This window comes from Gorilla gorilla, chromosome 14 (assembly GCF_029281585.2).
Source record: "Gorilla gorilla gorilla isolate KB3781 chromosome 14, NHGRI_mGorGor1-v2.1_pri, whole genome shotgun sequence".
Lineage (NCBI taxonomy): Eukaryota > Metazoa > Chordata > Mammalia > Primates > Hominidae > Gorilla > Gorilla gorilla.
Genome location: NC_073238.2, coordinates 14,312,349 through 14,384,437, shown reverse-complemented (window position 1 = coordinate 14,384,437; position 72,089 = coordinate 14,312,349).

The following is a 72,089-nucleotide window of genomic DNA, read 5'->3' as shown; positions in this document are numbered from 1 at the left end:
TTCCGTTCCGTTCTATTCGGGTTGATTCCATTCTATTCCATTCCATTCCAATCCATTCCGTTCCATTCCATTGAATTCCATTCCATTCCATTCCATTCCATTGAATTCCATTCCATTCCATTCCATTCCATTGAATTCCATTCCATTCCATTCCATTCCATTGAATTCCATTCCATTCCATTCCATTCCATTCCATTCCATTCCATTCCATTCCATTCCATTCCATTCTACTGGTGTCCATTCCATTCCATTCTATTCCATTCCATTCCATTCCATTCCATTCCATTCCATTCCATTGAATTCCATTCCATTCCATTCCATTCCATTGAATTCCATTCCATTCCATTCCATTCCATTCCATTCCATTCCATTCCATTCCATTCCATTCTACTGGTGTCCATTCCATTCCATTCTATTCCATTCCATCCCATTCCATTCCATTCCATTCCTTTCCATTCCATTGCATTCCATTGCATTCCATTCCATTCCATTCCATTCCATTCCATTCCATTCCATTCCATTCCACTCCACTCCACTCCACTCCACTCCATTCCACTCCACTCCACTCCGGTACATTCCATTCCATTCCATTCCATTCCATTCCATTCCATTCCATTCCGTGCTTCTCGGGTACATTCCGTTCCGTTCCATTCCATTCCATTCCATTCCATTCCGTTCCAGTGCACTCTACTCCACTCCACTCCACTCCACTCCACTCCGGTACATTCCATTCCATTCCATTCCATTCCATTTCCATTCCCATTCCATTTCCATTCCCGTTCCATTTCCATTCCCGTTTCTTTTCCATTCCCGTTCCATTTCCATTCCAGTTCCATTACCATTCCCGTTCCATTTCCATTCCCGATCCATTTCCATTCCCGTTCCTTTTCCATTCCCGTTCCATTTCCATTCCCGTTCCGTTACCATTCCCGTTCCATTTCCGTTCCCGTTCCGTTTCCGTTCCCGTTCCATTTCCGTTCTCGTTCCGTTTCCGTTCCCGTTCCATTTCCCTTCCCGTTCCATTTCCCTTCCCGTTCCATTTCCGTTCCCGTTCCGTTTCCGTTCCCGTTCCATTTCCGTTCTCGTTCCGTTTCCGTTCCCGTTCCATTTCCATTCCCGTTCCATTTCCGTTCCCGTTCCATTTCCATTCCCGTTCCATTTCCATTCCCTTTCCATTTCCATTTCATTCCATTCCGTTCTGCTCGGGTACATTCCATTCCATTCCATTGCATTCCATTCCGTTCTGCTCCTGTCCATTCCATTCCATTCCAATCCGTTCCATTCCGTTCTACTCGGGTAGATTCCATTCCATTCCATTCCATTCCATTCCATTCCATTCCATTCCATTCCATTCCATTCCATTCCATTCCATTCTACTGGTGTCCATTCCATTCCATTCCATTCCATTCCATTCCATTCCATTGCATTCCATTCCATTCCATTCCATTCCGTTCCGTTCTACTCGGTTACATTCCATTCAATTCCATTCCATTCCGTTCTACTCGGGTAGATTCCATTCCATTCCATTCCATTCCTTTCCATTCCATTGCATTCCATTGCATTGCATTGCACTCAATTCCATTCCATTCCATTCCATTCCATTCCATTCCATTCCATTCCATTCCGTTCCGTTCAACTCAGTTACATTCCATTCAATTACATTCCATTCCGTTCTACTCGGTTACATTCCATTCCATTCCATTCCATTCCATTCCAATCCATTCCATTCCATTCCATTCCGTTCTACTCGGGTACATTCCGTTCCATTCCATTCCATTCCATTCCATTCCATTCCATTCCATTGAATTCCATTCCATTCCATTCCATTCCATTCCATTCCATTCCATTCCATTCCATTCCATTCTACTGGTGTCCATTCCATTCCATTCTATTCCATTCCATTCCATTCCATTCCATTCCATTCCATTCCATTCCATTCCATTCCATTGAATTCCATTCCATTCCATTCCATTCCATTCCATTGAATTCCATTCCGTTCCATTCCATTCCATTGAATTCCATTCCATTCCATTCCATTCCATTCCATTCCATTCCATTGAATTCCATTCCATTCCATTCCATTCCATTCCATTCCATCCCATTCCATTCCATTCCATCCCATTCCATTCCATTCCATTCCATTCCGTTCTACTCGGGTTGATTCCATTCTATTCCATTCCATTCCATTCGATCCCATTTGATTCCATTTGATTCCATTCAATTCCATTCGATTCCATTCCATTCCACTCCATTCCATTCCATTGAATTCCATTCCATTCCATTCCATTCCATTCCATTCCATTCCATTCCATTCCATGGAATTCCATTCCATTCCATTCCAATCCATTCCATTCCATTCCATTCCGTTCTACTCGGGTACATTCCGTTCCATTCCATTCCATTCCATTCCATTCCATTCCATTCCTTTCCGTTCTACTTTGGTACATTCCATTCCATTCCATTCCATTCCATTCCATTCCATTCCATTACATTCCATTCCATTCCATTCCGTTCTACTCAGGTTGATTCCATTCTATTCCATTCCATTCCATTCCATTCCATTCCATTCCATTCCATTCGATTCCATTCCTTTCCATTCAATTGAATTCCATTCCATTCCATTCCATTCCATGGAATTCCATTCCATTCCATTCCATTCCATTCCATTCCATTGAATTCCATTCCATTCCATTCCATTCCATTCCATTCCATTCCGTTCCATTCCATTCCATTGAATTCCATTCCATTCCATTCCATTCCATTCCATTCCATTCCATTGAATTCCATTCCATTCCATTCCATTCCATTCCATTCCATTCCATCCCATTCCATTCCATTCCATTCCATTCCATTCTACTCGTGTTGATTCCATTCTATTCCATTCCGTTCCATTCCATTCCATTCCATTCCATTCCATTCCATTCCATTCCATTCCATGGAATTCCATTCCATTCCATGGAATTCCATTCCATTCCATTCCATTCCATTCCATAGAATTCCATTCCATTCCATTCCATTCCACTGAGTTCCGTTCCATTCCATTCCATTCCGTTCCGTTCCGTTCCGTTCCGTTCCGTTGCGTTCCGTTCCGTTCCGTTGTGTTCCGTTCCGTTCTACTCGGGTTGATTCCATTCTATTCCATTCCATTCCAATCCATTCCGTTCCATTCCATTGAATTCCATTCCATTCCATTCCATTCCATTGAATTCCATTCCATTCCATTCCATTCCATTGAATTCCATTCCATTCCATTCCATTCCATTCCATTGAATTCCATTCCATTCCATTCCATTCCATTCCATTCCATTCCATTCCATTCCATTCCATTCCATTCCATTCCATTCTACTGGTGTCCATTCCATTCCATTCTATTCCATTCCATTCCATTCCATTCCATTCCATTCCATTCCATTCCATTCCATTGAATTCCATTCCATTCCATTCCATTCCATTGAATTCCATTCCATTCCATTCCATTCCATTCCATTCCATTCCATTCCATTCTACTGGTGTCCATTCCATTCCATTCTATTCCATTCCATTCCATTCCATTCCATTCCATTCCTTTCCATTCCATTGCATTCCATTGCACTCCATTCCATTCCATTCCATTCCATTCCATTCCATTCCATTCCACTCCACTCCACTCCACTCCACTCCATTGCACTCCACTCCACTCCGGTACATTCCATTCCATTCCATTCCATTCCATTCCATTCCATTCCGTGCTTCTCGGGTACATTCCGTTCCGTTCCATTCCATTCCATTCCATTCCATTCCGTTCCAGTGCACTCTACTCCACTCCACTCCACTCCACTCCACTCCGGTACATTCCATTCCATTCCATTCCATTCCATTTCCATTCCCATTCCATTTCCATTCCCGTTCCATTTCCATTCCCGTTTCTTTTCCATTCCCGATTCATTTCCATTCCAGTTCCATTACCATTCCCGTTCCATTTCCATTCCCGATCCATTTCCATTCCCGTTCCTTTTCCATTCCCGTTCCATTTCCATTCCCGTTCCGTTACCATTCCCGTTCCATTTCCGTTCCCGTTCCGTTTCCGTTCCCGTTCCATTTCCGTTCTCGTTCCGTTTCCGTTCCCGTTCCATTTCCATTCCCGTTCCATTTCCGTTCCCGTTCCATTTCCATTCCCGTTCCATTTCCGTTCCCGTTCCATTTCCATTCCCGTTCTATTTCCATTCCCTTTCCATTTCCATTTCATTCCATTCCGTTCTGCTCGGGTACATTCCATTCCATTCCATTGCATTCCATTCCGTTCTGCTCCTGTCCATTCCATTCCATTCCATTCCGTTCCATTCCGTTCTACTCGGGTAGATTCCATTCCATTCCATTCCATTCCATTCCATTCCATTCCATTCCATTCCATTCCATTCCATTCCATTCCATTCTACTGGTGTCCATTCCATTCCATTCCATTCCATTCCATTCCATTCCATTCCATTCCATTGCATTCCATTCCATTCCATTCCATTCCATTCCGTTCCGTTCTACTCGGTTACATTACATTCAATTCCATTCCATTCCGTTCTACTCGGGTAGATTCCATTCCATTCCATTCCATTCCATTCCTTTCCATTCCATTGCATTCCATTGCATTGCATTGCACTCAATTCCATTCCATTCCATTCCATTCCATTCCATTCCATTCCATTCCATTCCGTTCCGTTCAACTCGGTTACATTCCATTCAATTACATTCCATTCCGTTCTACTCGGTTACATTCCATTCCATTCCATTCCATTCCATTCCAATCCATTCCATTCCATTCCATTCCGTTCTACTCGGGTACATTCCATTCCATTCCATTCCATTCCATTCCATTCCATTCCATTCCATTCCGTTCCGTTCTACTTTGGTACATTCCATTCCATTCCATTCCATTCCATTCTATTCCATTCCATTCCATTCCATTCCATTCCGTTCTACTCGGGTTGATTCCATTCTATTCCATTCCATTCCATTCCATTCCATTCCATTCCATTCCAATCGATTCCATTCCATTCCATTCCATTGAATTCCATTCCATTCCATTCCATTCCTTGGAATTCCATTCCATTCCATTCCATTCCATTCCATTCCATTGAATTCCATTCCATTCCATTCCATTCCATTCCATTGAATTCCATTCCGTTCCATTCCATTCCATTGAATTCCATTCCATTCCATTCCATTCCATTCCATTCCATTCCATTCCATTGAATTCCATTCCATTCCATTCCATTCCATTCCATTCCATTCCATCCCATCCCATTCCATTCCATTCCATTCCATTCCATTCCGTTCTACTCGTGTTGATTCCATTCTATTCCATTCCATTCCATTCCATTCCATTCCATTCCATTCCATTCCATGGAATTCCATTCCATTCCATTCCATTCCATTCCATTCCATGGAATTCCATTCCATTCCATTCCATTCCATTCCATAGAATTCCATTCCATTCCATTCCATTCCACTGAGTTCCGTTCCATTCCATTCCATTCCGTTCCGTTCCGTTCCGTTCCGTTCCGTTGCGTTCCGTTCCGTTCCGTTGTGTTCCGTTCCGTTCTATTCGGGTTGATTCCATTCTATTCCATTCCATTCCAATCCATTCCGTTCCATTCCATTGAATTCCATTCCATTCCATTCCATTCCATTGAATTCCATTCCATTCCATTCCATTCCATTGAATTCCATTCCATTCCATTCCATTCCATTGAATTCCATTCCATTCCATTCCATTCCATTCCATTCCATTCCATTCCATTCCATTCCATTCTACTGGTGTCCATTCCATTCCATTCTATTCCATTCCATTCCATTCCATTCCATTCCATTCCATTCCATTGAATTCCATTCCATTCCATTCCATTCCATTGAATTCCATTCCATTCCATTCCATTCCATTCCATTCCATTCCATTCCATTCCATTCCATTCCATTCTACTGGTGTCCATTCCATTCCATTCTATTCCATTCCATCCCATTCCATTCCATTCCATTCCTTTCCATTCCATTGCATTCCATTGCATTCCATTCCATTCCATTCCATTCCATTCCATTCCATTCCATTCCATTCCACTCCACTCCACTCCACTCCACTCCATTCCACTCCACTCCACTCCGGTACATTCCATTCCATTCCATTCCATTCCATTCCATTCCATTCCATTCCGTGCTTCTCGGGTACATTCCGTTCCGTTCCATTCCATTCCATTCCATTCCATTCCGTTCCAGTGCACTCTACTCCACTCCACTCCACTCCACTCCACTCCGGTACATTCCATTCCATTCCATTCCATTCCATTTCCATTCCCATTCCATTTCCATTCCCGTTCCATTTCCATTCCCGTTTCTTTTCCATTCCCGTTCCATTTCCATTCCAGTTCCATTACCATTCCCGTTCCATTTCCATTCCCGATCCATTTCCATTCCCGTTCCTTTTCCATTCCCGTTCCATTTCCATTCCCGTTCCGTTACCATTCCCGTTCCATTTCCGTTCCCGTTCCGTTTCCGTTCCCGTTCCATTTCCGTTCTCGTTCCGTTTCCGTTCCCGTTCCATTTCCCTTCCCGTTCCATTTCCCTTCCCGTTCCATTTCCGTTCCCGTTCCGTTTCCGTTCCCGTTCCATTTCCGTTCTCGTTCCGTTTCCGTTCCCGTTCCATTTCCATTCCCGTTCCATTTCCGTTCCCGTTCCATTTCCATTCCCGTTCCATTTCCATTCCCTTTCCATTTCCATTTCATTCCATTCCGTTCTGCTCGGGTACATTCCATTCCATTCCATTGCATTCCATTCCGTTCTGCTCCTGTCCATTCCATTCCATTCCAATCCGTTCCATTCCGTTCTACTCGGGTAGATTCCATTCCATTCCATTCCATTCCATTCCATTCCATTCCATTCCATTCCATTCCATTCCATTCCATTCCATTCTACTGGTGTCCATTCCATTCCATTCCATTCCATTCCATTCCATTCCATTGCATTCCATTCCATTCCATTCCATTCCGTTCCGTTCTACTCGGTTACATTCCATTCAATTCCATTCCATTCCGTTCTACTCGGGTAGATTCCATTCCATTCCATTCCATTCCTTTCCATTCCATTGCATTCCATTGCATTGCATTGCACTCAATTCCATTCCATTCCATTCCATTCCATTCCATTCCATTCCATTCCGTTCCGTTCAACTCAGTTACATTCCATTCAATTACATTCCATTCCGTTCTACTCGGTTACATTCCATTCCATTCCATTCCATTCCATTCCAATCCATTCCATTCCATTCCATTCCGTTCTACTCGGGTACATTCCGTTCCATTCCATTCCATTCCATTCCATTCCATTCCTTTCCGTTCTACTTTGGTACATTCCATTCCATTCCATTCCATTCCATTCCATTCCATTCCGTTCTACTCAGGTTGATTCCATTCTATTCCATTCCATTCCATTCCATTCCATTCCATTCCATTCGATTCCATTCCATTCCATTCCATTGAATTCCATTCCATTCCATTCCATTCCATGGAATTCCATTCCATTCCATTCCATTCCATTCCATTCCATTCCATTCCATTCCATTCCATTCCATTCCATTCCATTGCATTCCATTCCATTCCATTCCATTCCGTTCCGTTCTACTCGGTTACATTCCATTCAATTCCATTCCATTCCGTTCTACTCGGGTAGATTCCATTCCATTCCATTCCATTCCTTTCCATTCCATTGCATTCCATTGCATTGCATTGCACTCAATTCCATTCCATTCCATTCCATTCCATTCCATTCCATTCCATTCCATTCCATTCCATTCCGTTCCGTTCAACTCGGTTACATTCCATTCAATTACATTCCATTCCGTTCTACACGGTTACATTCCATTCCATTCCATTCCATTCCATTCCAATCCATTCCATTCCATTGAATTCCATTCCATTCCATTCCATTCCATTCCATTCCATTCCATTCCATTCCATTCTACTGGTGTCCATTCCATTCCATTCCATTCCATTCCATTCCATTCCATTCCATTCCATTCCTTTCCATTCCATTGCATTCCATTGCATTCCATTCCATTCCATTCCATTCCATTCCATTCCATTCCACTCCACTCCACTCCACTCCACTCCATTCCACTCCACTCCACTCCGGTACATTCCATTCCATTCCATTCCATTCCATTCCATTCCATTCCATTCCATTCCATTCCGTGCTTCTCGGGTACATTCCGTTCCGTTCCATTCCATTCCATTCCATTCCATTCCGTTCCAGTGCACTCTACTCCACTCCACTCCACTCCACTCCACTCCGGTACATTCCATTCCATTCCATTCCATTTCCATTCCCATTCCATTTCCATTCCCGTTCCATTTCCATTCCCGTTTCTTTTCCATTCCCGTTCCATTTCCATTCCAGTTCCATTACCATTCCCGTTCCATTTCCATTCCCGATCCATTTCCATTCCCGTTCCATTTCCATTCCCGTTCCATTTCCATTCCCGTTCCATTACCATTCCCGTTCCATTTCCGTTCCCGTTCCGTTTCCGTTCCCGTTCCATTTCCGTTCTCGTTCCGTTTCCGTTCCCGTTCCATTTCCATTCCCGTTCCATTTCCGTTCCCGTTCCATTTCCATTCCCGTTCCATTTCCATTCCCTTTCCATTTCCATTTCATTCCATTCCGTTCTGCTCGGGTACATTCCATTCCATTCCATTGCATTCCATTCCGTTCTGCTCCTGTCCATTCCATTCCATTCCAATCCGTTCCATTCCGTTCTACTCGGGTAGATTCCATTCCATTCCATTCCATTCCATTCCATTCCATTCCATGGAATTCCATTCCATTCCATTCCATTCCATTCCATTCCATTCCATCCCATTACATTCCATTCCATTCCATTCCGTTCTACTCGGGTTGATTCCATTCTATTCCATTCCATTCCATTCGATCCCAATTGATTCCATTCGATTCCATTCAATTCCATTCGATTCCATTCCATTCCACTCCATTCCATTCCATTGAATTCCATTCCATTCCATTCCATTCCATTGAATTCCATTCCATTCCATTCCATTCCATTCCATTCCATGGAATTCCATGGAATTCCATTCCATTCCATTCCATTCCATTCCATTCCATAGAATTCCATTCCATTCCATTCCATTCCACTGAATTCCGTTCCATTCCATTCCATTCCGTTCCGTTCCGTTCCGTTCCGTTCCGTTGCGTTCCGTTCCGTTCCGTTGTGTTCCGTTCCGTTCTACTCGGGTTGATTCCATTCTATTCCATTCCATTCCAATCCATTCCGTTCCATTCCATTGAATTCCATTCCATTCCATTCCATTCCATTCCATTCCATTCCATGGAATTCCGTTCCATTCCATTCCATTCCGTTCCGTTCCGTCCCGTTCCGTTCCGTTCCGTTCCGTTGCGTTCCGTTCCGTTCTACTCGGGTTGATTCCATTCTATTCCATTCCATTCCATTCGATTCCATTCGATTCCATTCGATTCCACTCCATTCCATTCCATAGAATTCCATTCCATTCCATTCCATTCCATTCCATTCCATTCCATTCCATTCCATTCCATTCCATTGAATTCCATTCCATTCCATTCCATTCCATTCCATTCCATTCCATTCCATTCCATTCCATTCTACTGTTGTCCATTCCATTCCATTCCATTCCATTCCATTCCATTCCATTCCATTCCATTCCTTTCCATTCCATTGCATTCCATTGCATTCCATTCCATTCCATTCCATTCCATTCCATTCCATTCCACTCCACTCCACTCCACTCCACTCCATTCCACTCCACTCCACTCCGGTACATTCCATTCCATTCCATTCCATTCCATTCCATTCCATTCCGTGCTTCTCGGGTACATTCCGTTCCGTTCCATTCCATTCCATTCCATTCCATTCCGTTCCAGTGCACTCTACTCCACTCCACTCCACTCCACTCCGGTACATTCCATTCCATTCCATTCCATTCCATTCCATTCCATTTCCATTCCCATTCCATTTCCATTCCCGTTCCATTTCCATTCCCGTTTCTTTTCCATTCCCGTTCCATTTCCATTCCAGTTCCATTACCATTCCCGTTCCATTTCCATTCCCGATCCATTTCCATTCCCGTTCCTTTTCCATTCCCGATCCATTTCCATTCCCGTTCCGTTACCGTTCCCGTTCCATTTCCGTTCCCGTTCCGTTTCCGTTCCCGTTCCATTTCCGTTCTCGTTCCGTTTCCGTTCCCGTTCCATTTCCATTCCCGTTCCATTTCCGTTCCCGTTCCATTTCCATTCCCGTTCCATTTCCATTCCCTTTCCATTTCCATTTCATTCCATTCCGTTCTGCTCGGGTACATTCCATTCCATTCCATTGCATTCCATTCCGTTCTGCTCCTGTCCATTCCATTCCATTCCATTCCGTTCCATTCCGTTCTACTCGGGTAGATTCCATTCCATTCCATTCCATTCCATTCCATTCCATTCCATTCCATTCCATTCTACTGGTGTCCATTCCATTCCATTCCATTCCATTCCATTCCATTCCATTCCATTCCATTGCATTCCATTCCATTCCATTCCATTCCATTCCGTTCCGTTCTACTCGGTTACATTCCATTCAATTCCATTCCATTCCGTTCTACTCGGGTAGATTCCATTCCATTCCATTCCATTCCTTTCCATTCCATTGCATTCCATTGCATTGCATTGCACTCAATTCCATTCCATTCCATTCCATTCCATTCCATTCCATTCCATTCCATTCCATTCCATTCCGTTCCGTTCAACTCGGTTACATTCCATTCAATTACATTCCATTCCGTTCTACTCGGTTACATTCCATTCCATTCCATTCCATTCCATTCCAATCCATTCCATTCCATTCCATTCCGTTCTACTCGGGTACATTCCATTCCATTCCATTCCATTCCATTCCATTCCATTCCATTCCATTCCGTTCTACTTTGGTAAATTCCATTCCATTCCATTCCATTCCATTCCATTCCATTCCATTCCATTCCATTCCGTTCTACTCGGATTGATTCCATTCTATTCCATTCCATTCCATTCCATTCCATTCCATTCCATTCCATTCCATTCCATTCGATTCCATTCCATTCCATTCCATTGAATTCCATTCCATTCCATTCCATTCCATGGAATTCCATTCCATTCCATTCCATTCCATTCCATTGAATTCCATTCCATTCCATTCCATTCCATTCCATTGAATTCCATTCCGTTCCATTCCATTCCATTGAATTCCATTCCATTCCATTCCATTCCATTCCATTCCATTCCATTCCATTCCATTCCATTGAATTCCATTGAATTCCATTCCATTGCATTCCATTCCATTCCATCCCATTCCATTCCATTCCATTCCATTCCGTTCTACTCGGGTTGATTCCATTCTATTCCATTCCATTCCATTCGATCCCATTTGATTCCATTCGATTCCATTCAATTCCATTCGATTCCATTCCATTCCACTCCATTCCATTCCATGGAATTCCATTCCATTCCATTCCATTCCATTCCATTCCATTCCATTCCATTCCATTCCATTGAATTCCATTCCATTCCATTCCATTCCATTCCATTCCATTCCATTCCATTCCATTCCATTCCATTCCATTGAATTCCATTCCATTCCATTGAATTCCATTCCATTCCATTCCATTCCATTCCATTCCATTCCATTCCATTCCATTCCATTCCATTCCATTCCATTCCATTGAATTCCATTCCATTCCATTGAATTCCATTCCATTCCATTCCATTCCATTGAATTCCATTCCACTCCACTCCACTCCACTCCACTCCATTGCACTCCACTCCACTCCGGTACATTCCATTCCATTCCATTCCATTCCATTCCATTCCATTCCGTGCTTCTCGGGTACATTCCGTTCCGTTCCATTCCATTCCATTCCATTCCATTCCGTTCCAGTGCACTCTACTCCACTCCACTCCACTCCACTCCACTACGGTACATTCCATTCCATTCCATTCCATTCCATTTCCATTCCCATTCCATTTCCATTCCCGTTCCATTTCCATTCCCGTTTCTTTTCCATTCCCGATTCATTTCCATTCCAGTTCCATTACCATTCCCGTTCCATTTCCATTCCCGATCCATTTCCATTCCCGTTCCTTTTCCATTCCCGTTCCATTTCCATTCCCGTTCCGTTACCATTCCCGTTCCATTTCCGTTCCCGTTCCGTTTCCGTTCCCGTTCCATTTCCGTTCTCGTTCCGTTTCCGTTCCCGTTCCATTTCCATTCCCGTTCCATTTCCGTTCCCGTGCCATTTCCATTCCCGTTCCATTTCCGTTCCCGTTCCATTTCCATTCCCGTTCTATTTCCATTCCCTTTCCATTTCCATTTCATTCCATTCCGTTCTGCTCGGGTACATTCCATTCCATTCCATTGCATTCCATTCCGTTCTGCTCCTGTCCATTCCATTCCATTCCATTCCGTTCCATTCCGTTCTACTCGGGTAGATTCCATTCCATTCCATTCCATTCCATTCCATTCCATTCCATTCCATTCCATTCCATTCCATTCCATTCCATTCTACTGGTGTCCATTCCATTCCATTCCATTCCATTGCATTCCATTCCATTCCATTCCATTCCATTGCATTCCATTCCATTCCATTCCATTCCATTCCGTTCCGTTCTACTCGGTTACATTACATTCAATTCCATTCCATTCCGTTCTACTCGGGTAGATTCCATTCCATTCCATTCCATTCCATTCCTTTCCATTCCATTGCATTCCATTGCATTGCATTGCACTCAATTCCATTCCATTCCATTCCATTCCATTCCATTCCATTCCATTCCATTCCGTTCCGTTCAACTCGGTTACATTCCATTCAATTACATTCCATTCCGTTCTACTCGGTTACATTCCATTCCATTCCATTCCATTCCATTCCAATCCATTCCATTCCATTCCATTCCGTTCTACTCGGGTACATTCCATTCCTTTCCATTCCATTCCATTCCATTCCATTCCATTCCATTCCGTTCCGTTCTACTTTGGTACATTCCATTCCATTCCATTCCATTCCATTCTATTCCATTCCATTCCATTCCATTCCATTCCGTTCTACTCGGGTTGATTCCATTCTATTCCATTCCATTCCATTCCATTCCATTCCATTCCATTCCAATCGATTCCATTCCATTCCATTCCATTGAATTCCATTCCATTCCATTCCATTCCTTGGAATTCCATTCCATTCCATTCCATTCCATTCCATTCCATTGAATTCCATTCCATTCCATTCCATTCCATTCCATTGAATTCCATTCCGTTCCATTCCATTCCATTGAATTCCATTCCATTCCATTCCATTCCATTCCATTCCATTCCATTCCATTGAATTCCATTCCATTCCATTCCATTCCATTCCATTCCATTCCATCCCATCCCATTCCATTCCATTCCATTCCATTCCATTCCGTTCTACTCGTGTTGATTCCATTCCATTCCATGGAATTCCATTCCATTCCATTCCATTCCATTCCATTCCATGGAATTCCATTCCATTCCATTCCATTCCATTCCATTCCATGGAATTCCATTCCATTCCATTCCATTCCATTCCATAGAATTCCATTCCATTCCATTCCATTCCACTGAGTTCCGTTCCATTCCATTCCATTCCGTTCCGTTCCGTTCCGTTCCGTTCCGTTGCGTTCCGTTCCGTTCCGTTGTGTTCCGTTCCGTTCTATTCGGGTTGATTCCATTCTATTCCATTCCATTCCAATCCATTCCGTTCCATTCCATTGAATTCCATTCCATTCCATTCCATTCCATTGAATTCCATTCCATTCCATTCCATTCCATTGAATTCCATTCCATTCCATTCCATTCCATTGAATTCCATTCCATTCCATTCCATTCCATTCCATTCCATTCCATTCCATTCCATTCCATTCTACTGGTGTCCATTCCATTCCATTCTATTCCATTCCATTCCATTCCATTCCATTCCATTCCATTCCATTGAATTCCATTCCATTCCATTCCATTCCATTGAATTCCATTCCATTCCATTCCATTCCATTCCATTCCATTCCATTCCATTCCATTCCATTCCATTCTACTGGTGTCCATTCCATTCCATTCTATTCCATTCCATCCCATTCCATTCCATTCCATTCCTTTCCATTCCATTGCATTCCATTGCATTCCATTCCATTCCATTCCATTCCATTCCATTCCATTCCATTCCATTCCACTCCACTCCACTCCACTCCACTCCATTCCACTCCACTCCACTCCGGTACATTCCATTCCATTCCATTCCATTCCATTCCATTCCATTCCATTCCGTGCTTCTCGGGTACATTCCGTTCCGTTCCATTCCATTCCATTCCATTCCATTCCGTTCCAGTGCACTCTACTCCACTCCAATCCACTCCACTCCACTCCGGTACATTCCATTCCATTCCATTCCATTCCATTTCCATTCCCATTCCATTTCCATTCCCGTTCCATTTCCATTCCCGTTTCTTTTCCATTCCCGTTCCATTTCCATTCCCTTTCCATTTCCATTTCATTCCATTCCGTTCTGCTCGGGTACATTCCATTCCATTCCATTGCATTCCATTCCGTTCTGCTCCTGTCCATTCCATTCCATTCCAATCCGTTCCATTCCGTTCTACTCGGGTAGATTCCATTCCATTCCATTCCATTCCATTCCATTCCATTCCATTCCATTCCATTCCATTCCATTCCATTCCATTCTACTGGTGTCCATTCCATTCCATTCCATTCCATTCCATTCCATTCCATTGCATTCCATTCCATTCCATTCCATTCCGTTCCGTTCTACTCGGTTACATTCCATTCAATTCCATTCCATTCCGTTCTACTCGGGTAGATTCCATTCCATTCCATTCCATTCCTTTCCATTCCATTGCATTCCATTGCATTGCATTGCACTCAATTCCATTCCATTCCATTCCATTCCATTCCATTCCATTCCATTCCGTTCCGTTCAACTCAGTTACATTCCATTCAATTACATTCCATTCCGTTCTACTCGGTTACATTCCATTCCATTCCATTCCATTCCATTCCAATCCATTCCATTCCATTCCATTCCGTTCTACTCGGGTACATTCCGTTCCATTCCATTCCATTCCATTCCATTCCATTCCATTCCATTCCTTTCCGTTCTACTTTGGTACATTCCATTCCATTCCATTCCATTCCATTCCATTCCATTCCGTTCTACTCAGGTTGATTCCATTCTATTCCATTCCATTCCATTCCATTCCATTCCATTCCATTCGATTCCATTCCATTCCATTCCATTGAATTCCATTCCATTCCATTCCATTCCATGGAATTCCATTCCATTCCATTCCATTCCATTCCATTCCATTCCATTCCATTCCATTCCATTCCATTCCATTCCATTGCATTCCATTCCATTCCATTCCATTCCGTTCCGTTCTACTCGGTTACATTCCATTCAATTCCATTCCATTCCGTTCTACTCGGGTAGATTCCATTCCATTCCATTCCATTCCTTTCCATTCCATTGCATTCCATTGCATTGCATTGCACTCAATTCCATTCCATTCCATTCCATTCCATTCCATTCCATTCCATTCCATTCCATTCCATTCCGTTCCGTTCAACTCGGTTACATTCCATTCAATTACATTCCATTCCGTTCTACACGGTTACATTCCATTCCATTCCATTCCATTCCATTCCAATCCATTCCATTCCATTGAATTCCATTCCATTCCATTCCATTCCATTCCATTCCATTCCATTCCATTCCATTCTACTGGTGTCCATTCCATTCCATTCCATTCCATTCCATTCCATTCCATTCCATTCCATTCCTTTCCATTCCATTGCATTCCATTGCATTCCATTCCATTCCATTCCATTCCATTCCATTCCATTCCATTCCATTCCACTCCACTCCACTCCACTCCACTCCATTCCACTCCACTCCACTCCGGTACATTCCATTCCATTCCATTCCATTCCATTCCATTCCATTCCATTCCATTCCATTCCGTGCTTCTCGGGTACATTCCGTTCCGTTCCATTCCATTCCATTCCATTCCATTCCGTTCCAGTGCACTCTACTCCACTCCACTCCACTCCACTCCACTCCGGTACATTCCATTCCATTCCATTCCATTCCATTCCATTTCCATTCCCATTCCATTTCCATTCCCGTTCCATTTCCATTCCCGTTTCTTTTCCATTCCCGTTCCATTTCCATTCCAGTTCCATTACCATTCCCGTTCCATTTCCATTCCCGATCCATTTCCATTCCCGTTCCATTTCCATTCCCGTTCCATTTCCATTCCCGTTCCGTTACCATTCCCGTTCCATTTCCGTTCCCGTTCCGTTTCCGTTCCCGTTCCATTTCCGTTCTCGTTCCGTTTCCGTTCCCGTTCCATTTCCATTCCCGTTCCATTTCCGTTCCCGTTCCATTTCCATTCCCGTTCCATTTCCATTCCCTTTCCATTTCCATTTCATTCCATTCCGTTCTGCTCGGGTACATTCCATTCCATTCCATTGCATTCCATTCCGTTCTGCTCCTGTCCATTCCATTCCATTCCAATCCGTTCCATTCCGTTCTACTCGGGTAGATTCCATTCCATTCCATTCCATTCCATTCCATTCCATTCCATGGAATTCCATTCCATTCCATTCCATTCCATTCCATTCCATTCCATCCCATTACATTCCATTCCATTCCATTCCGTTCTACTCGGGTTGATTCCATTCTATTCCATTCCATTCCATTCGATCCCAATTGATTCCATTCGATTCCATTCAATTCCATTCGATTCCATTCCATTCCACTCCATTCCATTCCATTGAATTCCATTCCATTCCATTCCATTCCATTGAATTCCATTCCATTCTATTCCATTCCATTCCATTCCATTCCATTCCATGGAATTCCATTCCATTCCATTCCATTCCATTCCATAGAATTCCATTCCATTCCATTCCATTCCACTGAATTCCGTTCCATTCCATTCCATTCCGTTCCGTTCCGTTCCGTTCCGTTCCGTTGCGTTCCGTTCCGTTCCGTTGTGTTCCGTTCCGTTCTACTCGGGTTGATTCCATTCTATTCCATTCCATTCCAATCCATTCCGTTCCATTCCATTGAATTCCATTCCATTCCATTCCATTCCATTCCATTCCATTCCATGGAATTCCGTTCCATTCCATTCCATTCCGTTCCGTTCCGTCCCGTTCCGTTCCGTTCCGTTCCGTTGCGTTCCGTTCCGTTCTACTCGGGTTGATTCCATTCTATTCCATTCCATTCCATTCGATTCCATTCGATTCCATTCGATTCCACTCCATTCCATTCCATAGAATTCCATTCCATTCCATTCCATTCCATTCCATTCCATTCCATTCCATTCCATTCCATTCCATTCCATTGAATTCCATTCCATTCCATTCCATTCCATTCCATTCCATTCCATTCCATTCCATTCCATTCTACTGTTGTCCATTCCATTCCATTCCATTCCATTCCATTCCATTCCATTCCATTCCTTTCCATTCCATTGCATTCCATTGCATTCCATTCCATTCCATTCCATTCCATTCCATTCCATTCCACTCCACTCCACTCCACTCCACTCCATTCCACTCCACTCCACTCCGGTACATTCCATTCCATTCCATTCCATTCCATTCCATTCCATTCCGTGCTTCTCGGGTACATTCCGTTCCGTTCCATTCCATTCCATTCCATTCCATTCCGTTCCAGTGCACTCTACTCCACTCCACTCCACTCCACTCCGGTACATTCCATTCCATTCCATTCCATTCCATTCCATTCCATTTCCATTCCCATTCCATTTCCATTCCCGTTCCATTTCCATTCCCGTTTCTTTTCCATTCCCGTTCCATTTCCATTCCAGTTCCATTACCATTCCCGTTCCATTTCCATTCCCGATCCATTTCCATTCCCGTTCCTTTTCCATTCCCGATCCATTTCCATTCCCGTTCCGTTACCATTCCCGTTCCATTTCCGTTCCCGTTCCGTTTCCGTTCCCGTTCCATTTCCGTTCTCGTTCCGTTTCCGTTCCCGTTCCATTTCCATTCCCGTTCCATTTCCGTTCCCGTTCCATTTCCATTCCCGTTCCATTTCCATTCCCTTTCCATTTCCATTTCATTCCATTCCGTTCTGCTCGGGTACATTCCATTCCATTCCATTGCATTCCATTCCGTTCTGCTCCTGTCCATTCCATTCCATTCCATTCCGTTCCATTCCGTTCTACTCGGGTAGATTCCATTCCATTCCATTCCATTCCATTCCATTCCATTCCATTCCATTCCATTCTACTGGTGTCCATTCCATTCCATTCCATTCCATTCCATTCCATTCCATTCCATTCCATTCCATTGCATTCCATTCCATTCCATTCCATTCCATTCCGTTCCGTTCTACTCGGTTACATTCCATTCAATTCCATTCCATTCCGTTCTACTCGGGTAGATTCCATTCCATTCCATTCCATTCCTTTCCATTCCATTGCATTCCATTGCATTGCATTGCACTCAATTCCATTCCATTCCATTCCATTCCATTCCATTCCATTCCATTCCATTCCATTCCGTTCCGTTCAACTCGGTTACATTCCATTCAATTACATTCCATTCCGTTCTACTCGGTTACATTCCATTCCATTCCATTCCATTCCATTCCAATCCATTCCATTCCATTCCATTCCGTTCTACTCGGGTACATTCCATTCCATTCCATTCCATTCCATTCCATTCCATTCCATTCCATTCCATTCCGTTCTACTTTGGTAAATTCCATTCCATTCCATTCCATTCCATTCCATTCCATTCCATTCCATTCCATTCCGTTCTACTCGGATTGATTCCATTCTATTCCATTCCATTCCATTCCATTCCATTCCATTCCATTCCATTCCATTCCATTCCATTCCATTCGATTCCATTCCATTCCATTCCATTGAATTCCATTCCATTCCATTCCATTCCATGGAATTCCATTCCATTCCATTCCATTCCATTCCATTGAATTCCATTCCATTCCATTCCATTCCATTCCATTGAATTCCATTCCGTTCCATTCCATTCCATTGAATTCCATTCCATTCCATTCCATTCCATTCCATTCCATTCCATTCCATTCCATTCCATTGAATTCCATTGAATTCCATTCCATTGCATTCCATTCCATTCCATCCCATTCCATTCCATTCCATTCCATTCCGTTCTACTCGGGTTGATTCCATTCTATTCCATTCCATTCCATTCGATCCCATTTGATTCCATTCGATTCCATTCAATTCCATTCGATTCCATTCCATTCCACTCCATTCCATTCCATGGAATTCCATTCCATTCCATTCCATTCCATTCCATTCCATTCCATTCCATTCCATTCCATTGAATTCCATTCCATTCCATTCCATTCCATTCCATTGAATTCCATTCCATTCCATTGAATTCCATTCCATTCCATTCCATTCCATTCCATTCCATTCCATTCCATTCCATTCTACTGGTGTCCATTCCATTCCATTCCATTCCATTCCATTCCATTCCATTCCATTCCATTCCATTCCTTTCCATTCCATTGCATTCCATTGCATTCCATTCCATTCCATTCCATTCCATTCCATTCCATTCCATTCCACTCCACTCCACTCCACTCCACTCCATTCCACTCCACTCCACTCCGGTACATTCCATTCCATTCCATTCCATTCCATTCCATTCCATTCCATTCCATTCCATTCCATTCCATTCCTTTCCATTCCATTGCATTCCATTGCATTCCATTCCATTCCATTCCATTCCATTCCATTCCACTCCACTCCACTCCACTCCACTCCATTCCACTCCACTCCACTCCGGTACATTCCATTCCATTCCATTCCATTCCATTCCATTCCATTTCCATTCCCATTCCATTTCCATTCCCGTTCCATTTCCATTCCCGTTTCTTTTCCATTCCCGTTCCATTTCCATTCCAGTTCCATTACCATTCCCGTTCCATTTCCATTCCCGATCCATTTCCATTCCCGTTCCATTTCCATTCCAGTTCCATTACCATTCCCGTTCCATTTCCATTCCCGATCCATTTCCATTCCCGTTCCATTTCCATTCCCGTTCCATTTCCATTCCCGTTCCATTACCATTCCCGTTCCATTTCCGTTCCCGTTCCGTTTCCGTTCCCGTTCCATTTCCGTTCTCGTTCCGTTTCCGTTCCCGTTCCATTTCCATTCCCGTTCCATTTCCGTTCCCGTTCCATTTCCATTCCCGTTCCATTTCCATTCCCTTTCCATTTCCATTTCATTCCATTCCGTTCTGCTCGGGTACATTCCATTCCATTCCATTGCATTCCATTCCGTTCTGCTCCTGTCCATTCCATTCCATTCCAATCCGTTCCATTCCGTTCTACTCGGGTAGATTCCATTGCATTCCATTCCATTCCATTCCATTCCATTCCATTCCATTCCATTCCATTCCATTCCATTGCATTCCATTCCATTCCATTCCATTCCGTTCCGTTCTACTTGGTTACATTCCATTCAATTCCATTCCATTCCGTTCTACTCGGGTAGATTCCATTCCATTCCATTCCATTCCTTTCCATTACATTGCATTCCATTGCATTGCATTGCACTCAATTCCATTCCATTCCATTCCATTCCATTCCATTCCATTCCATTCCATTCCGTTCCGTTCAACTCGGTTACATTCCATTCAATTACATTCCATTCCGTTCTACTCGGTTACATTCCATTCCATTCCATTCCATTCCATTCCATTCCTATCAATTCCATTCCATTCCATTCCGTTCTACTCGGGTACATTCCATTCCATTCCATTCCATTCCATTCCATTCCATTCCATTCCATTCCATTCCATTCCATTCCATTCCATTCCGTTCTACTTTGGTACATTCCATTCCATTCCATTCCATTCCATTCCATTCCATTACATTCCATTCCATTCCATTCCGTTCTATTCAGGTTGATTCCATTCTATTCCATTCCATTCCATTCCATTCCATTCCATTCCATTCCATTCCATTCGATTCCATTCCATTCCATTCCATTGAATTCCATTCCATTCCATTCCATTCCATTCCATTCCATTCCATTCCATTCCATTCCATGGAATTCCATTCCATTCCATTCCATTCCATTCCATTCCATTCCATTCCATTGAATTCCATTCCATTCCATTCCATTCCATTCCATTGAATTCCATTCCGTTCCATTCCATTCCATTGAATTCCATTCCATTCCATTCCATTCCATTGCATTCCATTCCATTGAATTCCATTCCATTCCATTCCATTCCATTCCATTCCATCCCATTCCATTCCATTCCATTCCATTCCGTTCTACTCGGGTTGATTCCATTCTATTCCATTCCATTCCATTCGATCCCATTTGATTCCATTCGATTCCATTCAATTCCATTCGATTCCATTCCATTCCACTCCATTCCATTCCATTGAATTCCATTCCATTCCATTCCATGGAATTCCATTCCATTCCATGGAATTCCATTCCATTCCATTCCATTCCATGGAATTCCATTCCATTCCATTCCATTCCATGGAATTCCATTCCATTCCATTCCATTCCATTCCATAGAATTCCATTCCATTCCATTCCATTCCACTGAATTCCGTTCCATTCCATTCCATTCCGTTCCGTTCCGTTCCGTTCCGTTCCGTTGCGTTCCGTTCCGTTCCGTTGTGTTCCGTTCCGTTCTACTCGGGTTGATTCCATTCTATTCCATTCCATTCCAATCCATTCCGTTCCATTCCATTGAATTCCATTCCATTCCATTCCATTCCATTCCATTCCATTCCATTCCATTCCATTGAATTCCATTCCATTCCATTCCATTCCATTCCATGGAATTCCATTCCATTCCATTCCATTCCATTCCATTCCATTCCATTCCATGGAATTCCATTCCATTCCATTCCATTCCATGGAATTCCGTTCCATTCCATTCCATTCCGTTCCTTTCCGTCCCGTTCCGTTCCGTTCCGTTCCGTTGCGTTCCGTTCCGTTCTACTCGGGTTGATTCCATTCTATTCCATTCCATTCCATTCGATTCCATTCGATTCCATTCGATTCCACTCCATTCCATTCCATAGAATTCCATTCCATTCCATTCCATTCCATTGAATTCCATTCCATTCCATTCCATTCCATAGAATTCCATTCCATTCCATTCCATTCCATTGAATTCCATTCCATTCCATTCCATTCCATTCCATTCCATTCCATTCCATTCCATTCCATTCTACTGGTGTCCATTCCATTCCATTCCACTCCATTCCATTCCATTCCATTCCATTCCATTCCTTTCTATTCCATTGCATTCCATTGCATTCCATTCCATTCCATTCCATTCCATTCCATTCCATTCCACTCCACTCCACTCCACTCCACTCCATTCCACTCCACTCCACTCCGGTACATTCCATTCCATTCCATTCCATTCCATTCCATTCCATTCCATTCCGTGCTTCTCGGGTACATTCCGTTCCGTTCCATTCCATTCCATTCCATTCCATTCCGTTCCAGTGCACTCTACTCCACTCCACTCCACTCCACTCCACTCCGGTACATTCCATTCCATTCCATTCCATTCCATTTCCATTCCCATTCCATTTCCATTCCCGTTCCATTTCCATTCCCGTTTCTTTTCCATTCCCGTTCCATTTCCATTCCAGTTCCATTACCATTCCCGTTCCATTTCCATTCCCGATCCATTTCCATTCCCGTTCCATTTCCATTCCCGTTCCATTTCCATTCCCGTTCCATTACCATTCCCGTTCCATTTCCGTTCCCGTTCCATTTCCATTCCCTTTCCATTTCCATTTCATTCCATTCCGTTCTGCTCGGGTACATTCCATTCCATTCCATTCCATTCCATTCCATTGAATTCCATTCCATTCCATTCCATTCCATTCCATTCCATTCCATCCCATTCCATTCCATTCCATTCGATTCCGTTCTACTCGGGTTGATTCCATTCTGTTCCATTCCATTCCATTCGATCCCATTTGATTCCATTCGATTCCATTCAATTCCATTCGATTCCATTCCATTCCACTCCATTCCATTCCATTGAATTCCATTCCATTCCATTCCATTCCATTCCATTGAATTCCATTCCATTCCATTCCATTCCATTCCATTCCATTCCATTCCATTGAATTCCATTCCATTCCGTTCCATTCCATTGAATTCCATTCCATTCCATTCCATTCCATTCCATTCCATTCCATTCCATTCCATTCCATTCCATTGAATTCCATTCCATTCCGTTCCATTCCATTGAATTCCATTCCATTCCATTCCATTCCATTCCATTCCATTCCATTCCATTCCATTCCATTCCATTCTACTGGTGTCCATTCCATTCCATTCCATTCCATTCCATTCCATTCCATTCCATTCTACTGGTGTCCATTCCATTCCATTCCATTCCATTCCATTCCATTCCATTCCTTTCCATTCCATTGCATTCCATTGCATTCCATTCCATTCCATTCCATTCCATTCCATTCCATTCCACTCCACTCCACTCCACTCCACTCCATTCCACTCCACTCCACTCCGGTACATTCCATTCCATTCCATTCCATTCCATTCCATTCCATTCCATTCCATTCCGTGCTTCTCGGGTACATTCCGTTCCGTTCCATTCCATTCCATTCCATTCCATTCCGTTCCAGTGCACTCTACTCCACTCCACTCCACTCCACTCCACTCCGGTACATTCCATTCCATTCCATTCCATTCCATTCCATTTCCATTCCCATTCCATTTCCATTCCCGTTCCATTTCCATTCCCGTTTCTTTTCCATTCCTGTTCCATTTCCATTCCAGTTCCATTACCATTCCCGTTCCATTTCCATTCCCGATCCATTTCCATTCCCGTTCCATTTCCATTCCCGTTCCATTTCCATTCCCGTTCCATTACCATTCCCGTTCCATTTCCGTTCCCGTTCCGTTTCCGTTCCCGTTCCATTTCCGTTCTCGTTCCGTTTCCGTTCCCGTTCCATTTCCATTCCCGTTCCATTTCCGTTCCCGTTCCATTTCCATTCCCGTTCCATTTCCCTTCCCTTTCCATTTCCATTTCATTCCATTCCGTTCTGCTCGGGTACATTCCATTCCATTCCATTGCATTCCATTCCGTTCTGCTCCTGTCCATTCCATTCCATTCCAATCCGTTCCATTCCGTTCTACTCGGGTAGATTCCATTCCATTCCATTCCATTCCATTCCATTCCATTCCATTCCATTCCATTCCATTCCATTCTACTGGTGTCCATTCCATTCCATTCCATTCCATTCCATTCCATTGCATTCCATTCCATTCCGTTCCGTTCTACTCGGTTACATTCCATTCAATTCCATTCCATTCCGTTCTACTCGGGTAGATTCCATTCCATTCCATTCCATTCCTTTCCATTCCATTGCATTCCATTGCATTGCATTGCACTCAATTCCATTCCATTCCATTCCATTCCATTCCATTCCATTCCATTCCATTCCGTTCCGTTCAACTCGGTTACATTCCATTCAATTACATTCCATTCCGTTCTACTCGGTTACATTCCATTCCATTCCATTCCATTCCATTCCAATCCATTCCATTCCATTCCATTCCGTTCTACTCGGGTACATTCCGTTCCATTCCATTCCATTCCATTCCATTCCATTCCTTTCCGTTCTACTTTGGTACATTCCATTCCATTGCATTCCATTCCATTCCATTCCATTCCATTCCGTTCCGTTCTACTCGGTTACATTCCATTCAATTCCATTCCATTCCGTTCTACTCGGGTAGATTCCATTCCATTCCATTCCATTCCATTCAATTGAATTCCGTTCCATTCCATTCCATTCCGTTCCGTTCCGTCCCGTTCCATTCCGTTCCGTTGCGTTCCGTTCCGTTCTACTCGGGTTGATTAAATTCTATTCCATTCCATTCTATTCGATTCCATTCGATTCCAATCGATTCCATTCGATTCCATTCGATTCCATTGAATTCCATTCCATTCCATTCCATTCCATTCCATTCCATTCCATTCCATTCCATTCCATTGAATTCCATTCCATTCCATTGAATTCCATTCCATTCCATTCCATTCCATTGAATTCCGTTCCATTCCATTCCATTCCATTCCATTCCATTCCATTGAATTCCATTCCATTCCATTCCATTCCATTGAATTCCGTTCCATTCCATTCCATTCCATTCCATTCCATTCCATTGAATTCCATTCCATTCCATTCCATTCCATTCCGTTCCAGTGCACTCTACTCCACTCCACTCCACTCCACTCCACTCCGGTACATTCCATTCCATTCCATTCCATTCCATTCCATTCCATTCCATTTCCATTCCCATTCCATTTCCATTCCCGTTCCATTTCCATTCCCGTTTCTTTTCCATTCCCGATCCATTTCCATTCCAGTTCCATTACCATTCCCGTTCCATTTCCATTCCCGATCCATTTCCATTCCCGTTCCTTTTCCATTCCCGTTCCATTTCCATTCCCGTTCCGTTACCATTCCCGTTCCATTTCCGTTCCCGTTCCGTTTCCGTTCCCGTTCCATTTCCGTTCTCGTTCCGTTTCCGTTCCCGTTCCATTTCCATTCCCGTTCCATTTCCGTTCCCGTTCCATTTCCATTCCCGTTCCATTTCCGTTCCCGTTCCATTTCCATTCCCGTTCTATTTCCATTCCCTTTCCATTTCCATTTCATTCCATTCCGTTCTGCTCGGGTACATTCCATTCCATTCCATTGCATTCCATTCCGTTCTGCTCCTGTCCATTCCATTCCATTCCATTCCGTTCCATTCCGTTCTACTCGGGTAGATTCCATTCCATTCCATTCCATTCCATTCCATTCCATTCCATTCCATTCCATTCCATTCCATTCTACTGGTGTCCATTCCATTCCATTCCATTCCATTCCATTCCATTCCATTCCATTGCATTCCATTCCATTCCATTCCATTCCATTCCGTTCCGTTCTACTCGGTTAGATTCCATTCAATTCCATTCCATTCCGTTCTACTCGGGTAGATTCCATTCCATTCCATTCCATTCCATTCCTTTCCATTCCATTGCATTCCATTGCATTGCATTGCACTCAATTCCATTCCATTCCATTCCATTCCATTCCATTCCATTCCATTCCATTCCATTGAATTCCGTTCCATTCCATTCCATTCCATTCCATTCCATTCCATTGAATTCCATTCCATTCCATTCCATTCCATTGAATTCCGTTCCATTCCATTCCATTCCATTCCATTCCATTCCATTGAATTCCATTCCATTCCATTCCATTCCATTCCATTCCATTCCGTTCCAGTGCACTCTACTCCACTCCACTCCACTCCACTCCACTCCGGTACATTCCATTCCATTCCATTCCATTCCATTCCATTCCATTCCATTTCCATTCCCATTCCATTTCCATTCCCGTTCCATTTCCATTCCCGTTTCTTTTCCATTCCCGATCCATTTCCATTCCAGTTCCATTACCATTCCCGTTCCATTTCCATTCCCGATCCATTTCCATTCCCGTTCCTTTTCCATTCCCGTTCCATTTCCATTCCCGTTCCGTTACCATTCCCGTTCCATTTCCGTTCCCGTTCCGTTTCCGTTCCCGTTCCATTTCCGTTCTCGTTCCGTTTCCGTTCCCGTTCCATTTCCATTCCCGTTCCATTTCCGTTCCCGTTCCATTTCCATTCCCGTTCCATTTCCGTTCCCGTTCCATTTCCATTCCCGTTCTATTTCCATTCCCTTTCCATTTCCATTTCATTCCATTCCGTTCTGCTCGGGTACATTCCATTCCATTCCATTGCATTCCATTCCGTTCTGCTCCTGTCCATTCCATTCCATTCCATTCCGTTCCATTCCGTTCTACTCGGGTAGATTCCATTCCATTCCATTCCATTCCATTCCATTCCATTCCATTCCATTCCATTCCATTCCATTCCATTCTACTGGTGTCCATTCCATTCCATTCCATTCCATTCCATTCCATTCCATTGCATTCCATTCCATTCCATTCCATTCCATTCCGTTCCGTTCTACTCGGTTAGATTCCATTCAATTCCATTCCATTCCGTTCTACTCGGGTAGATTCCATTCCATTCCATTCCATTCCATTCCTTTCCATTCCATTGCATTCCATTGCATTGCATTGCACTCAATTCCATTCCATTCCATTCCATTCCATTCCATTCCATTCCATTCCATTCCATTCCATTCCGTTCCGTTCAACTCGGTTACATTCCATTCAATTACATTCCATTCCGTTCTACTCGGTTACATTCCATTCCATTCCATTCCATTCCATTCCAATCCATTCCATTCCATTCCATTCCGTTCTACTCGGTTACATTCCATTCCATTCCATTCCATTCCATTCCAATCCATTCCATTCCATTCCATTCCGTTCTACTCGGGTACATTCCATTCCATTCCATTCCATTCCATTCCATTCCATTCCATTCCATTCCATTCCATTCCGTTCTACTTTGGTACATTCCATTCCATTCCATTCCATTCCATTCTATTCCATTACATTCCATTCCATTCCATTCCGTTCTACTCGGGTTGATTCCATTCTATTCCATTCCATTCCATTCCATTCCATTCCATTCCATTCCATTCCATTCCATTCCATTCCATTCCATTGAATTCCATTCCATTCCATTCCATTCCATTCCATTCCATCCCATTCCATTCCATTCCATTCCATTCCATTCCGTTCTACTCGGGTTGATTCCATTCTATTCCATTCCATTCCATTCCATTCCATTCCATTCCATTCCATTCCATTCCATTCCATGGAATTCCATTCCATTCCATTCCATTCCATTCCATGGAATTCCATTCCATTCCATTCCATTCCATTCCATTGAATTCCATTCCATTCCATTCCATTCCATTGAATTCCATTCCATTCCATTCCATTCCATTCCATTCCATTCCATTCCATCCCATTCCATTCCATTCCATTCCATTCCGTTCTACTCGGGTTGATTCCATTCTGTTCCATTCCATTCCATTCGATCCCATTTGATTCCATTCGATTCCATTCAATTCCATTCGATTCCATTCCATTCCACTCCATTCCATTCCATTGAATTCCATTCCATTCCATTCCATTCCATTCCATTCCATTCCATTGAATTCCATTCCATTCCATTCCATTCCATTCCATTCCATTCCATTCCATTCCATTGAATTCCATTCCATTCCGTTCCATTCCATTGAATTCCATTCCATTCCATTCCATTCCATTCCATTCCATTCCATTCCATTCCATTCCATTCCATTCTACTGGTGTCCATTCCATTCCATTCCATTCCATTCCATTCCATTCCATTCCATTCTACTGGTGTCCATTCCATTCCATTCCATTCCATTCCATTCCATTCCATTCCTTTCCATTCCATTGCATTCCATTGCATTCCATTCCATTCCATTCCATTCCATTCCATTCCATTCCACTCCACTCCACTCCACTCCACTCCATTCCACTCCACTCCACTCCGGTACATTCCATTCCATTCCATTCCATTCCATTCCATTCCATTCCATTCCATTCCGTGCTTCTCGGGTACATTCCGTTCCGTTCCATTCCATTCCATTCCATTCCATTCCGTTCCAGTGCACTCTACTCCACTCCACTCCACTCCACTCCACTCCGGTACATTCCATTCCATTCCATTCCATTCCATTTCCATTCCCATTCCATTTCCATTCCCGTTCCATTTCCATTCCCGTTTCTTTTCCATTCCCGTTCCATTTCCATTCCAGTTCCATTACCATTCCCGTTCCATTTCCATTCCCGATCCATTTCCATTCCCGTTCCATTTCCATTCCCGTTCCATTTCCATTCCCGTTCCATTACCATTCCCGTTCCATTTCCGTTCCCGTTCCGTTTCCGTTCCCGTTCCATTTCCGTTCTCGTTCCGTTTCCGTTCCCGTTCCATTTCCATTCCCGTTCCATTTCCGTTCCCGTTCCATTTCCATTCCCGTTCCATTTCCCTTCCCTTTCCATTTCCATTTCATTCCATTCCGTTCTGCTCGGGTACATTCCATTCCATTCCATTGCATTCCATTCCGTTCTGCTCCTGTCCATTCCATTCCATTCCAATCCGTTCCATTCCGTTCTACTCGGGTAGATTCCATTCCATTCCATTCCATTCCATTCCATTCCATTCCATTCCATTCCATTCCATTCCATTCCATTCCATTCCATTCTACTGGTGTCCATTCCATTCCATTCCATTCCATTCCATTCCATTGCATTCCATTCCATTCCGTTCCGTTCTACTCGGTTACATTCCATTCAATTCCATTCCATTCCGTTCTACTCGGGTAGATTCCATTCCATTCCATTCCATTCCTTTCCATTCCATTGCATTCCATTGCATTGCATTGCACTCAATTCCATTCCATTCCATTCCATTCCATTCCATTCCATTCCATTCCATTCCGTTCCGTTCAACTCGGTTACATTCCATTCAATTACATTCCATTCCGTTCTACTCGGTTACATTCCATTCCATTCCATTCCATTCCATTCCAATCCATTCCATTCCATTCCATTCCGTTCTACTCGGGTACATTCCGTTCCATTCCATTCCATTCCATTCCATTCCATTCCTTTCCGTTCTACTTTGGTACATTCCATTCCATTGCATTCCATTCCATTCCATTCCATTCCATTCCGTTCCGTTCTACTCGGTTACATTCCATTCAATTCCATTCCATTCCGTTCTACTCGGGTAGATTCCATTCCATTCCATTCCATTCCTTTCCATTCCATTGCATTCCATTGCATTGCATTGCACTCAATTCCATTCCATTCCATTCCATTCCATTCCATTGAATTCCATTCCATTCCATGGAATTCCATTCCATGGAATTCCATTCCATTCCATTCCATTCCATTCCATTCCATTCCATTCCATTCCATTCCATTCCATTCCATTCCATTGAATTCCATTCCATTCCATTCCATTCCATTCCATTGAATTCCATTCCGTTCCATTCCATTCCATTGAATTCCATTCCATTCCATTCCATTCCATTCCATTCCATTTCATGGAATTCCATTCCATTCCATTCCATTCCATTCCATTCCATCCCATTCCATTCCATTCCATTCCTTTCCATTCAATTGCATTCCATTGCATTCCATTCCATTCCATTCCATTCCATTCCATTCCACTCCACTCCACTCCACTCCACTCCATTCCACTCCACTCCACTCCGGTACATTCCATTCCATTCCATTCCATTCCATTCCATTCCATTCCATTCCATTCCATTCCATTCCATTCCGTGCTTCTCGGGTACATTCCGTTCCGTTCCATTCCATTCCATTCCATTCCATTCCGTTCCAGTGCACTCTACTCCACTCCACTCCACTCCACTCCACTCCGGTACATTCCATTCCATTCCATTCCATTGAATTCCATTCCATTCCATTCCATTTCATTCCATTCCATCCCATTCCATTCCATTCCATTCCATTCCATTCCGTTCTACTCGGGTTGATTCCATTCTATTCCATTCCATTCCATTCCATTCCATTCCATTCCATTCCATTCCATTCCATTCCATTGAATTCCATTCCATTCCATTCCATTCCATTCCATTGAATTCCATTCCATTCCATTCCATTCCATTGAATTCCATTCCATTCCATTCCATTCCATTCCATTCCATTCCATCCCATTCCATTCCATTCCATTCCATTCCGTTCTACTCGGGTTGATTCCATTCTGTTCCATTCCATTCCATTCGATCCCATTTGATTCCATTCGATTCCATTCAATTCCATTCGATTCCATTCCATTCCACTCCATTCCATTCCATTGAATTCCATTCCATTCCATTCCATTCCATTCCATTGAATTCCATTCCATTCCATTCCATTCCATTCCATTCCATTCCATTCCATTCCATTGAATTCCATTCCATTCCGTTCCATTCCATTGAATTCCATTCCATTCCATTCCATTCCATTCCATTCCATTCCATTCCATTCCATTCTACTGGTGTCCATTCCATTCCATTCCATTCCATTCCATTCCATTCCATTCCATTCTACTGGTGTCCATTCCATTCCATTCCATTCCATTCCATTCCATTCCATTCCTTTCCATTCCATTGCATTCCATTGCATTCCATTCCATTCCATTCCATTCCATTCCATTCCATTCCACTCCACTCCACTCCACTCCACTCCATTCCACTCCACTCCACTCCGGTACATTCCATTCCATTCCATTCCATTCCATTCCATTCCATTCCATTCCATTCCGTGCTTCTCGGGTACATTCCGTTCCGTTCCATTCCATTCCATTCCATTCCATTCCGTTCCAGTGCACTCTACTCCACTCCACTCCACTCCACTCCACTCCGGTACATTCCATTCCATTCCATTCCATTCCATTTCCATTCCCATTCCATTTCCATTCCCGTTCCATTTCCATTCCCGTTTCTTTTCCATTCCCGTTCCATTTCCATTCCAGTTCCATTACCATTCCCGTTCCATTTCCATTCCCGATCCATTTCCATTCCCGTTCCATTTCCATTCCCGTTCCATTTCCATTCCCGTTCCATTACCATTCCCGTTCCATTTCCGTTCCCGTTCCGTTTCCGTTCCCGTTCCATTTCCGTTCTCGTTCCGTTTCCGTTCCCGTTCCATTTCCATTCCCGTTCCATTTCCGTTCCCGTTCCATTTCCATTCCCGTTCCATTTCCCTTCCCTTTCCATTTCCATTTCATTCCATTCCGTTCTGCTCGGGTACATTCCATTCCATTCCATTGCATTCCATTCCGTTCTGCTCCTGTCCATTCCATTCCATTCCAATCCGTTCCATTCCGTTCTACTCGGGTAGATTCCATTCCATTCCATTCCATTCCATTCCATTCCATTCCATTCCATTCCATTCCATTCCATTCCATTCCATTCTACTGGTGTCCATTCCATTCCATTCCATTCCATTCCATTCCATTGCATTCCATTCCATTCCGTTCCGTTCTACTCGGTTACATTCCATTCAATTCCATTCCATTCCGTTCTACTCGGGTAGATTCCATTCCATTCCATTCCATTCCTTTCCATTCCATTGCATTCCATTGCATTGCATTGCACTCAATTCCATTCCATTCCATTCCATTCCATTCCATTCCATTCCATTCCATTCCGTTCCGTTCAACTCGGTTACATTCCATTCAATTACATTCCATTCCGTTCTACTCGGTTACATTCCATTCCATTCCATTCCATTCCATTCCAATCCATTCCATTCCATTCCATTCCGTTCTACTCGGGTACATTCCGTTCCATTCCATTCCATTCCATTCCATTCCATTCCTTTCCGTTCTACTTTGGTACATTCCATTCCATTGCATTCCATTCCATTCCATTCCATTCCATTCCGTTCCGTTCTACTCGGTTACATTCCATTCAATTCCATTCCATTCCGTTCTACTCGGGTAGATTCCATTCCATTCCATTCCATTCCTTTCCATTCCATTGCATTCCATTGCATTGCATTGCACTCAATTCCATTCCATTCCATTCCATTCCATTCCATTGAATTCCATTCCATTCCATGGAATTCCATTCCATTGAATTCCATTCCATTCCATGGAATTCCATTCCATTCCATTCCATTCCATTCCATTCCATTCCATTCCATTCCATTCCATTCCATTCCATTCCATTCCATTCCATTCCATTGAATTCCATTCCATTCCATTCCATTCCATTCCATTGAATTCCATTCCGTTCCATTCCATTCCATTGAATTCCATTCCATTCCATTCCATTCCATTCCATTCCATTTCATGGAATTCCATTCCATTCCATTCCATTCCATTCCATCCCATTCCATTCCATTCCATTCCATTCCGTTCTACTCGGGTTGATTCCATTCTATTCCATTCCATTCCATTCGATCCCAATTGATTCCATTCGATTCCATTCAATTCCATTCGATTCCATTCCATTCCACTCCATTCCATTCCATTGAATTCCATTCCATTCCATTCCATTCCATTCCATTCCATTCCATGGAATTCCATTCCATTCCATTCCATTCCATTCCATAGAATTCCATTCCATTCCATTCCATTCCACTGAATTCCGTTCCATTCCATTCCATTCCGTTCCGTTCCGTTCCGTTGTGTTCCGTTCCGTTCTACTCGGGTTGATTCCATTCTATTCCATTCCATTCCAATCCATTCCGTTCCATTCAATTGAATTCCATTCCATTCCATTCCATTCCATTCCCTTCCATTCCATTCCATTCCATGGAATTCCGTTCCATTCCATTCCATTCCGTTCCGTTCCGTCCCGTTCCGTTCCGTTCCGTTCCGTTGCGTTCCGTTCCGTTCTACTCGGGTTGATTCCATTCTATTCCATTCCATTCCATTCGATTCCATTCGATTCCATTCGATTCCACTCCATTCCATTCCATAGAATTCCATTCCATTCCATTCCATTCCATTCCATTCCATTCCATTCCTTTCCATTGAATTCCATTCCATTCCATTCCATTCCATTGAATTCCATTCCATTCCATTCCATTCCATTCCATTCCATTCCATTCCATTCCATTCCATTCCATTCTACTGTTGTCCATTCCATTCCATTCGATTCCATTCCATTCCATTCCATTCCATTCCATTCCTTTCCATTCAATTGCATTCCATTGCATTCCATTCCATTCCATTCCATTCCATTCCATTCCATTCCACTCCACTCCACTCCACTCCACTCCATTCCACTCCACTCCACTCCGGTACATTCCATTCCATTCCATTCCATTCCATTCCATTCCATTCCATTCCATTCCATTCCATTCCATTCCGTGCTTCTCGGGTACATTCCGTTCCGTTCCATTCCATTCCATTCCATTCCATTCCGTTCCAGTGCACTCTACTCCACTCCACTCCACTCCACTCCACTCCGGTACATTCCATTCCATTCCATTCCATTCCATTCCATTCCATTTCCATTCCCATTCCATTTCCATTTCCGTTCCATTTCCATTCCCGTTTCTTTTCCATTCCCGTTCCATTTCCATTCCAGTTCCATTACCATTCCCGTTCCATTTCCATTCCCGATCCATTTCCATTCCCGTTCCTTTTCCATTCCCGTTCCATTTCCATTCCCGTTCCGTTACCATTCCCGTTCCATTTCCGTTCCCGTTCCGTTTCCGTTCCCGTTCCATTTCCGTTCTCGTTCCGTTTCCGTTCCCGTTCCATTTCCATTCCCGTTCCATTTCCGTTCCCGTTCCATTTCCATTCCCGTTCCATTTCCATTCCCTTTCCATTTCCATTTCATTCCATTCCGTTCTGCTCGGGTACATTCCATTCCATTCCATTGCATTCCATTCCGTTCTGCTCCTGTCCATTCCATTCCATTCCATTCCGTTCCATTCCGTTCTACTTGGGTAGATTCCATTCCATTCCATTCCATTCCATTCCATTCCATTCCATTCCATTCCATTCTACTGGTGTCCATTCCATTCCATTCCATTCCATTCCATTCCATTCCATTGCATTCCATTCCATTCCATTCCATTCCATTCCGTTCCGTTCTACTCGGTTACATTCCATTCAATTCCATTCCATTCCGTTCTACTCGGGTAGATTCCATTCCATTCCATTCCATTCCTTTCCATTCCATTGCATTCCATTGCATTGCATTGCACTCAATTCCATTCCATTCCATTCCATTCCATTCCATTCCATTCCATTCCATTCCGTTCCGTTCAACTCGGTTACATTCCATTCAATTACATTCCATTCCGTTCTACTCGGTTACATTCCATTCCATTCCATTCCATTCCATTCCAATCCATTCCATTCCATTCCATTCCGTTCTACTCGGGTACATTCCATTCCATTCCATTCCATTCCATTCCATTCCATTGAATTCCATTCCATTCCATTCCATTCCATTCCATTCCATTCCATTCTACTGTTGTCCATTCCATTCCATTCCATTCCATTCCATTCCATTCCATTCCTTTCCATTCCATTGCATTCCATTGCATTCCATTCCATTCCATTCCATTCCATTCCATTCCATTCCACTCCACTCCACTCCACTCCACTCCATTCCACTCCACTCCACTCCGGTACATTCCATTCCATTCCATTCCATTCCATTCCATTCCATTCCGTGCTTCTCGGGTACATTCCGTTCCGTTCCATTCCATTCCATTCCATTCCATTCCGTTCCAGTGCACTCTACTCCACTCCACTCCACTCCACTCCACTCCGGTACATTCCATTCCATTCCATTCCATTCCATTCCATTCCATTTCCATTCCCATTCCATTTCCATTCCCGTTCCATTTCCATTCCCGTTTCTTTTCCATTCCCGTTCCATTTCCATTCCAGTTCCATTACCATTCCCGTTCCATTTCCATTCCCCATCCATTTCCATTCCCGTTCCTTTTCCATTCCCGTTCCATTTCCATTCCCGTTCCGTTACCATTCCCGTTCCATTTCCGTTCCCGTTCCGTTTCCGTTCCCGTTCCATTTCCGTTCTCGTTCCGTTTCCGTTCCCGTTCCATTTCCATTCCCGTTCCATTTCTGTTCCCGTTCCATTTCCATTCCCGTTCCATTTCCATTCCCTTTCCATTTCCATTTCATTCCATTCCGTTCTGCTCGGGTACATTCCATTCCATTCAATTGCATTCCATTCCGTTCTGCTCCTGTCCATTCCATTCCATTCCATTCCGTTCCATTCCGTTCTACTCGGGTAGATTCCATTCCATTCCTTTCCATTCCATTCCATTCCATTCCATTCCATTCCATTCCATTCTACTGGTGTCCATTCCATTCCATTCCATTCCATTCCATTCCATTCCATTCCATTCCATTGCATTCCATTCCATTCCATTCCATTCCATTCCGTTCCGTTCTACTCGGTTACATTCCATTCAATTCCATTCCATTCCGTTCTACTCGGGTAGATTCCATTCCATTCCATTCCATTCCATTCCATTCCATTGCATTCCATTGCATTGCATTGCACTCAATTCCATTCCATTCCATTCCATTCCATTCCATTCCATTCCATTCCATTCCATTCCGTTCCGTTCAACTCGGTTACATTCCATTCAATTACATTCCATTCCGTTCTACTCGGTTACATTCCATTCCATTCCATTCCATTCCATTCCAATCCATTCCATTCCATTCCATTCCGTTCTACTCGGGTACATTCCATTCCATTCCATTCCATTCCATTCCATTCCATTCCATTCCATTCCGTTCTACTTTGGTACATTCCATTCCAATCCATTCCATTCCATTCCATTCCATTCCATTCCATTCCATTCCATTCCGTTCTACTCGGGTTGATTCCATTCTATTCCATTCCATTCCATTCCATTCCATTCCATTCCATTCCATTCCATTCCATTCCATTCCATTCCATTGAATTCCATTCCATTCCATTCCATTCCATGGAATTCCATTCCATTCCATTCCATTCAATTCCATTCCATTCCATTCCTTTCCATTCCATTGCATTCCATTGCATTCCATTCCATTCCATTCCATTCCATTCCATTCCATTCCACTCCACTCCACTCCACTCCACTCCATTCCACTCCACTCCACTCCGGTACATTCCATTCCATTCCATTCCATTCCATTCCATTCCATTTCCATTCCCATTCCATTTCCATTCCCGTTCCATTTCCATTCCCGTTTCTTTTCCATTCCCGTTCCATTTCCATTCCAGTTCCATTACCATTCCCGTTCCATTTCCATTCCCGATCCATTTCCATTCCCGTTCCATTTCCATTCCAGTTCCATTACCATTCCCGTTCCATTTCCATTCCCGATCCATTTCCATTCCCGTTCCATTTCCATTCCCGTTCCATTTCCTTTCCCGTTCCATTACTATTCCCGTTCCATTTCCGTTCCCGTTCCGTTTCCGTTCCCGTTCCATTTCCGTTCTCGTTCCGTTTCCGTTCCCGTTCCATTTCCATTCCCGTTCCATTTCCGTTCCCGTTCCATTTCCGTTCCCGTTCCATTTCCATTCCCTTTCCATTTCCATTTCATTCCATTCCGTTCTGCTCGGGTACATTCCTTTCCATTCCATTGCATTCCATTCCGTTCTGCTCCTGTCCATTCCATTCCATTCCAATCCGTTCCATTCCGTTCTACTCGGGTAGATTCCATTCCATTCCATTCCATTCCATTCCAATCCATTCCATTCCATTCCATTCTACTGGTGTCCATTCCATTCCATTCCATTCCATTCCATTCCATTCCATTCCATTCCATTCCATTGCATTCCATTCCATTCCATTCCATTCCGTTCCGTTCTACTCGGTTACATTCCATTCAATTCCATTCCATTCCGTTCTACTCGGGTAGATTCCATTCCATTCCATTCCATTCCTTTCCATTCCATTGCATTCCATTGCATTGCATTGCACTCAATTCCATTCCATTCCATTCCATTCCATTCCATTCCATTCCATTCCATTCCATTCCGTTCCGTTCAACTCGGTTACATTCCATTCAATTACATTCCATTCCGTTCTACTCGGTTACATTCCATTCCATTCCATTCCATTCCATTCCAATCCATTCCATTCCATTGAATTCCATTCCATTCCATTCCATTCCATTCCATTCCATTCCATTCCATTCTACTGGTGTCCATTCCATTCCATTCCATTCCATTCCATTCCATTCCATTCCATTCCATTCCTTTCCATTCCATTGCATTCCATTGCATTCCATTCCATTCCATTCCATTCCATTCCATTCCATTCCATTCCACTCCACTCCACTCCACTCCACTCCATTCCACTCCACTCCACTCCGGTACATTCCATTCCATTCCATTCCATTCCATTCCATTCCATTCCATTCCATTCCATTCCGTGCTTCTCGGGTACATTCCGTTCCGTTCCATTCCATTCCATTCCATTCCATTCCGTTCCAGTGCACTCTACTCCACTCCACTCCACTCCACTCCACTCCGGTACATTCCATTCCATTCCATTCCATTCCATTCCATTTCCATTCCCATTCCATTTCCATTCCCTTTCCATTTCCATTCCCGTTTCTTTTCCATTCCCGTTCCATTTCCATTCCAGTTCCATTACCATTCCCGTTCCATTTCCATTCCCGATCCATTTCCATTCCCGTTCCATTTCCATTCCCGTTCCATTTCCATTCCCGTTCCATTACCATTCCCGTTCCATTTCCGTTCCCGTTCCGTTTCCGTTCCCGTTCCATTTCCGTTCTCGTTCCGTTTCCGTTCCCGTTCCATTTCCATTCCCGTTCCATTTCCGTTCCCGTTCCATTTCCATTCCCGTTCCATTTCCATTCCCTTTCCATTTCCATTTCATTCCATTCCGTTCTGCTCGGGTACATTCCATTCCATTCCATTGCATTCCATTCCGTTCTGCTCCTGTCCATTCCATTCCATTCCAATCCGTTCCATTCCGTTCTACTCGGGTAGATTCCATTCCATTCCATTCCATTCCATTCCATTCCATTCCATGGAATTCCATTCCATTCCATTCCATTCCATTCCATTCCATTCCATCCCATTACATTCCATTCCATTCCATTCCGTTCTACTCGGGTTGATTCCATTCTATTCCATTCCATTCCATTCGATCCCAATTGATTCCATTCGATTCCATTCAATTCCATTCGATTCCATTCCATTCCACTCCATTCCATTCCATTGAATTCCATTCCATTCCATTCCATTCCATTGAATTCCATTCCATTCCATTCCATTCCATTCCATTCCATTCCATTCCATGGAATTCCATTCCATTCCATTCCATTCCATTCCATAGAATTCCATTCCATTCCATTCCATTCCACTGAATTCCGTTCCATTCCATTCCATTCCGTTCCGTTCCGTTCCGTTCCGTTCCGTTGCGTTCCGTTCCGTTCCGTTGTGTTCCGTTCCGTTCTACTCGGGTTGATTCCATTCCATTCCATTCCATTCCAATCCATTCCGTTCCATTCCATTGAATTCCATTCCATTCCATTCCATTCCATTCCATTCCATTCCATGGAATTCCGTTCCATTCCATTCCATTCCGTTCCGTTCCGTCCCGTTCCGTTCCGTTCCGTTCCGTTGCGTTCCGTTCCGTTCTACTCGGGTTGATTCCATTCTATTCCATTCCATTCCATTCGATTCCATTCGATTCCATTCGATTCCACTCCATTCCATTCCATAGAATTCCATTCCATTCCATTCCATTCCATTCCATTCCATTCCATTCCATTCCATTCCATTCCATTGAATTCCATTCCATTCCATTCCATTCCATTCCATTCCATTCCATTCCATTCCATTCCATTCTACTGTTGTCCATTCCATTCCATTCCATTCCATTCCATTCCATTCCATTCCATTCCATTCCTTTCCATTCCATTGCATTCCATTGCATTCCATTCCATTCCATTCCATTCCATTCCATTCCATTCCATTCCATTCCACTCCACTCCACTCCACTCCACTCCATTCCACTCCACTCCACTCCGGTACATTCCATTCCATTCCATTCCATTCCATTCCATTCCATTCCGTGCTTCTCGGGTACATTCCGTTCCGTTCCATTCCATTCCATTCCATTCCATTCCGTTCCAGTGCACTCTACTCCACTCCACTCCACTCCACTCCGGTACATTCCATTCCATTCCATTCCATTCCATTCCATTCCATTTCCATTCCCATTCCATTTCCATTCCCGTTCCATTTCCATTCCCGTTTCTTTTCCATTCCCGTTCCATTTCCATTCCAGTTCCATTACCATTCCCGTTCCATTTCCATTCCCGATCCATTTCCATTCCCGTTCCTTTTCCATTCCCGATCCATTTCCATTCCCGTTCCGTTACCATTCCCGTTCCATTTCCGTTCCCGTTCCGTTTCCGTTCCCGTTCCATTTCCGTTCTCGTTCCGTTTCCGTTCCCGTTCCATTTCCATTCCCGTTCCATTTCCGTTCCCGTTCCATTTCCATTCCCGTTCCATTTCCATTCCCTTTCCATTTCCATTTCATTCCATTCCGTTCTGCTCGGGTACATTCCATTCCATTCCATTGCATTCCATTCCGTTCTGCTCCTGTCCATTCCATTCCATTCCATTCCGTTCCATTCCGTTCTACTCGGGTAGATTCCATTCCATTCCATTCCATTCCATTCCATTCCATTCCATTCCATTCCATTCCATTCTACTGGTGTCCATTCCATTCCATTCCATTCCATTCCATTCCATTCCATTCCATTGCATTCCATTCCATTCCATTCCATTCCATTCCGTTCCGTTCTACTCGGTTACATTCCATTCAATTCCATTCCATTCCGTTCTACTCGGGTAGATTCCATTCCATTCCATTCCATTCCTTTCCATTCCATTGCATTCCATTGCATTGCATTGCACTCAATTCCATTCCATTCCATTCCATTCCATTCCATTCCATTCCATTCCATTCCATTCCGTTCCGTTCAACTCGGTTACATTCCATTCAATTACATTCCATTCCGTTCTACTCGGTTACATTCCATTCCATTCCATTCCATTCCATTCCAATCCATTCCATTCCATTCCATTCCGTTCTACTCGGGTACATTCCATTCCATTCCATTCCATTCCATTCCATTCCATTCCATTCCATTCCATTCCGTTCTACTTTGGTAAATTCCATTCCATTCCATTCCATTCCATTCCATTCCATTCCATTCCATTCCATTCCATTCCGTTCTACTCGGATTGATTCCATTCTATTCCATTCCATTCCATTCCATTCCATTCCATTCCATTCCATTCCATTCCATTCCATTCCATTCCATTCCATTCCATTCCATTCCATTCCATTGAATTCCATTCCATTCCATTCCATTCCATGGAATTCCATTCCATTCCATTCCATTCCATTCCATTGAATTCCATTCCATTCCATTCCATTCCATTCCATTGAATTCCATTCCGTTCCATTCCATTCCATTGAATTCCATTCCATTCCATTCCATTCCATTCCATTCCATTCCATTCCATTCCATTCCATTGAATTCCATTGAATTCCATTCCATTGCATTCCATTCCATTCCATCCCATTCCATTCCATTCCATTCCATTCCGTTCTACTCGGGTTGATTCCATTCTATTCCATTCCATTCCATTCGATCCCATTTGATTCCATTCGATTCCATTCAATTCCATTCGATTCCATTCCATTCCACTCCATTCCATTCCATTGAATTCCATTCCATTCCATTCCATTCCATTCCATTCCATTCCATTCCATTCCATTCCATTGAATTCCATTCCATTCCATTCCATTCCATTCCATTGAATTCCATTCCATTCCATTGAATTCCATTCCATTCCATTCCATTCCATTCCATTCCATTCCATTCCATTCCATTCTACTGGTGTCCATTCCATTCCATTCCATTCCATTCCATTCCATTCCATTCCATTCCTTTCCATTCCATTGCATTCCATTGCATTCCATTCCATTCCATTCCATTCCATTCCATTCCACTCCACTCCACTCCACTCCACTCCATTCCACTCCACTCCACTCCGGTACATTCCATTCCATTCCATTCCATTCCATTCCATTCCATTTCCATTCCCATTCCATTTCCATTCCCGTTCCATTTCCATTCCCGTTTCTTTTCCATTCCCGTTCCATTTCCATTCCAGTTCCATTACCATTCCCGTTCCATTTCCATTCCCGATCCATTTCCATTCCCGTTCCATTTCCATTCCAGTTCCATTACCATTCCCGTTCCATTTCCATTCCCGATCCATTTCCATTCCCGTTCCATTTCCATTCCCGTTCCATTTCCATTCCCGTTCCATTACCATTCCCGTTCCATTTCCGTTCCCGTTCCGTTTCCGTTCCCGTTCCATTTCCGTTCTCGTTCCGTTTCCGTTCCCGTTCCATTTCCATTCCCGTTCCATTTCCGTTCCCGTTCCATTTCCATTCCCGTTCCATTTCCATTCCCTTTCCATTTCCATTTCATTCCATTCCGTTCTGCTCGGGTACATTCCATTCCATTCCATTGCATTCCATTCCGTTCTGCTCCTGTCCATTCCATTCCATTCCAATCCGTTCCATTCCGTTCTACTCGGGTAGATTCCATTGCATTCCATTCCATTCCATTCCATTCCATTCCATTCCATTCCATTCCATTCCATTCCATTGCATTCCATTCCATTCCATTCCGTTCCGTTCCGTTCTACTTGGTTACATTCCATTCAATTCCATTCCATTCCGTTCTACTCGGGTAGATTCCATTCCATTCCATTCCATTCCTTTCCATTACATTGCATTCCATTGCATTGCATTGCACTCAATTCCATTCCATTCCATTCCATTCCATTCCATTCCATTCCATTCCATTCCGTTCCGTTCAACTCGGTTACATTCCATTCAATTACATTCCATTCCGTTCTACTCGGTTCCATTCCATTCCATTCCATTCCATTCCATTCCATTCCTATCAATTCCATTCCATTCCATTCCGTTCTACTCGGGTACATTCCATTCCATTCCATTCCATTCCATTCCATTCCATTCCATTCCATTCCATTCCATTCCATTCCATTCCGTTCTACTTTGGTACATTCCATTCCATTCCATTCCATTCCATTCCATTCCATTACATTCCATTCCATTCCATTCCGTTCTATTCAGGTTGATTCCATTCTATTCCATTCCATTCCATTCCATTCCATTCCATTCCATTCCATTCGATTCCATTCCATTCCATTCCATTGAATTCCATTCCATTCCATTCCATTCCATTCCATTCCATTCCATTCCATTCCATTCCATGGAATTCCATTCCATTCCATTCCATTCCATTCCATTCCATTCCATTCCATTGAATTCCATTCCATTCCATTCCATTGAATTCCATTCCGTTCCATTCCATTCCATTGAATTCCATTCCATTCCATTCCATTCCATTGCATTCCATTCCATTGAATTCCATTCCATTCCATTCCATTCCATTCCATTCCATCCCATTCCATTCCATTCCATTCCATTCCGTTCTACTCGGGTTGATTCCATTCTATTCCATTCCATTCCATTCGATCCCATTTGATTCCATTCGATTCCATTCAATTCCATTCGATTCCATTCCATTCCACTCCATTCCATTCCATTGAATTCCATTCCATTCCATTCCATTCCATTCCATTCCATTCCATGGAATTCCATTCCATTCCATTCCATTCCATGGAATTCCATTCCATTCCATTCCATTCCATGGAATTCCATTCCATTCCATTCCATTCCATTCCATAGAATTCCATTCCATTCCATTCCATTCCACTGAATTCCGTTCCATTCCATTCCATTCCGTTCCGTTCCGTTCCGTTCCGTTCCGTTGCGTTCCGTTCCGTTCCGTTGTGTTCCGTTCCGTTCTACTCGGGTTGATTCCATTCTATTCCATTCCATTCCAATCCATTCCGTTCCATTCCATTGAATTCCATTCCATTCCATTCCATTCCATTCCATTCCATTCCATTCCATTCCATTGAATTCCATTCCATTCCATTCCATTCCATTCCATGGAATTCCATTCCATTCCATTCCATTCCATTCCATTCCATTCCATTCCATGGAATTCCATTCCATTCCATTCCATTCCATGGAATTCCGTTCCATTCCATTCCATTCCGTTCCTTTCCGTCCCGTTCCATTCCGTTCCGTTCCGTTGCGTTCCGTTCCGTTCTACTCGGGTTGATTCCATTCTATTCCATTCCATTCCATTCGATTCCATTCGATTCCATTCGATTCCACTCCATTCCATTCCATAGAATTCCATTCCATTCCATTCCATTCCATTGAATTCCATTCCATTCCATTCCATTCCATAGAATTCCATTCCATTCCATTCCATTCCATTGAATTCCATTCCATTCCATTCCATTCCATTCCATTCCATTCCATTCCATTCCATTCTACTGGTGTCCATTCCATTCCATTCCACTCCATTCCATTCCATTCCATTCCATTCCATTCCTTTCTATTCCATTGCATTCCATTGCATTCCATTCCATTCCATTCCATTCCATTCCATTCCATTCCACTCCACTCCACTCCACTCCACTCCATTCCACTCCACTCCACTCCGGTACATTCCATTCCATTCCATTCCATTCCATTCCATTCCATTCCATTCCGTGCTTCTCGGGTACATTCCGTTCCGTTCCATTCCATTCCATTCCATTCCATTCCGTTCCAGTGCACTCTACTCCACTCCACTCCACTCCACTCCACTCCGGTACATTCCATTCCATTCCATTCCATTCCATTTCCATTCCCATTCCATTTCCATTCCCGTTCCATTTCCATTCCCGTTTCTTTTCCATTCCCGTTCCATTTCCATTCCAGTTCCATTACCATTCCCGTTCCATTTCCATTCCCGATCCATTTCCATTCCCGTTCCATTTCCATTCCCGTTCCATTTCCATTCCCGTTCCATTACCATTCCCGTTCCATTTCCGTTCCCGTTCCGTTTCCGTTCCCGTTCCATTTCCGTTCTCGTTCCGTTTCCGTTCCCGTTCCATTTCCATTCCCGTTCCATTTCCGTTCCCGTTCCATTTCCATTCCCGTTCCATTTCCATTCCCTTTCCATTTCCATTTCATTCCATTCCGTTCTGCTCGGGTACATTCCATTCCATTCCATTCCATTCCATTCCATTGAATTCCATTCCATTCCATTCCATTCCATTCCATTCCATTCCATCCCATTCCATTCCATTCCATTCCATTCCGTTCTACTCGGGTTGATTCCATTCTGTTCCATTCCATTCCATTCGATCCCATTTGATTCCATTCGATTCCATTCAATTCCATTCGATTCCATTCCATTCCACTCCATTCCATTCCATTGAATTCCATTCCATTCCATTCCATTCCATTCCATTCCATTCCATTGAATTCCATTCCATTCCATTCCATTCCATTCCATTCCATTCCATTCCATTGAATTCCATTCCATTCCGTTCCATTCCATTGAATTCCATTCCATTCCATTCCATTCCATTCCATTCCATTCCATTCCATTCCATTCCATTCCATTGAATTCCATTCCATTCCGTTCCATTCCATTGAATTCCATTCCATTCCATTCCATTCCATTCCATTCCATTCCATTCCATTCCATTCCATTCCATTCTACTGGTGTCCATTCCATTCCATTCCATTCCATTCCATTCCATTCCACTCCATTCTACTGGTGTCCATTCCATTCCATTCCATTCCATTCCATTCCATTCCATTCCTTTCCATTCCATTGCATTCCATTGCATTCCATTCCATTCCATTCCATTCCATTCCATTCCATTCCACTCCACTCCACTCCACTCCACTCCATTCCACTCCACTCCACTCCGGTACATTCCATTCCATTCCATTCCATTCCATTCCATTCCATTCCATTCCATTCCGTGCTTCTCGGGTACATTCCGTTCCGTTCCATTCCATTCCATTCCATTCCATTCCGTTCCAGTGCACTCTACTCCACTCCACTCCACTCCACTCCACTCCGGTACATTCCATTCCATTCCATTCCATTCCATTCCATTCCATTTCCATTCCCATTCCATTTCCATTCCCGTTCCATTTCCATTCCCGTTTCTTTTCCATTCCCGTTCCATTTCCATTCCAGTTCCATTACCATTCCCGTTCCATTTCCATTCCCGATCCATTTCCATTCCCGTTCCATTTCCATTCCCGTTCCATTTCCATTCCCGTTCCATTACCATTCCCGTTCCATTTCCGTTCCCGTTCCGTTTCCGTTCCCGTTCCATTTCCGTTCTCGTTCCGTTTCCGTTCCCGTTCCATTTCCATTCCCGTTCCATTTCCGTTCCCGTTCCATTTCCATTCCCGTTCCATTTCCCTTCCCTTTCCATTTCCATTTCATTCCATTCCGTTCTGCTCGGGTACATTCCATTCCATTCCATTGCATTCCATTCCGTTCTGCTCCTGTCCATTCCATTCCATTCCAATCCGTTCCATTCCGTTCTACTCGGGTAGATTCCATTCCATTCCATTCCATTCCATTCCATTCCATTCCATTCCATTCCATTCCATTCCATTCTACTGGTGTCCATTCCATTCCATTCCATTCCATTCCATTCCATTCCATTGCATTCCATTCCATTCCGTTCCGTTCTACTCGGTTACATTCCATTCAATTCCATTCCATTCCGTTCTACTCGGGTAGATTCCATTCCATTCCATTCCATTCCTTTCCATTCCATTGCATTCCATTGCATTGCATTGCACTCAATTCCATTCCATTCCATTCCATTCCATTCCATTCCATTCCATTCCATTCCATTCCGTTCCGTTCAACTCGGTTACATTCCATTCAATTACATTCCATTCCGTTCTACTCGGTTACATTCCATTCCATTCCATTCCATTCCATTCCAATCCATTCCATTCCATTCCATTCCGTTCTACTCGGGTACATTCCGTTCCATTCCATTCCATTCCATTCCATTCCATTCCTTTCCGTTCTACTTTGGTACATTCCATTCCATTGCATTCCATTCCATTCCATTCCATTCCATTCCGTTCCGTTCTACTCGGTTACATTCCATTCAATTCCATTCCATTCCGTTCTACTCGGGTAGATTCCATTCCATTCCATTCCATTCCATTCAATTGAATTCCGTTCCATTCCATTCCATTCCGTTCCGTTCCGTCCCGTTCCATTCCGTTCCGTTGCGTTCCGTTCCGTTCTACTCGGGTTGATTAAATTCTATTCCATTCCATTCTATTCGATTCCATTCGATTCCAATCGATTCCATTCGATTCCATTCGATTCCATTGAATTCCATTCCATTCCATTCCATTCCATTCCATTCCATTCCATTCCATTCCATTCCATTCCATTCCATTGAATTCCATTCCATTCCATTGAATTCCATTCCATTCCATTCCATTCCATTGAATTCCGTTCCATTCCATTCCATTCCATTCCATTCCATTCCATTGAATTCCATTCCATTCCATTCCATTCCATTGAATTCCGTTCCATTCCATTCCATTCCATTCCATTCCATTCCATTGAATTCCATTCCATTCCATTCCATTCCATTCCATTCCATTCCGTTCCAGTGCACTCTACTCCACTCCACTCCACTCCACTCCACTCCGGTACATTCCATTCCATTCCATTCCATTCCATTCCATTCCATTCCATTTCCATTCCCATTCCATTTCCATTCCCGTTCCATTTCCATTCCCGTTTCTTTTCCATTCCCGATCCATTTCCATTCCAGTTCCATTACCATTCCCGTTCCATTTCCATTCCCGATCCATTTCCATTCCCGTTCCTTTTCCATTCCCGTTCCATTTCCATTCCCGTTCCGTTACCATTCCCGTTCCATTTCCGTTCCCGTTCCGTTTCCGTTCCCGTTCCATTTCCGTTCTCGTTCCGTTTCCGTTCCCGTTCCATTTCCATTCCCGTTCCATTTCCGTTCCCGTTCCATTTCCATTCCCGTTCCATTTCCGTTCCCGTTCCATTTCCATTCCCGTTCTATTTCCATTCCCTTTCCATTTCCATTTCATTCCATTCCGTTCTGCTCGGGTACATTCCATTCCATTCCATTGCATTCCATTCCGTTCTGCTCCTGTCCATTCCATTCCATTCCATTCCGTTCCATTCCGTTCTACTCGGGTAGATTCCATTCCATTCCATTCCATTCCATTCCATTCCATTCCATTCCATTCCATTCCATTCCATTCTACTGGTGTCCATTCCATTCCATTCCATTCCATTCCATTCCATTCCATTCCATTGCATTCCATTCCATTCCATTCCATTCCATTCCGTTCCGTTCTACTCGGTTAGATTCCATTCAATTCCATTCCATTCCGTTCTACTCGGGTAGATTCCATTCCATTCCATTCCATTCCATTCCTTTCCATTCCATTGCATTCCATTGCATTGCATTGCACTCAATTCCATTCCATTCCATTCCATTCCATTCCATTCCATTCCATTCCATTCCATTCCATTCCGTTCCGTTCAACTCGGTTACATTCCATTCAATTACATTCCATTCCGTTCTACTCGGTTACATTCCATTCCATTCCATTCCATTCCATTCCAATCCATTCCATTCCATTCCATTCCGTTCTACTCGGTTACATTCCATTCCATTCCATTCCATTCCATTCCAATCCATTCCATTCCATTCCATTCCGTTCTACTCGGGTACATTCCATTCCATTCCATTCCATTCCATTCCATTCCATTCCATTCCGTTCTACTTTGGTACATTCCATTCCATTCCATTCCATTCCGTTCCGTTCTACTCGGTTAGATTCCATTCAATTCCATTCCATTCCGTTCTACTCGGGTAGATTCCATTCCATTCCATTCCATTCCATTCCTTTCCATTCCATTGCATTCCATTGCATTGCATTGCACTCAATTCCATTCCATTCCATTCCATTCCATTCCATTCCATTCCATTCCATTCCATTGAATTCCGTTCCATTCCATTCCATTCCATTCCATTCCATTCCATTGAATTCCATTCCATTCCATTCCATTCCATTGAATTCCGTTCCATTCCATTCCATTCCATTCCATTCCATTCCATTGAATTCCATTCCATTCCATTCCATTCCATTCCATTCCATTCCGTTCCAGTGCACTCTACTCCACTCCACTCCACTCCACTCCACTCCGGTACATTCCATTCCATTCCATTCCATTCCATTCCATTCCATTCCATTTCCATTCCCATTCCATTTCCATTCCCGTTCCATTTCCATTCCCGTTTCTTTTCCATTCCCGATCCATTTCCATTCCAGTTCCATTACCATTCCCGTTCCATTTCCATTCCCGATCCATTTCCATTCCCGTTCCTTTTCCATTCCCGTTCCATTTCCATTCCCGTTCCGTTACCATTCCCGTTCCATTTCCGTTCCCGTTCCGTTTCCGTTCCCGTTCCATTTCCGTTCTCGTTCCGTTTCCGTTCCCGTTCCATTTCCATTCCCGTTCCATTTCCGTTCCCGTTCCATTTCCATTCCCGTTCCATTTCCGTTCCCGTTCCATTTCCATTCCCGTTCTATTTCCATTCCCTTTCCATTTCCATTTCATTCCATTCCGTTCTGCTCGGGTACATTCCATTCCATTCCATTGCATTCCATTCCGTTCTGCTCCTGTCCATTCCATTCCATTCCATTCCGTTCCATTCCGTTCTACTCGGGTAGATTCCATTCCATTCCATTCCATTCCATTCCATTCCATTCCATTCCATTCCATTCCATTCCATTCTACTGGTGTCCATTCCATTCCATTCCATTCCATTCCATTCCATTCCATTCCATTGCATTCCATTCCATTCCATTCCATTCCATTCCGTTCCGTTCTACTCGGTTAGATTCCATTCAATTCCATTCCATTCCGTTCTACTCGGGTAGATTCCATTCCATTCCATTCCATTCCATTCCTTTCCATTCCATTGCATTCCATTGCATTGCATTGCACTCAATTCCATTCCATTCCATTCCATTCCATTCCATTCCATTCCATTCCATTCCATTCCATTCCGTTCCGTTCAACTCGGTTACATTCCATTCAATTACATTCCATTCCGTTCTACTCGGTTACATTCCATTCCATTCCATTCCATTCCATTCCAATCCATTCCATTCCATTCCATTCCGTTCTACTCGGTTACATTCCATTCCATTCCATTCCATTCCATTCCAATCCATTCCATTCCATTCCATTCCGTTCTACTCGGGTACATTCCATTCCATTCCATTCCATTCCATTCCATTCCATTCCATTCCATTCCATTCCATTCCGTTCTACTTTGGTACATTCCATTCCATTCCATTCCATTCCATTCTATTCCATTACATTCCATTCCATTCCATTCCGTTCTACTCGGGTTGATTCCATTCTATTCCATTCCATTCCATTCCATTCCATTCCATTCCATTCCATTCCATTCCATTCCATTCCATTCCATTCCATTGAATTCCATTCCATTCCATTCCATTCCATTCCATTCCATCCCATTCCATTCCATTCCATTCCATTCCATTCCGTTCTACTCGGGTTGATTCCATTCTATTCCATTCCATTCCATTCCATTCCATTCCATTCCATTCCATTCCATTCCATGGAATTCCATTCCATTCCATTCCATTCCATTCCATTGAATTCCATTCCATTCCATTCCATTCCATTCCATTGAATTCCATTCCATTCCATTCCATTCCATTGAATTCCATTCCATTCCATTCCATTCCATTCCATTCCATTCCATTCCATCCCATTCCATTCCATTCCATTCCATTCCGTTCTACTCGGGTTGATTCCATTCTGTTCCATTCCATTCCATTCGATCCCATTTGATTCCATTCGATTCCATTCAATTCCATTCGATTCCATTCCATTCCACTCCATTCCATTCCATTGAATTCCATTCCATTCCATTCCATTCCATTCCATTCCATTGAATTCCATTCCATTCCATTCCATTCCATTCCATTCCATTCCATTCCATTCCATTGAATTCCATTCCATTCCGTTCCATTCCATTGAATTCCATTCCATTCCATTCCATTCCATTCCATTCCATTCCATTCCATTCCATTCCATTCCATTCTACTGGTGTCCATTCCATTCCATTCCATTCCATTCCATTCCATTCCATTCCATTCTACTGGTGTCCATTCCATTCCATTCCATTCCATTCCATTCCATTCCATTCCTTTCCATTCCATTGCATTCCATTGCATTCCATTCCATTCCATTCCATTCCATTCCATTCCATTCCACTCCACTCCACTCCACTCCACTCCATTCCACTCCACTCCACTCCGGTACATTCCATTCCATTCCATTCCATTCCATTCCATTCCATTCCATTCCATTCCGTGCTTCTCGGGTACATTCCGTTCCGTTCCATTCCATTCCATTCCATTCCATTCCGTTCCAGTGCACTCTACTCCACTCCACTCCACTCCACTCCACTCCGGTACATTCCATTCCATTCCATTCCATTCCATTTCCATTCCCATTCCAATTCCATTCCCGTTCCATTTCCATTCCCGTTTCTTTTCCATTCCCGTTCCATTTCCATTCCAGTTCCATTACCATTCCCGTTCCATTTCCATTCCCGATCCATTTCCATTCCCGTTCCATTTCCATTCCCGTTCCATTTCCATTCCCGTTCCATTACCATTCCCGTTCCATTTCCGTTCCCGTTCCGTTTCCGTTCCCGTTCCATTTCCGTTCTCGTTCCGTTTCCGTTCCCGTTCCATTTCCATTCCCGTTCCATTTCCGTTCCCGTTCCATTTCCATTCCCGTTCCATTTCCCTTCCCTTTCCATTTCCATTTCATTCCATTCCGTTCTGCTCGGGTACATTCCATTCCATTCCATTGCATTCCATTCCGTTCTGCTCCTGTCCATTCCATTCCATTCCAATCCGTTCCATTCCGTTCTACTCGGGTAGATTCCATTCCATTCCATTCCATTCCATTCCATTCCATTCCATTCCATTCCATTCCATTCCATTCCATTCCATTCTACTGGTGTCCATTCCATTCCATTCCATTCCATTCCATTCCATTGCATTCCATTCCATTCCGTTCCGTTCTACTCGGTTACATTCCATTCAATTCCATTCCATTCCGTTCTACTCGGGTAGATTCCATTCCATTCCATTCCATTCCTTTCCATTCCATTGCATTCCATTGCATTGCATTGCACTCAATTCCATTCCATTCCATTCCATTCCATTCCATTCCATTCCATTCCATTCCGTTCCGTTCAACTCGGTTACATTCCATTCAATTACATTCCATTCCGTTCTACTCGGTTACATTCCATTCCATTCCATTCCATTCCATTCCAATCCATTCCATTCCATTCCATTCCGTTCTACTCGGGTACATTCCGTTCCATTCCATTCCATTCCATTCCATTCCATTCCTTTCCGTTCTACTTTGGTACATTCCATTCCATTGCATTCCATTCCATTCCATTCCATTCCATTCCGTTCCGTTCTACTCGGTTACATTCCATTCAATTCCATTCCATTCCGTTCTACTCGGGTAGATTCCATTCCATTCCATTCCATTCCTTTCCATTCCATTGCATTCCATTGCATTGCATTGCACTCAATTCCATTCCATTCCATTCCATTCCATTCCATTGAATTCCATTCCATTCCATGGAATTCCATTCCATGGAATTCCATTCCATTCCATTCCATTCCATTCCATTCCATTCCATTCCATTCCATTCCATTCCATTCCATTCCATTGAATTCCATTCCATTCCATTCCATTCCATTCCATTGAATTCCATTCCGTTCCATTCCATTCCATTGAATTCCATTCCATTCCATTCCATTCCATTCCATTCCATTTCATGGAATTCCATTCCATTCCATTCCATTCCATTCCATTCCATCCCATTCCATTCCATTCCATTCCTTTCCATTCAATTGCATTCCATTGCATTCCATTCCATTCCATTCCATTCCATTCCATTCCACTCCACTCCACTCCACTCCACTCCATTCCACTCCACTCCACTCCGGTACATTCCATTCCATTCCATTCCATTCCATTCCATTCCATTCCATTCCATTCCATTCCATTCCATTCCATTCCGTGCTTCTCGGGTACATTCCGTTCCGTTCCATTCCATTCCATTCCATTCCATTCCGTTCCAGTGCACTCTACTCCACTCCACTCCACTCCACTCCACTCCGGTACATTCCATTCCATTCCATTCCATTGAATTCCATTCCATTCCATTCCATTTCATTCCATTCCATCCCATTCCATTCCATTCCATTCCATTCCATTCCGTTCTACTCGGGTTGATTCCATTCTATTCCATTCCATTCCATTCCATTCCATTCCATTCCATTCCATTCCATTCCATTCCATTGAATTCCATTCCATTCCATTCCATTCCATTCCATTGAATTCCATTCCATTCCATTCCATTCCATTGAATTCCATTCCATTCCATTCCATTCCATTCCATTCCATTCCATCCCATTCCATTCCATTCCATTCCATTCCGTTCTACTCGGGTTGATTCCATTCTGTTCCATTCCATTCCATTCGATCCCATTTGATTCCATTCGATTCCATTCAATTCCATTCGATTCCATTCCATTCCACTCCATTCCATTCCATTGAATTCCATTCCATTCCATTCCATTCCATTCCATTGAATTCCATTCCATTCCATTCCATTCCATTCCATTCCATTCCATTCCATTGAATTCCATTCCATTCCGTTCCATTCCATTGAATTCCATTCCATTCCATTCCATTCCATTCCATTCCATTCCATTCCATTCCATTCTACTGGTGTCCATTCCATTCCATTCCATTCCATTCCATTCCATTCCATTCCATTCTACTGGTGTCCATTCCATTCCATTCCATTCCATTCCATTCCATTCCATTCCATTCCTTTCCATTCCATTGCATTCCATTGCATTCCATTCCATTCCATTCCATTCCATTCCATTCCATTCCACTCCACTCCACTCCACTCCACTCCATTCCACTCCACTCCACTCCGGTACATTCCATTCCATTCCATTCCATTCCATTCCATTCCATTCCATTCCATTCCGTGCTTCTCGGGTACATTCCGTTCCGTTCCATTCCATTCCATTCCATTCCATTCCGTTCCAGTGCACTCTACTCCACTCCACTCCACTCCACTCCACTCCGGTACATTCCATTCCATTCCATTCCATTCCATTTCCATTCCCATTCCATTTCCATTCCCGTTCCATTTCCATTCCCGTTTCTTTTCCATTCCCGTTCCATTTCCATTCCAGTTCCATTACCATTCCCGTTCCATTTCCATTCCCGATCCATTTCCATTCCCGTTCCATTTCCATTCCCGTTCCATTTCCATTCCCGTTCCATTACCATTCCCGTTCCATTTCCGTTCCCGTTCCGTTTCCGTTCCCGTTCCATTTCCGTTCTCGTTCCGTTTCCGTTCCCGTTCCATTTCCATTCCCGTTCCATTTCCGTTCCCGTTCCATTTCCATTCCCGTTCCATTTCCCTTCCCTTTCCATTTCCATTTCATTCCATTCCGTTCTGCTCGGGTACATTCCATTCCATTCCATTGCATTCCATTCCGTTCTGCTCCTGTCCATTCCATTCCATTCCAATCCGTTCCATTCCGTTCTACTCGGGTAGATTCCATTCCATTCCATTCCATTCCATTCCATTCCATTCCATTCCATTCCATTCCATTCCATTCCATTCCATTCTACTGGTGTCCATTCCATTCCATTCCATTCCATTCCATTCCATTGCATTCCATTCCATTCCGTTCCGTTCTACTCGGTTACATTCCATTCAATTCCATTCCATTCCGTTCTACTCGGGTAGATTCCATTCCATTCCATTCCATTCCTTTCCATTCCATTGCATTCCATTGCATTGCATTGCACTCAATTCCATTCCATTCCATTCCATTCCATTCCATTCCATTCCATTCCATTCCGTTCCGTTCAACTCGGTTACATTCCATTCAATTACATTCCATTCCGTTCTACTCGGTTACATTCCATTCCATTCCATTCCATTCCATTCCAATCCATTCCATTCCATTCCATTCCGTTCTACTCGGGTACATTCCGTTCCATTCCATTCCATTCCATTCCATTCCATTCCTTTCCGTTCTACTTTGGTACATTCCATTCCATTGCATTCCATTCCATTCCATTCCATTCCATTCCATTCCGTTCCGTTCTACTCGGTTACATTCCATTCAATTCCATTCCATTCCGTTCTACTCGGGTAGATTCCATTCCATTCCATTCCATTCCTTTCCATTCCATTGCATTCCATTGCATTGCATTGCACTCAATTCCATTCCATTCCATTCCATTCCATTCCATTGAATTCCATTCCATTCCATTCCATTCCATTCCATTCCATTCCATTCCATTCCATTCCATTGAATTCCATTCCATTCCATTCCATTCCATTCCATTGAATTCCATTCCGTTCCATTCCATTCCATTGAATTCCATTCCATTCCATTCCATTCCATTCCATTCCATTTCATGGAATTCCATTCCATTCCATTCCATTCCATTCCATTCCATCCCATTCCATTCCATTCCATTCCTTTCCATTCAATTGCATTCCATTGCATTCCATTCCATTCCATTCCATTCCATTCCATTCCACTCCACTCCACTCCACTCCACTCCATTCCACTCCACTCCACTCCGGTACATTCCATTCCATTCCATTCCATTCCATTCCATTCCATTCCATTCCATTCCATTCCATTCCATTCCGTGCTTCTCGGGTACATTCCGTTCCGTTCCATTCCATTCCATTCCATTCCATTCCGTTCCAGTGCACTCTACTCCACTCCACTCCACTCCACTCCACTCCGGTACATTCCATTCCATTCCATTCCATTGAATTCCATTCCATTCCATTCCATTTCATTCCATTCCATCCCATTCCATTCCATTCCATTCCATTCCATTCCGTTCTACTCGGGTTGATTCCATTCTATTCCATTCCATTCCATTCCATTCCATTCCATTCCATTCCATTCCATTCCATTGAATTCCATTCCATTCCATTCCATTCCATTCCATTGAATTCCATTCCATTCCATTCCATTCCATTGAATTCCATTCCATTCCATTCCATTCCATTCCATTCCATTCCATCCCATTCCATTCCATTCCATTCCATTCCGTTCTACTCGGGTTGATTCCATTCTGTTCCATTCCATTCCATTCGATCCCATTTGATTCCATTCGATTCCATTCAATTCCATTCGATTCCATTCCATTCCACTCCATTCCATTCCATTGAATTCCATTCCATTCCATTCCATTCCATTCCATTGAATTCCATTCCATTCCATTCCATTCCATTCCATTCCATTCCATTCCATTCCATTGAATTCCATTCCATTCCGTTCCATTCCATTCCATTCCATTCCATTCCATTCCATTCCATTCCATTCCATTCCATTCCATTCCATTCTACTGGTGTCCATTCCATTCCATTCCATTCCATTCCATTCCATTCCATTCCATTCTACTGGTGTCCATTCCATTCCATTCCATTCCATTCCATTCCATTCCATTCCTTTCCATTCCATTGCATTCCATTGCATTCCATTCCATTCCATTCCATTCCATTCCATTCCATTCCACTCCACTCCACTCCACTCCACTCCATTCCACTCCACTCCACTCCGGTACATTCCATTCCATTCCATTCCATTCCATTCCATTCCATTCCATTCCATTCCGTGCTTCTCGGGTACATTCCGTTCCGTTCCATTCCATTCCATTCCATTCCATTCCGTTCCAGTGCACTCTACTCCACTCCACTCCACTCCACTCCACTCCGGTACATTCCATTCCATTCCATTCCATTCCATTTCCATTCCCATTCCATTTCCATTCCCGTTCCATTTCCATTCCCGTTTCTTTTCCATTCCCGTTCCATTTCCATTCCAGTTCCATTACCATTCCCGTTCCATTTCCATTCCCGATCCATTTCCATTCCCGTTCCATTTCCATTCCCGTTCCATTTCCATTCCCGTTCCATTACCATTCCCGTTCCATTTCCGTTCCCGTTCCGTTTCCGTTCCCGTTCCATTTCCGTTCTCGTTCCGTTTCCGTTCCCGTTCCATTTCCATTCCCGTTCCATTTCCGTTCCCGTTCCATTTCCATTCCCGTTCCATTTCCCTTCCCTTTCCATTTCCATTTCATTCCATTCCGTTCTGCTCGGGTACATTCCATTCCATTCCATTGCATTCCATTCCGTTCTGCTCCTGTCCATTCCATTCCATTCCAATCCGTTCCATTCCGTTCTACTCGGGTAGATTCCATTCCATTCCATTCCATTCCATTCCATTCCATTCCATTCCATTCCATTCCATTCCATTCCATTCCATTCTACTGGTGTCCATTCCATTCCATTCCATTCCATTCCATTCCATTGCATTCCATTCCATTCCGTTCCGTTCTACTCGGTTACATTCCATTCAATTCCATTCCATTCCGTTCTACTCGGGTAGATTCCATTCCATTCCATTCCATTCCTTTCCATTCCATTGCATTCCATTGCATTGCATTGCACTCAATTCCATTCCATTCCATTCCATTCCATTCCATTCCATTCCATTCCATTCCGTTCCGTTCAACTCGGTTACATTCCATTCAATTACATTCCATTCCGTTCTACTCGGTTACATTCCATTCCATTCCATTCCATTCCATTCCAATCCATTCCATTCCATTCCATTCCGTTCTACTCGGGTACATTCCGTTCCATTCCATTCCATTCCATTCCATTCCATTCCTTTCCGTTCTACTTTGGTACATTCCATTCCATTGCATTCCATTCCATTCCATTCCATTCCATTCCGTTCCGTTCTACTCGGTTACATTCCATTCAATTCCATTCCATTCCGTTCTACTCGGGTAGATTCCATTCCATTCCATTCCATTCCTTTCCATTCCATTGCATTCCATTGCATTGCATTGCACTCAATTCCATTCCATTCCATTCCATTCCATTCCATTGAATTCCATTCCATTCCATGGAATTCCATTCCATTCCATTCCATTCCATTCCATTCCATTCCATTCCATTCCATTCCATTCCATTCCATTCCATTCCATTCCATTGAATTCCATTCCATTCCATTCCATTCCATTCCATTGAATTCCATTCCGTTCCATTCCATTCCATTGAATTCCATTCCATTCCATTCCATTCCATTCCATTCCATTTCATGGAATTCCATTCCATTCCATTCCATTCCATTCCATCCCATTCCATTCCATTCCATTCCATTCCGTTCTACTCGGGTTGATTCCATTCTATTCCATTCCATTCCATTCGATCCCAATTGATTCCATTCGATTCCATTCAATTCCATTCGATTCCATTCCATTCCACTCCATTCCATTCCATTGAATTCCATTCCATTCCATTCCATTCCATTCCATTCCATTCCATGGAATTCCATTCCATTCCATTCCATTCCATTCCATAGAATTCCATTCCATTCCATTCCATTCCACTGAATTCCGTTCCATTCCATTCCATTCCGTTCCGTTCCGTTCCGTTGTGTTCCGTTCCGTTCTACTCGGGTTGATTCCATTCTATTCCATTCCATTCCAATCCATTCCGTTCCATTCAATTGAATTCCATTCCATTCCATTCCATTCCATTCCCTTCCATTCCATTCCATTCCATGGAATTCCGTTCCATTCCATTCCATTCCGTTCCGTTCCGTCCCGTTCCGTTCCGTTCCGTTCCGTTGCGTTCCGTTCCGTTCTACTCGGGTTGATTCCATTCTATTCCATTCCATTCCATTCGATTCCATTCGATTCCATTCGATTCCACTCCATTCCATTCCATAGAATTCCATTCCATTCCATTCCATTCCATTCCATTCCATTCCATTCCTTTCCATTGAATTCCATTCCATTCCATTCCATTCCATTGAATTCCATTCCATTCCATTCCATTCCATTCCATTCCATTCCATTCCATTCCATTCCATTCCATTCTACTGTTGTCCATTCCATTCCATTCGATTCCATTCCATTCCATTCCATTCCATTCCATTCCTTTCCATTCAATTGCATTCCATTGCATTCCATTCCATTCCATTCCATTCCATTCCATTCCATTCCACTCCACTCCACTCCACTCCACTCCATTCCACTCCACTCCACTCCGGTACATTCCATTCCATTCCATTCCATTCCATTCCATTCCATTCCATTCCATTCCATTCCATTCCGTGCTTCTCGGGTACATTCCGTTCCGTTCCATTCCATTCCATTCCATTCCATTCCGTTCCAGTGCACTCTACTCCACTCCACTCCACTCCACTCCACTCCGGTACATTCCATTCCATTCCATTCCATTCCATTCCATTCCATTTCCATTCCCATTCCATTTCCATTTCCGTTCCATTTCCATTCCCGTTTCTTTTCCATTCCCGTTCCATTTCCATTCCAGTTCCATTACCATTCCCGTTCCATTTCCATTCCCGATCCATTTCCATTCCCGTTCCTTTTCCATTCCCGTTCCATTTCCATTCCCGTTCCGTTACCATTCCCGTTCCATTTCCGTTCCCGTTCCGTTTCCGTTCCCGTTCCATTTCCGTTCTCGTTCCGTTTCCGTTCCCGTTCCATTTCCATTCCCGTTCCATTTCCGTTCCCGTTCCATTTCCATTCCCGTTCCATTTCCATTCCCTTTCCATTTCCATTTCATTCCATTCCGTTCTGCTCGGGTACATTCCATTCCATTCCATTGCATTCCATTCCGTTCTGCTCCTGTCCATTCCATTCCATTCCATTCCGTTCCATTCCGTTCTACTTGGGTAGATTCCATTCCATTCCATTCCATTCCATTCCATTCCATTCCATTCCATTCCATTCTACTGGTGTCCATTCCATTCCATTCCATTCCATTCCATTCCATTCCATTGCATTCCATTCCATTCCATTCCATTCCATTCCGTTCCGTTCTACTCGGTTACATTCCATTCAATTCCATTCCATTCCGTTCTACTCGGGTAGATTCCATTCCATTCCATTCCATTCCTTTCCATTCCATTGCATTCCATTGCATTGCATTGCACTCAATTCCATTCCATTCCATTCCATTCCATTCCATTCCATTCCATTCCATTCCGTTCCGTTCAACTCGGTTACATTCCATTCAATTACATTCCATTCCGTTCTACTCGGTTACATTCCATTCCATTCCATTCCATTCCATTCCAATCCATTCCATTCCATTCCATTCCGTTCTACTCGGGTACATTCCATTCCATTCCATTCCATTCCATTCCATTCCATTGAATTCCATTCCATTCCATTCCATTCCATTCCATTCCATTCCATTCTACTGTTGTCCATTCCATTCCATTCCATTCCATTCCATTCCATTCCATTCCTTTCCATTCCATTGCATTCCATTGCATTCCATTCCATTCCATTCCATTCCATTCCATTCCATTCCACTCCACTCCACTCCACTCCACTCCATTCCACTCCACTCCACTCCGGTACATTCCATTCCATTCCATTCCATTCCATTCCATTCCATTCCGTGCTTCTCGGGTACATTCCGTTCCGTTCCATTCCATTCCATTCCATTCCATTCCGTTCCAGTGCACTCTACTCCACTCCACTCCACTCCACTCCACTCCGGTACATTGCATTCCATTCCATTCCATTCCATTCCATTCCATTTCCATTCCCATTCCATTTCCATTCCCGTTCCATTTCCATTCCCGTTTCTTTTCCATTCCCGTTCCATTTCCATTCCAGTTCCATTACCATTCCCGTTCCATTTCCATTCCCCATCCATTTCCATTCCCGTTCCTTTTCCATTCCCGTTCCATTTCCATTCCCGTTCCGTTACCATTCCCGTTCCATTTCCGTTCCCGTTCCGTTTCCGTTCCCGTTCCATTTCCGTTCTCGTTCCGTTTCCGTTCCCGTTCCATTTCCATTCCCGTTCCATTTCTGTTCCCGTTCCATTTCCATTCCCGTTCCATTTCCATTCCCTTTCCATTTCCATTTCATTCCATTCCGTTCTGCTCGGGTACATTCCATTCCATTCAATTGCATTCCATTCCGTTCTGCTCCTGTCCATTCCATTCCATTCCATTCCGTTCCATTCCGTTCTACTCGGGTAGATTCCATTCCATTCCTTTCCATTCCATTCCATTCCATTCCATTCCATTCCATTCCATTCTACTGGTGTCCATTCCATTCCATTCCATTCCATTCCATTCCATTCCATTCCATTCCATTGCATTCCATTCCATTCCATTCCATTCCATTCCGTTCCGTTCTACTCGGTTACATTCCATTCAATTCCATTCCATTCCGTTCTACTCGGGTAGATTCCATTCCATTCCATTCCATTCCATTCCATTCCATTGCATTCCATTGCATTGCATTGCACTCAATTCCATTCCATTCCATTCCATTCCATTCCATTCCATTCCATTCCATTCCATTCCGTTCCGTTCAACTCGGTTACATTCCATTCAATTACATTCCATTCCGTTCTACTCGGTTACATTCCATTCCATTCCATTCCATTCCATTCCAATCCATTCCATTCCATTCCATTCCGTTCTACTCGGGTACATTCCATTCCATTCCATTCCATTCCATTCCATTCCATTCCATTCCATTCCGTTCTACTTTGGTACATTCCATTCCAATCCATTCCATTCCATTCCATTCCATTCCATTCCATTCCATTCCATTCCGTTCTACTCGGGTTGATTCCATTCTATTCCATTCCATTCCATTCCATTCCATTCCATTCCATTCCATTCCATTCCATTCCATTCCATTCCATTGAATTCCATTCCATTCCATTCCATTCCATGGAATTCCATTCCATTCCATTCCATTCAATTCCATTCCATTCCATTCCTTTCCATTCCATTGCATTCCATTGCATTCCATTCCATTCCATTCCATTCCATTCCATTCCATTCCACTCCACTCCACTCCACTCCACTCCATTCCACTCCACTCCACTCCGGTACATTCCATTCCATTCCATTCCATTCCATTCCATTCCATTTCCATTCCCATTCCATTTCCATTCCCGTTCCATTTCCATTCCCGTTTCTTTTCCATTCCCGTTCCATTTCCATTCCAGTTCCATTACCATTCCCGTTCCATTTCCATTCCCGATCCATTTCCATTCCCGTTCCATTTCCATTCCAGTTCCATTACCATTCCCGTTCCATTTCCATTCCCGATCCATTTCCATTCCCGTTCCATTTCCATTCCCGTTCCATTTCCTTTCCCGTTCCATTACCATTCCCGTTCCATTTCCGTTCCCGTTCCGTTTCCGTTCCCGTTCCATTTCCGTTCTCGTTCCGTTTCCGTTCCCGTTCCATTTCCATTCCCGTTCCATTTCCGTTCCCGTTCCATTTCCGTTCCCGTTCCATTTCCATTCCCTTTCCATTTCCATTTCATTCCATTCCGTTCTGCTCGGGTACATTCCTTTCCATTCCATTGCATTCCATTCCGTTCTGCTCCTGTCCATTCCATTCCATTCCAATCCGTTCCATTCCGTTCTACTCGGGTAGATTCCATTCCATTCCATTCCATTCCATTCCATTCCATTCCATTCCATTCCATTCCATTCTACTGGTGTCCATTCCATTCCATTCCATTCCATTCCATTCCATTCCATTCCATTCCATTCCATTGCATTCCATTCCATTCCATTCCATTCCGTTCCGTTCTACTCGGTTACATTCCATTCAATTCCATTCCATTCCGTTCTACTCGGGTAGATTCCATTCCATTCCATTCCATTCCTTTCCATTCCATTGCATTCCATTGCATTGCATTGCACTCAATTCCATTCCATTCCATTCCATTCCATTCCATTCCATTCCATTCCATTCCATTCCGTTCCGTTCAACTCGGTTACATTCCATTCAATTACATTCCATTCCGTTCTACTCGGTTACATTCCATTCCATTCCATTCCATTCCATTCCAATCCATTCCATTCCATTGAATTCCATTCCATTCCATTCCATTCCATTCCATTCCATTCCATTCCATTCTACTGGTGTCCATTCCATTCCATTCCATTCCATTCCATTCCATTCCATTCCATTCCATTCCATTCCTTTCCATTCCATTGCATTCCATTGCATTCCATTCCATTCCATTCCATTCCATTCCATTCCATTCCATTCCACTCCACTCCACTCCACTCCACTCCATTCCACTCCACTCCACTCCGGTACATTCCATTCCATTCCATTCCATTCCATTCCATTCCATTCCATTCCATTCCATTCCGTGCTTCTCGGGTACATTCCGTTCCGTTCCATTCCATTCCATTCCATTCCATTCCGTTCCAGTGCACTCTACTCCACTCCACTCCACTCCACTCCACTCCGGTACATTCCATTCCATTCCATTCCATTCCATTCCATTTCCATTCCCATTCCATTTCCATTCCCTTTCCATTTCCATTCCCGTTTCTTTTCCATTCCCGTTCCATTTCCATTCCAGTTCCATTACCATTCCCGTTCCATTTCCATTCCCGATCCATTTCCATTCCCGTTCCATTTCCATTCCCGTTCCATTTCCATTCCCGTTCCATTACCATTCCCGTTCCATTTCCGTTCCCGTTCCGTTTCCGTTCCCGTTCCATTTCCGTTCTCGTTCCGTTTCCGTTCCCGTTCCATTTCCATTCCCGTTCCATTTCCGTTCCCGTTCCATTTCCATTCCCGTTCCATTTCCATTCCCTTTCCATTTCCATTTCATTCCATTCCGTTCTGCTCGGGTACATTCCATTCCATTCCATTGCATTCCATTCCGTTCTGCTCCTGTCCATTCCATTCCATTCCAATCCGTTCCATTCCGTTCTACTCGGGTAGATTCCATTCCATTCCATTCCATTCCATTCCATTCCATTCCATGGAATTCCATTCCATTCCATTCCATTCCATTCCATTCCATTCCATCCCATTACATTCCATTCCATTCCATTCCGTTCTACTCGGGTTGATTCCATTCTATTCCATTCCATTCCATTCGATCCCAATTGATTCCATTCGATTCCATTCAATTCCATTCGATTCCATTCCATTCCACTCCATTCCATTCCATTGAATTCCATTCCATTCCATTCCATTCCATTGAATTCCATTCCATTCCATTCCATTCCATTCCATTCCATTCCATTCCATGGAATTCCATTCCATTCCATTCCATTCCATTCCATAGAATTCCATTCCATTCCATTCCATTCCACTGAATTCCGTTCCATTCCATTCCATTCCGTTCCGTTCCGTTCCGTTCCGTTCCGTTGCGTTCCGTTCCGTTCCGTTGTGTTCCGTTCCGTTCTACTCGGGTTGATTCCATTCCATTCCATTCCATTCCAATCCATTCCGTTCCATTCCATTGAATTCCATTCCATTCCATTCCATTCCATTCCATTCCATTCCATGGAATTCCGTTCCATTCCATTCCATTCCGTTCCGTTCCGTCCCGTTCCGTTCCGTTCCGTTCCGTTGCGTTCCGTTCCGTTCTACTCGGGTTGATTCCATTCTATTCCATTCCATTCCATTCGATTCCATTCGATTCCATTCGATTCCACTCCATTCCATTCCATAGAATTCCATTCCATTCCATTCCATTCCATTCCATTCCATTCCATTCCATTCCATTCCATTCCATTGAATTCCATTCCATTCCATTCCATTCCATTCCATTCCATTCCATTCCATTCCATTCCATTCTACTGTTGTCCATTCCATTCCATTCCATTCCATTCCATTCCATTCCATTCCATTCCATTCCTTTCCATTCCATTGCATTCCATTGCATTCCATTCCATTCCATTCCATTCCATTCCATTCCATTCCATTCCATTCCACTCCACTCCACTCCACTCCACTCCATTCCACTCCACTCCACTCCGGTACATTCCATTCCATTCCATTCCATTCCATTCCATTCCATTCCGTGCTTCTCGGGTACATTCCGTTCCGTTCCATTCCATTCCATTCCATTCCATTCCGTTCCAGTGCACTCTACTCCACTCCACTCCACTCCACTCCGGTACATTCCATTCCATTCCATTCCATTCCATTCCATTCCATTTCCATTCCCATTCCATTTCCATTCCCGTTCCATTTCCATTCCCGTTTCTTTTCCATTCCCGTTCCATTTCCATTCCAGTTCCATTACCATTCCCGTTCCATTTCCATTCCCGATCCATTTCCATTCCCGTTCCTTTTCCATTCCCGATCCATTTCCATTCCCGTTCCGTTACCATTCCCGTTCCATTTCCGTTCCCGTTCCGTTTCCGTTCCCGTTCCATTTCCGTTCTCGTTCCGTTTCCGTTCCCGTTCCATTTCCATTCCCGTTCCATTTCCGTTCCCGTTCCATTTCCATTCCCGTTCCATTTCCATTCCCTTTCCATTTCCATTTCATTCCATTCCGTTCTGCTCGGGTACATTCCATTCCATTCCATTGCATTCCATTCCGTTCTGCTCCTGTCCATTCCATTCCATTCCATTCCGTTCCATTCCGTTCTACTCGGGTAGATTCCATTCCATTCCATTCCATTCCATTCCATTCCATTCCATTCCATTCCATTCCATTCTACTGGTGTCCATTCCATTCCATTCCATTCCATTCCATTCCATTCCATTCCATTGCATTCCATTCCATTCCATTCCATTCCATTCCGTTCCGTTCTACTCGGTTACATTCCATTCAATTCCATTCCATTCCGTTCTACTCGGGTAGATTCCATTCCATTCCATTCCATTCCTTTCCATTCCATTGCATTCCATTGCATTGCATTGCACTCAATTCCATTCCATTCCATTCCATTCCATTCCATTCCATTCCATTCCATTCCATTCCGTTCCGTTCAACTCGGTTACATTCCATTCAATTACATTCCATTCCGTTCTACTCGGTTACATTCCATTCCATTCCATTCCAATCCATTCCATTCCATTCCATTCCGTTCTACTCGGGTACATTCCATTCCATTCCATTCCATTCCATTCCATTCCATTCCATTCCATTCCATTCCGTTCTACTTTGGTAAATTCCATTCCATTCCATTCCATTCCATTCCATTCCATTCCATTCCATTCCATTCCATTCCGTTCTACTCGGATTGATTCCATTCTATTCCATTCCATTCCATTCCATTCCATTCCATTCCATTCCATTCCATTCCATTCGATTCCATTCCATTCCATTCCATTGAATTCCATTCCATTCCATTCCATTCCATGGAATTCCATTCCATTCCATTCCATTCCATTCCATTGAATTCCATTCCATTCCATTCCATTCCATTCCATTGAATTCCATTCCGTTCCATTCCATTCCATTGAATTCCATTCCATTCCATTCCATTCCATTCCATTCCATTCCATTCCATTCCATTCCATTGAATTCCATTGAATTCCATTCCATTGCATTCCATTCCATTCCATCCCATTCCATTCCATTCCATTCCATTCCGTTCTACTCGGGTTGATTCCATTCTATTCCATTCCATTCCATTCGATCCCATTTGATTCCATTCGATTCCATTCAATTCCATTCGATTCCATTCCATTCCACTCCATTCCATTCCATTGAATTCCATTCCATTCCATTCCATTCCATTCCATTCCATTCCATTCCATTCCATTCCATTGAATTCCATTCCATTCCATTCCATTCCATTCCATTGAATTCCATTCCATTCCATTGAATTCCATTCCATTCCATTCCATTCCATTCCATTCCATTCCATTCCATTCCATTCTACTGGTGTCCATTCCATTCCATTCCATTCCATTCCATTCCATTCCATTCCATTCCTTTCCATTCCATTGCATTCCATTGCATTCCATTCCATTCCATTCCATTCCATTCCATTCCACTCCACTCCACTCCACTCCACTCCATTCCACTCCACTCCACTCCGGTACATTCCATTCCATTCCATTCCATTCCATTCCATTCCATTTCCATTCCCATTCCATTTCCATTCCCGTTCCATTTCCATTCCCGTTTCTTTTCCATTCCCGTTCCATTTCCATTCCAGTTCCATTACCATTCCCGTTCCATTTCCATTCCCGATCCATTTCCATTCCCGTTCCATTTCCATTCCAGTTCCATTACCATTCCCGTTCCATTTCCATTCCCGATCCATTTCCATTCCCGTTCCATTTCCATTCCCGTTCCATTTCCATTCCCGTTCCATTACCATTCCCGTTCCATTTCCGTTCCCGTTCCGTTTCCGTTCCCGTTCCATTTCCGTTCTCGTTCCGTTTCCGTTCCCGTTCCATTTCCATTCCCGTTCCATTTCCGTTCCCGTTCCATTTCCATTCCCGTTCCATTTCCATTCCCTTTCCATTTCCATTTCATTCCATTCCGTTCTGCTCGGGTACATTCCATTCCATTCCATTGCATTCCATTCCGTTCTGCTCCTGTCCATTCCATTCCATTCCAATCCGTTCCATTCCGTTCTACTCGGGTAGATTCCATTGCATTCCATTCCATTCCATTCCATTCCATTCCATTCCATTCCATTCCATTCCATTCCATTGCATTCCATTCCATTCCATTCCGTTCCGTTCCGTTCTACTTGGTTACATTCCATTCAATTCCATTCCATTCCGTTCTACTCGGGTAGATTCCATTCCATTCCATTCCATTCCTTTCCATTACATTGCATTCCATTGCATTGCATTGCACTCAATTCCATTCCATTCCATTCCATTCCATTCCATTCCATTCCATTCCATTCCGTTCCGTTCAACTCGGTTACATTCCATTCAATTACATTCCATTCCGTTCTACTCGGTTCCATTCCATTCCATTCCATTCCATTCCATTCCATTCCTATCAATTCCATTCCATTCCATTCCGTTCTACTCGGGTACATTCCATTCCATTCCATTCCATTCCATTCCATTCCATTCCATTCCATTCCATTCCATTCCATTCCATTCCGTTCTACTTTGGTACATTCCATTCCATTCCATTCCATTCCATTCCATTCCATTACATTCCATTCCATTCCATTCCGTTCTATTCAGGTTGATTCCATTCTATTCCATTCCATTCCATTCCATTCCATTCCATTCCATTCCATTCGATTCCATTCCATTCCATTCCATTGAATTCCATTCCATTCCATTCCATTCCATTCCATTCCATTCCATTCCATTCCATTCCATGGAATTCCATTCCATTCCATTCCATTCCATTCCATTCCATTCCATTCCATTGAATTCCATTCCATTCCATTCCATTGAATTCCATTCCGTTCCATTCCATTCCATTGAATTCCATTCCATTCCATTCCATTCCATTGCATTCCATTCCATTGAATTCCATTCCATTCCATTCCATTCCATTCCATTCCATCCCATTCCATTCCATTCCATTCCATTCCGTTCTACTCGGGTTGATTCCATTCTATTCCATTCCATTCCATTCGATCCCATTTGATTCCATTCGATTCCATTCAATTCCATTCGATTCCATTCCATTCCACTCCATTCCATTCCATTGAATTCCATTCCATTCCATTCCATTCCATTCCATTCCATTCCATGGAATTCCATTCCATTCCATTCCATTCCATGGAATTCCATTCCATTCCATTCCATTCCATGGAATTCCATTCCATTCCATTCCATTCCATTCCATAGAATTCCATTCCATTCCATTCCATTCCACTGAATTCCGTTCCATTCCATTCCATTCCGTTCCGTTCCGTTCCGTTCCGTTCCGTTGCGTTCCGTTCCGTTCCGTTGTGTTCCGTTCCGTTCTACTCGGGTTGATTCCATTCTATTCCATTCCATTCCAATCCATTCCGTTCCATTCCATTGAATTCCATTCCATTCCATTCCATTCCATTCCATTCCATTCCATTCCATTCCATTGAATTCCATTCCATTCCATTCCATTCCATTCCATGGAATTCCATTCCATTCCATTCCATTCCATTCCATTCCATTCCATTCCATGGAATTCCATTCCATTCCATTCCATTCCATGGAATTCCGTTCCATTCCATTCCATTCCGTTCCTTTCCGTCCCGTTCCATTCCGTTCCGTTCCGTTGCGTTCCGTTCCGTTCTACTCGGGTTGATTCCATTCTATTCCATTCCATTCCATTCGATTCCATTCGATTCCATTCGATTCCACTCCATTCCATTCCATAGAATTCCATTCCATTCCATTCCATTCCATTGAATTCCATTCCATTCCATTCCATTCCATAGAATTCCATTCCATTCCATTCCATTCCATTGAATTCCATTCCATTCCATTCCATTCCATTCCATTCCATTCCATTCCATTCCATTCTACTGGTGTCCATTCCATTCCATTCCACTCCATTCCATTCCATTCCATTCCATTCCATTCCTTTCTATTCCATTGCATTCCATTGCATTCCATTCCATTCCATTCCATTCCATTCCATTCCATTCCATTCCACTCCACTCCACTCCACTCCACTCCATTCCACTCCACTCCACTCCGGTACATTCCATTCCATTCCATTCCATTCCATTCCATTCCATTCCATTCCGTGCTTCTCGGGTACATTCCGTTCCGTTCCATTCCATTCCATTCCATTCCATTCCGTTCCAGTGCACTCTACTCCACTCCACTCCACTCCACTCCACTCCGGTACATTCCATTCCATTCCATTCCATTCCATTTCCATTCCCATTCCATTTCCATTCCCGTTCCATTTCCATTCCCGTTTCTTTTCCATTCCCGTTCCATTTCCATTCCAGTTCCATTACCATTCCCGTTCCATTTCCATTCCCGATCCATTTCCATTCCCGTTCCATTTCCATTCCCGTTCCATTTCCATTCCCGTTCCATTACCATTCCCGTTCCATTTCCGTTCCCGTTCCGTTTCCGTTCCCGTTCCATTTCCGTTCTCGTTCCGTTTCCGTTCCCGTTCCATTTCCATTCCCGTTCCATTTCCGTTCCCGTTCCATTTCCATTCCCGTTCCATTTCCATTCCCTTTCCATTTCCATTTCATTCCATTCCGTTCTGCTCGGGTACATTCCATTCCATTCCATTCCATTCCATTCCATTGAATTCCATTCCATTCCATTCCATTCCATTCCATTCCATTCCATCCCATTCCATTCCATTCCATTCCATTCCGTTCTACTCGGGTTGATTCCATTCTGTTCCATTCCATTCCATTCGATCCCATTTGATTCCATTCGATTCCATTCAATTCCATTCGATTCCATTCCATTCCACTCCATTCCATTCCATTGAATTCCATTCCATTCCATTCCATTCCATTCCATTCCATTCCATTGAATTCCATTCCATTCCATTCCATTCCATTCCATTCCATTCCATTCCATTGAATTCCATTCCATTCCGTTCCATTCCATTGAATTCCATTCCATTCCATTCCATTCCATTCCATTCCATTCCATTCCATTCCATTCCATTCCATTGAATTCCATTCCATTCCGTTCCATTCCATTGAATTCCATTCCATTCCATTCCATTCCATTCCATTCCATTCCATTCCATTCCATTCCATTCCATTCTACTGGTGTCCATTCCATTCCATTCCATTCCATTCCATTCCATTCCACTCCATTCTACTGGTGTCCATTCCATTCCATTCCATTCCATTCCATTCCATTCCATTCCTTTCCATTCCATTGCATTCCATTGCATTCCATTCCATTCCATTCCATTCCATTCCATTCCATTCCACTCCACTCCACTCCACTCCACTCCATTCCACTCCACTCCACTCCGGTACATTCCATTCCATTCCATTCCATTCCATTCCATTCCATTCCATTCCATTCCGTGCTTCTCGGGTACATTCCGTTCCGTTCCATTCCATTCCATTCCATTCCATTCCGTTCCAGTGCACTCTACTCCACTCCACTCCACTCCACTCCACTCCGGTACATTCCATTCCATTCCATTCCATTCCATTCCATTCCATTTCCATTCCCATTCCATTTCCATTCCCGTTCCATTTCCATTCCCGTTTCTTTTCCATTCCCGTTCCATTTCCATTCCAGTTCCATTACCATTCCCGTTCCATTTCCATTCCCGATCCATTTCCATTCCCGTTCCATTTCCATTCCCGTTCCATTTCCATTCCCGTTCCATTACCATTCCCGTTCCATTTCCGTTCCCGTTCCGTTTCCGTTCCCGTTCCATTTCCGTTCTCGTTCCGTTTCCGTTCCCGTTCCATTTCCATTCCCGTTCCATTTCCGTTCCCGTTCCATTTCCATTCCCGTTCCATTTCCCTTCCCTTTCCATTTCCATTTCATTCCATTCCGTTCTGCTCGGGTACATTCCATTCCATTCCATTGCATTCCATTCCGTTCTGCTCCTGTCCATTCCATTCCATTCCAATCCGTTCCATTCCGTTCTACTCGGGTAGATTCCATTCCATTCCATTCCATTCCATTCCATTCCATTCCATTCCATTCCATTCCATTCCATTCTACTGGTGTCCATTCCATTCCATTCCATTCCATTCCATTCCATTGCATTCCATTCCATTCCGTTCCGTTCTACTCGGTTACATTCCATTCAATTCCATTCCATTCCGTTCTACTCGGGTAGATTCCATTCCATTCCATTCCATTCCTTTCCATTCCATTGCATTCCATTGCATTGCATTGCACTCAATTCCATTCCATTCCATTCCATTCCATTCCATTCCATTCCATTCCATTCCATTCCATTCCGTTCCGTTCAACTCGGTTACATTCCATTCAATTACATTCCATTCCGTTCTACTCGGTTACATTCCATTCCATTCCATTCCATTCCATTCCAATCCATTCCATTCCATTCCATTCCGTTCTACTCGGGTACATTCCGTTCCATTCCATTCCATTCCATTCCATTCCATTCCTTTCCGTTCTACTTTGGTACATTCCATTCCATTGCATTCCATTCCATTCCATTCCATTCCATTCCGTTCCGTTCTACTCGGTTACATTCCATTCAATTCCATTCCATTCCGTTCTACTCGGGTAGATTCCATTCCATTCCATTCCATTCCATTCAATTGAATTCCGTTCCATTCCATTCCATTCCGTTCCGTTCCGTCCCGTTCCATTCCGTTCCGTTGCGTTCCGTTCCGTTCTACTCGGGTTGATTAAATTCTATTCCATTCCATTCTATTCGATTCCATTCGATTCCAATCGATTCCATTCGATTCCATTCGATTCCATTGAATTCCATTCCATTCCATTCCATTCCATTCCATTCCATTCCATTCCATTCCATTCCATTCCATTGAATTCCATTCCATTCCATTGAATTCCATTCCATTCCATTCCATTCCATTGAATTCCGTTCCATTC